A 71,416-nucleotide genomic window follows, 5' to 3' on the forward strand; every position below is an offset into this window, starting at 1 on the left:
ATGACAGATGGATAGGATACTGACCTGTTACTCGTCTTCATCCTCCTTGAGATGTTGAATGGGACCCCTTCTGGGGTACAAATTCTAGCAGAGAGGTCTAAGGCCCTCACGTCTGATGGTCTCTTGAACGAGATGAGGCAGAGCATCATTGCTAGCTTTGCTTTTCCTTCCTGGACATGTAATGATTGTCCTGCCAAGATGAAGGACCATATTGACGTCCCAAAGATCCGCGCAGCGAGGTTCGGGGGGGACGAGAAATCCTGATGCCCTTGAGGAATTTACTCACCCAGGGGTGCTCTCCACCAGAACACTATTCACAGGTGTAAGACCCGCTGAAATTGCCGATCTCAATGAGTTGATGGTACAATAAGCCAATCCTTTCTGAAAAAGTTCTGCCAAAAGGTTCACTATATCAGTAACGCTGGTTCCCACGAGATCCAGGTGTCTCTCCACACACCAACGTAACCATCTTCTCCAAGCCAATATGTACCTCTTTATGATCCCTGGGGCCCAAGCCTGTTGGATAAGGAACTCAGCTCCCTACGAAAGTCTGACGTCCTGCCAGCGTCGCCTGAAATCCTCCACGCCATGAGATGGAGATGGTGTGGTTCTGAAAATTTTGGACCCTGCTATATGTGGTACCGAGGCCCAACCCCTGTGTCAGAAAATATCATCATACCATGACGAATTTGGTATCGGCAGACCGGTAATGATCAGGACATTATGCCTGTGCATTTGCGTCACGATTGAGTGACGCAAACACCCTTAAATAGTAGTTTCTGTATTGAACCCTCGGGTTCCATTTTGTGAGCGGCATCCATCTTGTGGTTGCCCTTACATAGTCAATTGACCAAGGCCGAATTCGAGCTGAAAGGACACGTCCTCCTTAGCTGACTCCCCCATGACCTGGCCGAGCTGACTCCACTGCCTCCAGCCAAACCTGTTCGGGCAGTTCCTCGCCCAGTGGCCGAGTAAGATAGCATCAAGGCACAACATGTCATAAACCATTCACTGCATACAAACCATGCTTTATCATACACACACCTGTCCCTGTTCTCTTGTTTATGACTAGTTTTACGATGAGGAGGTGCCCGATTTTATTGGGGTTTCATCGATATCTGATGGAAGTTCAGGGCCTGGCTGGGTAATCTATCACCAACTGGACATACGAAAATGTAGGCTGGCCATCATGACTTTGCTTTTTCATTGTTGTGAAAATATGTATATGACCGTACTGTAAACCAAAGAATTTTGCCTGAAGTGTAATATTGTGTATAAAAGGAGAAGGCTGGTTCTGTAAAAACGAACAGTCTCCTGGGAATATACAACCCGAGCTGTTGTACTTCTAGGACGCTTGTTACTTGGTTGCAGCCAATAAAACTCGATCTTTGATATCACCTAGAAGACTCTGTGTTTCTGTGGTCCAGAACAGGAAGAACTCAAGAGGTCTTTGGGTGTTTTCCCCTGGCACCACCGGGTTCCTAAAAACCCGGTACCTCAATGGCCCTATAGAACCAAAGGGTGAGGATGGCCCAGAGTGTCCACCAGGATTCCTGCGTACGATGGAAGTCATACCGGGGCTGCCCAAGCCGGGTCCAGGAGAGAGGGGAACCATGCCTGTGATCGCCAGATCGGAGTGACCAGGATTAGTGAGGCCCTCTGGCATCTGGCTTGTCCTGCCACCGTCGGATGAAGAGGAAGGGAGGGAAGGCGTAGGCTAGGTCCGTCAACCAGTCCTGAAGGAAAGCCTCTACTGACTCCGCCCCGGGTTTGGTTTCAAGATGAAGTATCGGGGCAGCTGAGTGTTCCATCTGGAAGTAAACAGGTCCACCTAGCATGGACCCCAGAGTGTCGTCAGTGCCTGGAAAACTGTTGGGTCGAGTCTCGAGTCACTGGCATCTCTGAAGTGTCTGGAGTTCCAGTCCGCTATCGAGTTCTGTGTCCCGGGAGATATTCGGCCGTCACAGAGATCTGATGGTGGAGGCAGTAGTGCCAGAAGTCCTTGGCAAGTTCCGTTAGGGCACTGGATCGGGTACCGTCCAGACGGTTGATGTACTGCACCGCTGTTGAGTTGTCCATCCGTGGCAGCACACAGCATGAAACTCTGTCCCTCGTGAATAACTGACTAGCAAAAGAACCTGTCAGCAGCTCTAGGCAGTTGATATAGAGAGCAAGCTCCTCCTTCGTCCATCTGCCTCCCATGGAGGTCGATTCTCATCTGGTGCACCAACTTAGGCGACTGGCATCTGATTCTATCACCAGATTCGGTTGTGAGCCAAAGATCGCCCGTCCGTTCCATGCTTCCATGTGGTCGATCCACCACTGAAGTTCTGTCCTGGCTTCTTGTGTCAGACAGACAAGTTCGAAGTAAGTGAGTCCCTATCGGAGAAGGGATGCCTTCAGTGTCTGCAGGGCTCTGTAGCTCAGCTGTCCCGGAAAGATGGCCTCTATCGAGGATGATAACAAACCAACAATCCTGGCCAGCAGAAAAAAAGAGATTCTGTCTCGACTGAGAACCTTCCTCAGTTCCTTCTTGATCTTCGCAATCTTCTATTCTGGGTCGCCGCCCTGAAATCGATCCAGAAGCCCAAGAATCGCATGCTCTGCTGTGGGACCAGGTCCGACTTCTGTTGGTTGATGGGGAACCCTAAACTCTGGAGCAGAGTTATGGTGATATTCATGTGAGTTATCAGTCGTACTCTGGCTGATCCATCAACAGGATGCTGTGCAGGTAAATAATCAGCCTGATGCCCAGGGTCCATAGGTGTTCCACCACTGGTTTTAGGAGTTTGGTAAAGCACCGTGGTGCTGATGACAGGTCGAGCAGGAGGGTCCGGAATTCAAAGACCTGCTCCCTCCACTCGAATTGGAGCAACCTGCAGTTAGGGGGAAAGATGGGGACAGACAAGTAGGCGTCTTGGAGGTCGAGACGTGCCAACCAGTCGTCCTGTAGCAAAAGGTCCCTGAGTAGGGGGCATCCCCTCCATCTTATAGTGGCAGTACATGAGCAACTCGTTGAAGGACCTGAGGTTGATGACGGGCGGAAGCCCTTGTGCTTCTCTTCCACTAAAAACAGGTGGCTTAGGAATCCTCTGGGATGCAGTTCAGAGTGGCAGATTGCCCCTTTGGTCAGAAGGTCCTGGACCTCCAGGTCTAGGAGGGATTCGTCCCAAGAGGACTGTACTGGAGATCCGTAGAACTCTATGTTGTACCCCCTTCCTGTCTCCAGCACCCAAGTGTCTGAGCTCTTCTCTGCCCATTTGTGAGAAAATAAGGTTATTCTCCCCCCGAAACAAAGGGTGTTAACAGATTGGTGTTTACCACTATATCTGCTGGAGTTGGTGTGGGCCCCTCCGCGGCCACGGTTGTTCTTTCCTTTTCCTCCACGGGAGGTGTAGAAGGCTCCTTGTCAGCCGTCTTGCCAGTCATTGTTTCGTCTTTCCTGGGTTCTGTTAGGGCCTTGGTAGGATAGGCGGCAGGGGGAGCGACCCCTGACTCTTCCAGCCCCTCCAAAACCCTTCCCAGTGAAGATTTTCTTCATCGACGCCTGGGCTTTGTCAAGAGCAGAGAACGTCAACACAAACTTCCCTAGCTCCTTCACAAAAAGGTTGCCAAAAAGGGATCGCTGGGCTACGGGACCTGCCTCCGAGGATGAGAGTTCCCCAACTTAAGAGTCTATTTTCAGAAGGAGAGAGCGATGACGTTCTGCTGAGAGGGCACAGTTGGTGTTGCCCTCTGCGCCCACCCCGCCACATTGTCTGTGGGAAGGGGCTGACCTGACTCCTTTGATCGCTCAGCGAGCTCAATGATTTTTGTTCATGGTTCCACCACGTCCAGGAGCTTGTCAAGGCAGGCTCTCCAGGATCTATAGATTCCTTCTTGGGGTCCCTCATACATTTACTGAAGAAGGTGGACCGCTTGGGGTCTATCTCGGGGTAGCTGTAACCTTGTCGGAGTTAAACATGTCGGGAGGGGCATCGTCCCAATCACAAGTGTTGGAGTTGGTAGACTGTGGGTGCCAAAACCTACCCGAAACCTGTCTGTCAGAAGAAACCTCTTCTCCCTCAAAATCACCCTCCCCAGGTCGGGGAACCCCTCTTCAGGCTCGAAATCTGTGGCGACCTAGTCGCCGGTAACCATGGGTATGTCTTCCTCCCGGTAGAGTGCCTCTTTGAGCATTCGCGCACTCTTGTGAAAGACTTCAGCCAGCCGACTGAAGCCTTCAAGGTGCCCTGCGTCATGCTCATTAGCCTAAAGTGGGTGAAGCAGGGTCACCCCACTAGGCCAAGCCCCCCGTCTGCCAGGATCCCCGTGCCCTTGAACCCTGGGCAGACAGTTTGTCGACGCTCTCCTGCAGGCCGGCCAGCGCCTGTGCAATGCCGTTAGACAGGAGCTTGTCCACCCCTGCAGGAAGGCGCCGTTGGGGGGGGGCTTTCCTCCTCAGAGGAGTGAGAGGGTGCGTAATCGTGGTCCCGCTGTGACTGCATCTTTTATGGATGGTAAGAGCACAAGTAAGATACGCCCTGAAATTAAGGAGGGCAGCCCTCTTGTCGCTGCTCTTAAATTCTGACTGGAGTTACCAATAGTTGCCAAGAGAGGTCACCTGAGTGAAAGGTAATACTAGAAAATAAATATGTGTATAGGCTAAGCCCTTCTCTCTTACCGATGTGCGTGTCAGGTGAGGGTTGGGAGGGAAGCAGGCATGAGCCAGAGGCCACTCGAATCCCCCAAGCGAGAACGCGACCATAGGAGCACTCCTAGCTGCTCTGTGGTGCGATAAAATGCATTGGAGGCGCGAAACCTTGCCACCTAGTGCGCCTGCGCTGGATAAAGAAAAGACGCGCTCTGGCCAAAGAGCCTACCGCACGGTGAACTGAAGCAGAGTGAGACCGCTGAGATGAGGGCACTCACAGACCGTGATACAAGCTAGCACAAAATAAATCGCAATAGACAATCAAACCCTAAATGCATCTTGCCAAGACAGGAAGAAGGAATGAAGGGACTTAACTGACGAGGCAGCAGTGAAGAAAGAGGAAGGACTACGACACCAGCATTATTATATGGACTATCAGACTGCTATGTGATTGGACTGTTGGTGGCCATGGTTACTCCTAATGTTCATGGGAGTTGTAGTTCAGTGATATGTTTTTTTTAACTTTATCTTTGAATGGGTTGTTAATAAAGAGTGAAGAAAGTAATGCATTATCCTGACCTCCGGACATAGAATTGTGTGTGCTCTTTGCTGCATTGAGCAGGTCTGACCTCTATTGTCCGTTTTTGACTTCTATTTTCATTGCATTCGAATTACATCTTGCATCACTTCCTGTCTGGAGCTGTTAAGAAAAATTGGAAAGCAGCAAAGTATAAACAGTGGGGGAAGGGGCATGGTCTCTCTTTGTTGAGCTTCATAAAATCATCCTGGGTGTTCTGCAACTGATCATCTCGTTATTAGAACAGGCTCAAGACACAAAAAAAGCATTAATGCAGTATCCTTCATGCTGCAAGTATTGAAACCTGCCCATTGGGTCAGGAGTTCCCATTAGAAGGTCATTGCTCTATAAATAAGGAGGGTGTTTCCACCATTTTTAGGTTTTGCCTCGCGAAAAAGATGCGCTCTGCGCATCTTTTTTGCGCAGGCAAAAACCTAATGAGTACTGTGTGTGGGTTTGGGTCGGCCCTCGTCATTCATTGGCTGGCTCCATAAATGGAGCCTAGCCATTGGACGAGGGGCCTGTCCGTCAATGCCGGACCAGACACGGGGGCGTTCCCGAGATTCTTTGGCTTTTGCCGACGTCACGCGACGTCAGCCGAAAGCCGGGAACGCCCCCGAATCTGTTCCGGCATTGCCGGCACCCGCCTTCCTGCTCCGGCCGTCTTCTGCGTCTCTCCTCCCCCTTTCCCACCCCCTCCCGCCCTCTCGCTCATTAATACCTGCTGCAGTTCAAGAATGCTTCCGAACCTGGAGGCCAAATTAATGACAGGCCATTCTACGAGAATCCTATCAATGGAGTGCTTAACTTTCTGTAGATTTAACATCTGAAAGCATTTGATCATATCACTGGGCAGTGGAGACAACGGGGTCCGGTTTGCAGAATACACCATTTAAATCAGAATTTCGCCTTTGACAATAAATTATGACGTAATGCAGCTAACACAAATGTAACGTGTGAAACTGCAGACTGTTATGTTCAGCCAGGATTTTAGGACTGTTACTCTGCACTGTGAAATACTTTTTTTCGCATCAGAGTGGAGCTTCAGAGTGCGGAGTGGAGCTTCAGAGTGCAGATTCAGAGTGCAGAGTGGAGCTTCAGAGTGCAGATTCAGAGTGCAGAGTGGAGCTTCAGAGTGGAGCTTCAGAGTGCAGAGTGGAGCTTCAGAGTGGAGCTTCAGAGTGGAGAGTGGAGCTTCAGAGTGGAGCTTCAGAGTGGAGAGTGGAGCTTCAGAGTGGAGAGTGGAGCTTCAGAGTTCAGATTCAGAGTGGAGCTTCAGAGTGCAGATTGGAGCTTCAGAGTGGAGCTTCAGAGTGGAGCTTCAGAGTGGAGCTTCATAGTGCAGAGTGGAGCTTCAGAGTGGAGCTTCATAGTGCAGAGTGGAGCTTCAGAGTGGAGCTTCATAGTGCAGAGTGGAGCTTCAGAGTGGAGCTTCAGAGTGGAGCTTCAGAGCTTCAGAGTGGAGCTTCAGAGTGGAGCTTCAGAGTGGAGCTTCAGAGTGGAGCTTCAGAGTGGAGCTTCATAGTGCAGAGTGGAGCTTCAGAGTGGAGCTTCAGAGTGGAGCTTCAGAGTGCAGAGTGGAGCTTCAGAGTGGAGCTTCAGAGTGCAGAGTGGAGCTTCAGAGTGGAGCTTCAGAGTGCAGAGTGGAGCTTCAGAGTGGAGCTTCAGAGTGGAGCTTCAGAGTGGAGCTTCAGAGTGGAGCTTCAGAGTGGAGCTTCAGAGTGGAGCTTCAGAGTGCAGAGTGGAGCTTCATAGTGCAGAGTGGAGCTTCATAGTGCAGAGTGGAGCTTCAGAGTGGAGCTTCAGAGTGGAGCTTCATAGTGCAGAGTGGAGCTTCAGAGTGGAGCTTCAGAGTGCAGAGTGGAGCTTCAGAGTGGAGCTTCAGAGTGCAGAGTGGAGCTTCATAGTGCAGAGTGGAGCTTCAGAGTGGAGCTTCAGAGTGGAGCTTCAGAGTGCAGAGTGGAGCTTCAGAGTGGAGCTTCATAGTGCAGAGTGGAGCTTCAGAGTGGAGCTTCAGAGTGGAGCTTCAGAGTGCAGAGTGGAGCTTCAGAGTGGAGCTTCATAGTGCAGAGTGGAGCTTCAGAATGGAGCTTCAGAGTGCAGAGTGGAGCTTCAGAGTGGAGCTTCAGAGTGGAGCTTCAGAGTGGAGCTTCAGAGTGGAGCTTCAGAGTGGAGATTCAGAGTGGAGATTCAGAGTGGAGATTCAGAGTGGAGATTCAGAGTGGAGATTCAGAGTGGAGATTCAGAGTGGAGATTCAGAGTGGAGATTCAGAGTGGAGATTCAGAGTGGAGATTCAGAGTGGAGCTTCAAAGTGGAGCTTCAGAGTGCAGAGTGGAGCTTCAGAGTGCAGAGTGCAGAGTGCAGCTTCAGAGTGGAGCGTGGAGCTTCAGAGTGGAGCTTCAGAGTGGAGCTTCAGAGTGGAGCTTCAGAGTGGAGAGTGGAGCTTCAGAGTGGAGCTTCAGAGTGGAGAGTGGAGCTTCAGAGTGCAGATTCAGAGTGGAGAGTGGAGCTTCAGAGTGGAGCTTCAGAGTGCAGATTCAGAGTGGAGCTTCAGAGTGGAGCTTCAGAGTGCAGAGTGGAGCTTCAGAGTGGAGCTTCAGAGTGGAGCTTCAGAGTGCAGAGTGGAGCTTCAGAGTGGAGCTTCATAGTGCAGATTGGAGCTTCAGAGTGGAGCTTCAGAGTGGAGCTTCAGAGTGGAGCTTCAGAGTGGAGCTTCAGAGTGGAGCTTCAGAGTGCAGAGTGGAGCTTCAGAGTGCAGATTCAGAGTGCAGAGTGGAGCTTCAGAGTGCAGAGTGGAGCTTCAGAGTGCAGAGTGGAGCTTCAGAGTGGAGCTTCAGAGTGGAGCTTCAGAGTGGAGCTTCAGAGTGGAGAGTGGAGCTTCAGAGTGGAGCTTCAGAGTGGAGAGTGGAGCTTCAGAGTGGAGCTTCAGAGTGGAGAGTGGAGCTTCAGAGTGCAGATTCAGAGTGGAGCTTCAGAGTGGAGCTTCAGAGTGCCGATTGGAGCTTCAGAGTGGAGCTTCAGAGTGGAGCTTCAGAGTGGAGCTTCAGAGTGGAGCTTCAGAGTGCAGCTTCAGAGTGCAGCTTCAGAGTGCAGCTTCAGAGTGCAGAGTGGAGCTTCATAGTGCAGCTTCATAGTGCAGAGTGGAGCTTCAGAGTGGAGCTTCAGAGTGGAGCTTCAGAGTGGAGCTTCAGAGTGGAGCTTCATAGTGCAGAGTGGAGCTTCAGAGTGGAGCTTCAGAGTGGAGCTTCAGAGTGCAGAGTGGAGCTTCAGAGTGGAGCTTCATAGTGCAGAGTGGAGCTTCAGAGTGGAGCTTCAGAGTGGAGCTTCAGAGTGGAGCTTCAGAGTGCAGAGTGGAGCTTCAGAGTGGAGCTTCATAGTGCAGAGTGGAGCTTCAGAGTGGAGCTTCAGAGTGGAGCTTCATAGTGCAGAGTGGAGCTTCAGAGTGGAGCTTCATAGTGCAGAGTGGAGCTTCAGAGTGCAGAGTGGAGCTTCAGAGTGGAGCTTCAGAGTGGAGCTTCAGAGTGGAGATTCAGAGTGGAGCTTCAGAGTGCAGAGTGGAGCTTCAGAGTGCAGAGTGGAGCTTCAGAGTGCAGAGTGCAGAGTGCAGCTTCAGAGTGGAGCGTGGAGCTTCAGAGTGGAGCTTCAGAGTGGAGCTTCAGAGTGGAGCTTCAGAGTGCAGAGTGGAGCTTCAGAGTGGAGCTTCAGAGTGGAGCTTCAGAGTGGAGAGTGGAGCTTCAGAGTGGAGCTTCAGAGTGGAGAGTGGAGCTTCAGAGTGGAGCTTCAGAGTGGAGAGTGGAGCTTCAGAGTGCAGATTCAGAGTGGAGAGTGGAGCTTCAGAGTGGAGCTTCAGAGTGCAGAGTGGAGCTTCAGAGTGGAGCTTCAGAGTGCAGAGTGGAGCTTCAGAGTGGAGCTTCAGAGTGGAGCTTCAGAGTGGAGCTTCAGAGTGCAGAGTGGAGCTTCAGAGTGGAGCTTCAGAGTGCAGAGTGGAGCTTCAGAGTGGAGCTTCATAGTGCAGAGTGGAGCTTCAGAGTGGAGCTTCAGAGTGGAGCTTCAGAGTGCAGAGTGGAGCTTCAGAGTGGAGCTTCAGAGTGGAGCTTCAGAGTGCAGAGTGGAGCTTCATAGTGCAGAGTGGAGCTTCAGAGTGGAGCTTCAGAGTGGAGCTTCAGAGTGGAGCTTCAGAGTGGAGCTTCAGAGTGGAGCTTCAGAGTGGAGCTTCAGAGTGGAGCTTCAGAGTGGAGCTTCAGAGTGGAGCTTCAGAGTGGAGCTTCAGAGTGGAGCTTCAGAGTGGAGCTTCAGAGTGCAGATTCAGAGTGGAGCTTCAGAGTGCAGATTCAGAGTGGAGCTTCAGAGTGCAGATTCAGAGTGGAGCTTCAGAGTGGAGCTTCAGAGTGCAGATTCAGAGTGGAGCTTCAGAGTGCAGAGTGGAGCTTCAGAGTGCAGAGTGCAGAGTGCAGCTTCAGAGTGCAGAGTGCAGCTTCAGAGTGCAGCTTCAGAGTGCAGCTTCAGAGTGCAGCTTCAGAGTGGAGAGTGGAGCTTCAGAGTGGAGCTTCAGAGTGCAGATTCAGAGTGGAGCTTCAGAGTGGAGCTTCAGAGTGCAGATTGGAGCTTCAGAGTGGAGCTTCAGAGTGCAGATTGGAGCTTCAGAGTGGAGCTTCAGAGTGCAGATTGGAGCTTCAGAGTGGAGCTTCAGAGTGGAGCTTCAGAGTGGAGCTTCAGAGTGGAGCTTCAGAGTGCAGCTTCATAGTGCAGAGTGGAGCTTCAGAGTGGAGCTTCAGAGTGGAGCTTCAGAGTGGAGCTTCAGAGTGGAGCTTCAGAGTGGAGCTTCAGAGTGGAGCTTCAGAGTGGAGCTTCAGAGTGCAGAGTGGAGCTTCAGAGTGGAGCTTCAGAGTGCAGAGTGGAGCTTCAGAGTGGAGCTTCATAGTGCAGAGTGGAGCTTCAGAGTGGAGCTTCAGAGTGGAGCTTCAGAGTGGAGCTTCAGAGTGGAGCTTCAGAGTGGAGCTTCAGAGTGCAGAGTGGAGCTTCAGAGTGGAGCTTCATAGTGCAGAGTGGAGCTTCAGAGTGGAGCTTCAGAGTGGAGCTTCATAGTGCAGAGTGGAGCTTCAGAGTGGAGCTTCATAGTGCAGAGTGGAGCTTCAGAGTGGAGCTTCAGAGTGCAGAGTGGAGCTTCAGAGTGGAGCTTCAGAGTGGAGCTTCAGAGTGGAGAGTGGAGCTTCAGAGTGGAGCTTCAGAGTGGAGAGTGGAGCTTCAGAGTGGAGCTTCAGAGTGGAGAGTGGAGCTTCAGAGTGCAGATTCAGAGTGGAGCTTCAGAGTGGAGCTTCAGAGTGCAGATTGGAGCTTCAGAGTGGAGCTTCAGAGTGGAGCTTCAGAGTGGAGCTTCAGAGTGGAGCTTCAGAGTGCAGCTTCAGAGTGCAGCTTCAGAGTGCAGCTTCAGAGTGCAGCTTCAGAGTGCAGAGTGGAGCTTCATAGTGCAGCTTCATAGTGCAGAGTGGAGCTTCAGAGTGGAGCTTCAGAGTGGAGCTTCAGAGTGGAGCTTCAGAGTGGAGCTTCATAGTGCAGAGTGGAGCTTCAGAGTGGAGCTTCAGAGTGGAGCTTCAGAGTGCAGAGTGGAGCTTCAGAGTGCAGAGTGGAGCTTCAGAGTGGAGCTTCATAGTGCAGAGTGGAGCTTCAGAGTGGAGCTTCAGAGTGGAGCTTCAGAGTGGAGCTTCAGAGTGCAGAGTGGAGCTTCAGAGTGGAGCTTCAGAGTGGAGCTTCATAGTGCAGAGTGGAGCTTCAGAGTGGAGCTTCATAGTGCAGAGTGGAGCTTCAGAGTGCAGAGTGGAGCTTCAGAGTGGAGCTTCAGAGTGGAGCTTCAGAGTGGAGCTTCAGAGTGGAGATTCAGAGTGGAGCTTCAGAGTGCAGAGTGGAGCTTCAGAGTGCAGAGTGGAGCTTCAGAGTGCAGAGTGCAGAGTGCAGCTTCAGAGTGGAGCGTGGAGCTTCAGAGTGGAGCTTCAGAGTGGAGCTTCAGAGTGGAGCTTCAGAGTGGAGCTTCAGAGTGCAGAGTGGAGCTTCAGAGTGGAGCTTCAGAGTGGAGCTTCAGAGTGGAGAGTGGAGCTTCAGAGTGGAGCTTCAGAGTGGAGAGTGGAGCTTCAGAGTGGAGCTTCAGAGTGGAGAGTGGAGCTTCAGAGTGCAGATTCAGAGTGGAGAGTGGAGCTTCAGAGTGGAGCTTCAGAGTGCAGAGTGGAGCTTCAGAGTGGAGCTTCAGAGTGGAGCTTCAGAGTGGAGCTTCAGAGTGGAGCTTCAGAGTGGAGCTTCAGAGTGCAGCTTCAGAGTGCAGCTTCAGAGTGCAGCTTCAGAGTGCAGCTTCAGAGTGCAGAGTGGAGCTTCATAGTGCAGCTTCATAGTGCAGAGTGGAGCTTCAGAGTGGAGCTTCAGAGTGGAGCTTCAGAGTGGAGCTTCAGAGTGGAGCTTCATAGTGCAGAGTGGAGCTTCAGAGTGGAGCTTCAGAGTGGAGCTTCAGAGTGCAGAGTGGAGCTTCAGAGTGGAGCTTCATAGTGCAGAGTGGAGCTTCAGAGTGGAGCTTCAGAGTGGAGCTTCAGAGTGGAGCTTCAGAGTGCAGAGTGGAGCTTCAGAGTGGAGCTTCATAGTGCAGAGTGGAGCTTCAGAGTGGAGCTTCAGAGTGGAGCTTCATAGTGCAGAGTGGAGCTTCAGAGTGGAGCTTCATAGTGCAGAGTGGAGCTTCAGAGTGCAGAGTGGAGCTTCAGAGTGGAGCTTCAGAGTGGAGCTTCAGAGTGGAGATTCAGAGTGGAGCTTCAGAGTGCAGAGTGGAGCTTCAGAGTGCAGAGTGGAGCTTCAGAGTGCAGAGTGCAGAGTGCAGCTTCAGAGTGGAGCGTGGAGCTTCAGAGTGGAGCTTCAGAGTGGAGCTTCAGAGTGGAGCTTCAGAGTGCAGAGTGGAGCTTCAGAGTGGAGCTTCAGAGTGGAGCTTCAGAGTGGAGAGTGGAGCTTCAGAGTGGAGCTTCAGAGTGGAGAGTGGAGCTTCAGAGTGGAGCTTCAGAGTGGAGAGTGGAGCTTCAGAGTGCAGATTCAGAGTGGAGAGTGGAGCTTCAGAGTGGAGCTTCAGAGTGCAGAGTGGAGCTTCAGAGTGGAGCTTCAGAGTGCAGAGTGGAGCTTCAGAGTGGAGCTTCAGAGTGGAGCTTCAGAGTGGAGCTTCAGAGTGCAGAGTGGAGCTTCAGAGTGGAGCTTCAGAGTGCAGAGTGGAGCTTCAGAGTGGAGCTTCATAGTGCAGAGTGGAGCTTCAGAGTGGAGCTTCAGAGTGGAGCTTCAGAGTGCAGAGTGGAGCTTCAGAGTGGAGCTTCAGAGTGGAGCTTCAGAGTGCAGAGTGGAGCTTCATAGTGCAGAGTGGAGCTTCAGAGTGGAGCTTCAGAGTGGAGCTTCAGAGTGGAGCTTCAGAGTGGAGCTTCAGAGTGGAGCTTCAGAGTGGAGCTTCAGAGTGGAGCTTCAGAGTGGAGCTTCAGAGTGGAGCTTCAGAGTGGAGCTTCAGAGTGGAGCTTCAGAGTGGAGCTTCAGAGTGCAGATTCAGAGTGGAGCTTCAGAGTGCAGATTCAGAGTGGAGCTTCAGAGTGCAGATTCAGAGTGGAGCTTCAGAGTGGAGCTTCAGAGTGCAGATTCAGAGTGGAGCTTCAGAGTGCAGAGTGGAGCTTCAGAGTGCAGAGTGCAGAGTGCAGCTTCAGAGTGCAGAGTGCAGCTTCAGAGTGCAGCTTCAGAGTGCAGCTTCAGAGTGCAGCTTCAGAGTGGAGAGTGGAGCTTCAGAGTGGAGCTTCAGAGTGCAGATTCAGAGTGGAGCTTCAGAGTGGAGCTTCAGAGTGCAGATTGGAGCTTCAGAGTGGAGCTTCAGAGTGCAGATTGGAGCTTCAGAGTGGAGCTTCAGAGTGCAGATTGGAGCTTCAGAGTGGAGCTTCAGAGTGGAGCTTCAGAGTGGAGCTTCAGAGTGGAGCTTCAGAGTGCAGCTTCATAGTGCAGAGTGGAGCTTCAGAGTGGAGCTTCAGAGTGGAGCTTCAGAGTGGAGCTTCAGAGTGGAGCTTCAGAGTGGAGCTTCAGAGTGGAGCTTCAGAGTGGAGCTTCAGAGTGCAGAGTGGAGCTTCAGAGTGGAGCTTCAGAGTGCAGAGTGGAGCTTCAGAGTGGAGCTTCATAGTGCAGAGTGGAGCTTCAGAGTGGAGCTTCAGAGTGGAGCTTCAGAGTGGAGCTTCAGAGTGGAGCTTCAGAGTGGAGCTTCAGAGTGCAGAGTGGAGCTTCAGAGTGGAGCTTCATAGTGCAGAGTGGAGCTTCAGAGTGGAGCTTCAGAGTGGAGCTTCATAGTGCAGAGTGGAGCTTCAGAGTGGAGCTTCATAGTGCAGAGTGGAGCTTCAGAGTGGAGCTTCAGAGTGCAGAGTGGAGCTTCAGAGTGGAGCTTCAGAGTGGAGCTTCAGAGTGGAGAGTGGAGCTTCAGAGTGGAGCTTCAGAGTGGAGAGTGGAGCTTCAGAGTGGAGCTTCAGAGTGGAGAGTGGAGCTTCAGAGTGCAGATTCAGAGTGGAGCTTCAGAGTGGAGCTTCAGAGTGCAGATTGGAGCTTCAGAGTGGAGCTTCAGAGTGGAGCTTCAGAGTGGAGCTTCAGAGTGGAGCTTCAGAGTGCAGCTTCAGAGTGCAGCTTCAGAGTGCAGCTTCAGAGTGCAGCTTCAGAGTGCAGAGTGGAGCTTCATAGTGCAGCTTCATAGTGCAGAGTGGAGCTTCAGAGTGGAGCTTCAGAGTGGAGCTTCAGAGTGGAGCTTCAGAGTGGAGCTTCATAGTGCAGAGTGGAGCTTCAGAGTGGAGCTTCAGAGTGGAGCTTCAGAGTGCAGAGTGGAGCTTCAGAGTGCAGAGTGGAGCTTCAGAGTGGAGCTTCATAGTGCAGAGTGGAGCTTCAGAGTGGAGCTTCAGAGTGGAGCTTCAGAGTGGAGCTTCAGAGTGCAGAGTGGAGCTTCAGAGTGGAGCTTCAGAGTGGAGCTTCATAGTGCAGAGTGGAGCTTCAGAGTGGAGCTTCATAGTGCAGAGTGGAGCTTCAGAGTGCAGAGTGGAGCTTCAGAGTGGAGCTTCAGAGTGGAGCTTCAGAGTGGAGCTTCAGAGTGGAGATTCAGAGTGGAGCTTCAGAGTGCAGAGTGGAGCTTCAGAGTGCAGAGTGGAGCTTCAGAGTGCAGAGTGCAGAGTGCAGCTTCAGAGTGGAGCGTGGAGCTTCAGAGTGGAGCTTCAGAGTGGAGCTTCAGAGTGGAGCTTCAGAGTGGAGCTTCAGAGTGCAGAGTGGAGCTTCAGAGTGGAGCTTCAGAGTGGAGCTTCAGAGTGGAGAGTGGAGCTTCAGAGTGGAGCTTCAGAGTGGAGAGTGGAGCTTCAGAGTGGAGCTTCAGAGTGGAGAGTGGAGCTTCAGAGTGCAGATTCAGAGTGGAGAGTGGAGCTTCAGAGTGGAGCTTCAGAGTGCAGAGTGGAGCTTCAGAGTGGAGCTTCAGAGTGGAGCTTCAGAGTGCAGAGTGGAGCTTCAGAGTGGAGCTTCAGAGTGGAGCTTCAGAGTGCAGAGTGGAGCTTCAGAGTGGAGCTTCAGAGTGCAGAGTGGAGCTTCAGAGTGGAGCTTCATAGTGCAGAGTGGAGCTTCAGAGTGGAGCTTCAGAGTGGAGCTTCAGAGTGCAGAGTGGAGCTTCAGAGTGGAGCTTCAGAGTGGAGCTTCAGAGTGCAGAGTGGAGCTTCATAGTGCAGAGTGGAGCTTCAGAGTGGAGCTTCAGAGTGGAGCTTCAGAGTGGAGCTTCAGAGTGGAGCTTCAGAGCTTCAGAGTGGAGCTTCAGAGTGGAGCTTCAGAGTGGAGCTTCAGAGCGGAGCTTCAGAGTGGAGCTTCAGAGTGGAGCTTCAGAGTGGAGCTTCAGAGTGGAGCTTCAGAGTGGAGCTTCAGAGTGGAGCTTCAGAGTGGAGCTTCAGAGTGCAGATTCAGAGTGGAGCTTCAGAGTGCAGAATCAGAGTGGAGCTTCAGAGTGCAGATTCAGAGTGGAGCTTCAGAGTGGAGCTTCAGAGTGCAGATTCAGAGTGGAGCTTCAGAGTGCAGAGTGGAGCTTCAGAGTGCAGAGTGCAGAGTGCAGCTTCAGAGTGCAGAGTGCAGCTTCAGAGTGCAGAGTGCAGCTTCAGAGTGCAGCTTCAGAGTGCAGCTTCAGAGTGGAGAGTGGAGCTTCAGAGTGGAGCTTCAGAGTGCAGATTCAGAGTGGAGCTTCAGAGTTGAGCTTCAGAGTGCAGATTGGAGCTTCAGAGTGGAGCTTCAGAGTGCAGATTGGAGCTTCAGAGTGGAGCTTCAGAGTGCAGATTGGAGCTTCAGAGTGGAGCTTCAGAGTGGAGCTTCAGAGTGGAGCTTCAGAGTGCAGCTTCATAGTGCAGAGTGGAGCTTCAGAGTGGAGCTTCAGAGTGGAGCTTCAGAGTGGAGCTTCAGAGTGGAGCTTCAGAGTGGAGCTTCAGAGTGCAGAGTGGAGCTTCAGAGTGGAGCTTCAGAGTGCAGAGTGGAGCTTCAGAGTGGAGCTTCATAGTGCAGAGTGGAGCTTCAGAGTGGAGCTTCAGAGTGGAGCTTCAGAGTGGAGCTTCAGAGTGGAGCTTCAGAGTGCAGAGTGGAGCTTCAGAGTGGAGCTTCATAGTGCAGAGTGGAGCTTCAGAGTGGAGCTTCAGAGTGGAGCTTCATAGTGCAGAGTGGAGCTTCAGAGTGGAGCTTCATAGTGCAGAGTGGAGCTTCAGAGTGGAGCTTCAGAGTGGAGCTTCAGAGTGGAGCTTCAGAGTGGAGCTTCAGAGTGGAGCTTCAGAGTGCAGAGTGCAGAGTGGAGCTTCAGAGTGCAGAGTGCAGCTTCAGAGTGGAGCGTGGAGCTTCAGAGTGGAGCTTCAGAGTGGAGCTTCAGAGTGGAGCTTCAGAGTGGAGCTTCAGAGTGCAGAGTGGAGCTTCAGAGTGGAGCTTCAGAGTGGAGCTTCAGAGTGGAGCTTCAGAGTGGAGCTTCAGAGTGGAGAGTGGAGCTTCAGAGTGGAGAGTGGAGCTTCAGAGTGGAGAGTGGAGCTTCAGAGTGGAGAGTGGAGCTTCAGAGTGCAGATTCAGAGTGGAGAGTGGAGCTTCAAAGTGCAGATTCAGAGTGGAGAGTGGAGCTTCAGAGTGCAGAGTGGAGCTTCAGAGTGGAGCTTCAGAGTGGAGCTTCAGAGTGGAGCTTCATAGTGCAGAGTGGAGCTTCATAGTGCAGAGTGGAGCTTCAGAGTGGAGCTTCATAGTGCAGAGTGGAGCTTCAGAGTGGAGCTTCAGAGTGGAGCTTCAGAGTGGAGCTTCAGAGTGCAGAGTGGAGCTTCAGAGTGGAGCTTCAGAGTGGAGCTTCAGAGTGGAGCTTCAGAGTGGAGCTTCAGAGTGGAGCTTCAGAGTGGAGCTTCAGAGTGGAGCTTCAGAGTGGAGCTTCATAGTGCAGAGTGGAGCTTCAGAGTGGAGCTTCATAGTGCAGAGTGGAGCTTCAGAGTGGAGCTTCAGAGTGCAGAGTGGAGCTTCAGAGTGGAGCTTCAGAGCTTCAGAGTGGAGCTTCAGAGTGGAGCTTCAGAGTGGAGCTTCAGAGTGGAGCTTCAGAGTGGAGCTTCAGAGTGCAGATTCAGAGTGGAGCTTCAGAGTGGAGCTTCAGAGTGCAGATTCAGAGTGCAGATTCAGAGTGGAGCTTCAGAGTGCAGATTCAGAGTGGAGCTTCAGAGTGCAGAGTGGAGCTTCAGAGTGCAGAGTGCAGCTTCAGAGTGCAGAGTGCAGCTTCAGAGTGCAGCTTCAGAGTGCAGCTTCAGAGTGGAGCTTCAGAGTGGAGCTTCAGAGTGCAGAGTGGAGCTTCAGAGTGGAGCTTCAGAGTGCAGAGTGGAGCTTCAGAGTGGAGCTTCAGAGTGCAGAGTGGAGCTTCAGAGTGGAGCTTCAGAGTGGAGCTTCAGAGTGCAGAGTGGAGCTTCAGAGTGGAGCTTCAGAGTGGAGCTTCAGAGTGGAGCTTCAGAGTGGAGCTTCAGAGTGCAGAGTGGAGCTTCAGAGTGGAGCTTCAGAGTGGAGCTTCAGAGTGGAGCTTCAGAGTGCAGAGTGGAGCTTCAGAGTGGAGCTTCAGAGTGGAGCTTCAGAGTGGAGCTTCAGAGTGCAGCTTCAGAGTGCAGCTTCAGAGTGCAGAGTGGAGCTTCAGAGTGTGAAGAGCAATGCCAATAGCTCTAACTTTAACAAAGGCAAAACCATTGCATTGTAAATGCTTGTTTATTTATGTAACAAGTTATTCATTTTCCCTCATTTTATTGTTGCTCGTTTCATTTTGCCGGTGCTATTGCCAAGCCCGTGGTGGTCAGGTTTTCTTGACCGACTCTTCAAAGGCATGAGCTCCTGGCCTCGATACTTAAATTGGGCATTGCCGCTGTTCTGCCTCTGGGCAGAGCTCGGGGACGTGTCTGGTCTTAGTGAGCATGCGTTGCTGTGAAGCCTCCGACAGATTAGGGGCTCAGGAGTCACACCACTCTCCCTCTGCAGGTACCTTCACGGGTATTTCTGATTGGCTTGCGTGATCGGACTTTTTAAATATTTTGCAGAAACGCTAAGATTTGGAATTTCTGATTTTACTCTATTTGGCATTCATACCTGTCCCTAACACTGCGCTGTCATCTGAACGGCCCACAATGTATTGTTCCCAACACTGCACCAATATGACATGTAGTTGGGTGTGACGGTGCTGACAATAAAATGAACACTCCCTCAATGGACGCACCAGAGGCGTTCTTACAACAAAACCCGTTCGAGATTCTAACATACATCTAGCGGATGCATGATGGTACAACGCGTACCGTTATAACGCGTTCCTTTACGACGCAGTTTTAACAACGCAAGTCGTTACAACGACTTGCGTTGGGGGGGCGCGGACAGTGAATAGTTTAATTTACTATTCCAACACCAGTCCCCGTGGATAGTAGGGAAGGTGTTGGACAGTAAATTAAACTATCCCCTATCCTAGAGCGCCCTCCAACGAAAGTCGTTGTAACGACTTTCGTTGTTAAAGTTGCGTCGTAACAGTACCGCGTTGTACAAGTTACGTTGTAAAGGATGTTTCCCTCTCAAATCACTTTAAATTGTGATCTAAAGTGCCAAATCACACTCGCTTTAAAAGCAAGGTCTGGCGCTAGAAACCTAGACACCCGCGGACAGAAGGGTAGTCGACTCTCTCTATGTAATGCGAGCTGGATACAGTGACATCCCCAACGCAGGCACGGTGTTGGTCATCCCAGCATCCTTTGCGTAGCACAACCAGATCACTTAGCCCACAACCACACCCAGGAATGCAGATCACGTACCCTCTCCGCTTCTTCATCCCAAACAAGGACTTTGCAAGCTAAATGTAAATCTGCCACTATTTTTTACTCCATCTGCCGCCTATCCAGTCCCACTACTACTAGTATCAGCTACTACTTGTTATTAGATACAATCCAGCTGGTATAGTTTTGAAATAAGGCGCCAGCTCCCCCTGCAACAGTTCTCCTGTCCAGCAGACTGCGGGTAAGCTCTTTGATGGAGACGTCACACCCACAGCGCCCAGAAACCCCTAGGTGTGACAGTGCTGTGCTATAGAAACCCTGATTAGTCAACTGTTGAGCGAGAAATACAAAACGCAATTATAGTGAGCAACCTCAAACCAAGCCCCCGCCACGGTTTTCAACCAGGACTCATAGTCGCTGTGTGCCTGTTTCTCTCTTTTTCATCCTTGGTGTCTTTGTGCTTTTCGCCTATCTGCACATTGTCTCCTGGCCCTTGTATTTAGCTCTCACCTCTTCTTGTATACTGTGTATTTTCACAACTCATATCTTTACCTTTGTATTTATGTGAGCATTATCTCCTCGTGTCACTGCCTGGGAGGTCTGTTGATTGTCGGCCACCTTCGAAGCTTCTCTCTGGAGAGGCGTACTCCATCCTTCGGATTCGCAGACATCATGACTCAGCCACCAGCATGCTTACATCACCGCCCAGCCTGGGTCGAGCCTATGAGTCCTGTGCTGCTTTGTGGCGAGCCACGCTCTGTGGCCTGGATTTGTGAGGTTTGTGGGACCTGGGAAATAACTCTGCTGTAAGAAGTTGACACCTCATAGATTTGAATAATCTGAATATTTGTCATGTGGTGACTCGTCTAATAATCAAGTTACAATTTCCCATGACAAACAGCTCTGCATTTAGAATCAATACCTATTGCTGGGTCTGTTTTGGAGTTAGCGTGCTGCCCAACACAACGGTCCTAGACTATCACATCTGAGTTCTCATGTATAGTATGCGCTTGTGCCTGCATCCATTTCATATTTGTGCATCCACACGTACCCCACAGCGCATAGCTAATACAACAAATAACGATTTCACCAAAAATTGTCCAGACCTATTGGTTTTGCCAATGCTCGTTTAGGAACAATTACAGCGATCTGTCTGTAACCTTTAACCTGCATGCCACAGGTTTGAATGCTGGTCAACTTAAGGATGCAGGCAGGCAGCAGCGCCACATTGACTGGGCACAGTTTCTAGGCATAAATTTCACTTGACGAATGCATGCATACCTTTTGCTGGGCTCTCCTATGCACAGTTGTAAATACATGCAGAAGTTTTGTCTGCAAGCTCAGCTTTCAAAAAAAACTCTTCCAAGTTAATATTTTCACACAAATGTGGGGAGCAACCTTTGTGACATTTTCCATCAAATTTGGCTAAGGTTGCTTACTGTTACATAAAAGAACTTTCAGCATTAATATCACCATACATGCATTCACCTCGTCCTGGCTTTAGTGCACACACTCTTATTTCAACATCTCCAGTTATTTATGTATTGCACGAACTATGCATTCTCTTTTTCTTGTTTAGGTTTGGCCTGCACAGTGCTTACACTAAACTGGTTTGGTTTGTCCTCTGCCCTTCACCTAATCTCCAGCAGTTGCACACATTTCAAGCATGCTTGTCGGATGCATGTTTTTTTTCTTTGTCTTCCGCTCTTTACCTAATCCCCCACTTTATAGTACCACCAGTAAATGCACAAAATATTGCCTCTCTCAGTAAACAAGTATTAACAAAATAGAGTTTCAGTAACATATATGACACAATTGCTCACCAAGCTAACACTTACAACAACAAATTTATATTAATCACATAAGCGAAACCTATGGCATTTATCAATGCTTGTCACATTAGTTACTCTTGCCACTCTCTCAAAGGAAAACAAAACTCACAATCTAATCTTGTTTGTTGAATACTCAACTGATTTTGATTGGTAGATAGAAGCAGGCTATTGGCGAAACGCCACGCCTGGGGAATAGACTATGCACTATAACATCTCTTAATGTGGCTCCAAAGGTGCTCCTGGGTCCAAGTCAAGCTGACTAATAAAAAGGTCTGACACCAAGAATGGTCATCAACAACACGATCACACAAAGTTGTATTCTGGTCGCTCTTATTCTTCTTGCTCTACACTGAAGACCTCCCTAAAATTCTTAATCAAAGTGGAGACAATCCATCCAAATTTGTTCAGCAAAGAGTCTTCCAACTAGCCTCAGCTGATCTTGTTCTAAAATCCACTGCTGTGCACAGGTTACAAAAATCATCTACAACCAACCAGTAAAAAACATGGTTTACTTATAAATTACAGTAAGACAAAAACATTGTCATTTGGTAAAAGCAAACTGACCAATGCATGGAAGTTCTGGAACAAAATAATTAAACAAGTATCACAATGCACCTGTCTTGGTTTAAATATGGACTCAAAATTAAATTGGTCCCTACATAAACAGCAGTTGAGTGTACATTTTAAGACATACAATGCTTTGCAAGTAAATATAGAACAGGTAATTGGCCCTACTCTAACCATCATTGCAACAGAAATACAGCTGGTACTCCTATACAGAGCAATAATCTTCAGAAAACAAATTATACATAATTTTGACTCTCCATTTCTTAAACTTGTGAGAATCTTTCACTTGCGATCTTCGACTCCCCTTTGCCAGGTTAGGCTAGATTCAAGACTTTACCGTCTACAGGCCTCAAATTTAGTACACTTAGTAAATCACCTCCGGGATTCCCACAGCGCTCCAGCAGATAGCCTCAAACGGATAATAAATGATGATCCAAGTATAACTTCAAGAAAAATGATTCTGGATTCAGAAGAAAGTTTTAATAGACAGTAATCTTCCACCATTATTGAAGCTTGCAAGCTAACCCAGCACACAAGGAAGTGTTTAATTAAGAAAAATATTATATCAGTTTTTCACCATTCCAAAATGCAGCACCTAGCCATATACAAAAACACAAATTATGATGAAAAATTCATATAATTTGTGCACTTGCATTTCACTTAAGGATCATGGATTAAAAAAGCTATAAGATTCAGACTGCATAATAATCCTGTATTACAATTTGAACGATCATCGTCACAGTCTGAAAATACAGATAGGAAATGTAGTTTGTGGCATGGCTACATGGAAATAAGTGAACGTATCTTATGTCTACGTCCAGTTTCGCCTACTTAAGGAGCTAGTACTTAAAACCAATGTTTCCTTAGAATAGAGTAAGGACAATTAAAGGCGCTACATCCTTAGGCTTCTGGGATCTGTCAAATAAAATCATTGGCTGCACAATAACATTCCTTACTTTGGCTGCATCACGTATGTAGAACATTACCAACAGAGACTGTGAAATGTGGTGACTGTAACAATTAACCTATTAATATTTATAAACCTTTTAGACATTGATGGAACTTGATTACCATGATGTTTTAACAATTGTTTTTAGATGTATGATTTTATAGCAGAGATTTTACTATTATTTGAATGGGTTTTAATTAACTTGAACAATAAATATACTTACTTACAGTGTCACATTGCATCTAACTTCTGGTTCTTCCACCACATATTAAAAGTTAGCATTCACTGCTCGCAGTCACTACCCTTAAAGGGTGAAGAGTGATAAAAGGAGGGATCTGGCTATGCAAATGGAATAAAAGAGTATCTTAAGCCCTGCTTTATAAATGGTAAACAACAATATTCATGGCCGATACTGCCCAGCAACCACCTCTGCCCCAGGGCCCAGAGAAAAAGACTCAATCTATGTCTTTATTTCCACCGCTGAAAGGATTCAGAGTGCTTAGAAATAGGCATATACACCAGACAGGAGGCACAATTAAAACAAGTATTCACAAAGTCAACATATCTGGCTCTTTCACATATCTGAAGATGCTGTTTCCACACTCAGCCAAACATTCATTCTTTGACTTGTTCTTCAATTCTCCTTCTCAATACACCACACATGCAAAAGCACCACCACCTTCATGTATGTATATTTTTAAGTGGTTTTTATATATCAAAGGCAAAAGGCCATACCAATTGACTTTGCCAATGGTTGTTGTATAAGAAACTAAATGCAGCAAGACCAATGTAATGATTTTCCCACCGTTAATTATTATTAATTCAATCGAAATGATCAATTCAAAATATTTGATGCATATTTAATAAATTGCCTGGTACATAATCTTCATTTGCAATACCAATAGCGGACAACAGTTACTGTGACCCAATACACAGTTTCTTTTAAATAAGTACACACTTGTGTTTTAAAAAAAATAAATAGCATTACAAACCCTGGATCCAAACTTATTTTCAGTACATCATACGCTGTATGTAACGAGTCAGCAGCAAATCTATTTACAGTACGTATGTTATCTCAGGGCAACACACCAAATGTTATCTCACATTGGGGAATAAACAAATTAATAATAGAAATATGTAACTTTATATGTTACTCTTTTACCGTATGGCACAAACCTAGAGCCCTCAAGGTCTAGCTCTGAAAAAAAATAATAATAAATCAAATCAAACCCTTGCACAAATCTAGTACCCATGAATAATATGACCTGCAATAAGTCTGCCCAAAATGACATCTCGCCTATGGCTTACATAAACATTAGGAAAATAAATAACCACAAACATGCAATCAAATCCTATGTCCTATAGGTCCACATTTTCTGCTATAAAGGGCTGTATTTACTTTCCTGCAATCACAATATATTTGGGTACGTAAATAATAAAGTTGGAATTATCTTGTCTTAGACCCCTCTCCATATTCAATAACACAATTATTTCATTACTGTCTTCGTTTTGTATCAAAGAGATTTAAAAGAGCAATTTCACATTAGGTATATAGCTTTTTCCAAATCCCTGTTCTGATAAGGAATGTCAAGCAGTCCTGGCAGGGGCGCAAGGATGGCCAAAACGTGTTGATAGTCTAACAACTCTATATGTAAGAGGGGTACGGATACTAAGCAGCCAATACACCTGCAAGATACTGTTTTTAACCCTGCCAGGAGAAGTTAAGAATAAAACTTAAAACATTCTCCTAGGTGGTTTTAATTATCATTTTTGTGTTGAGCGGATCCCTATCCCAATGGGGTTAGAGGGTGTAAATTAATCTCCCCAATTATTTTGGAGAAAAAACTGTTTTTCCACTCCATCAAATGATGTTGGTCTGCGTCTTGATGAGGTTGCCTTTCCCTTTTTCCTTGTGAGTGTATAGGTAGAGTAGGGAGACTGAAGGGAAAGGAAGAGAATCACTTGCCCCCACCCCGAAAAGGGAGATTGTGTGTTGGATTAATTAAACATTAGCCAGATTTGGGTTCTGTAATATCGGCTGTAGTTTCTCTTCTGTTCTGCTACAATAGTGGTATTGGACACTGTGGGTGTGTATATCCAGTCAGTATTATGTTATTTATATACGTTTTGGGTCACTAGGGTACAGGTCTGGAGTTTCGATGTGTAGTAGACTAATTTTGGGAATAAAAATATTTTTTCTGTTCTTAGCCAAGTTGATGTATGTTCCCTATTTGACACAGACATGGTGTATCAGACAGGACTGCTGTTTCCAACTTGAGACCATTTTAAAGTGTTCTAGAATTTCTTTTGTTTTTCTTTGCCCTTATATCAAACTTGAATTTAGATATATATTCTTTCACTCAGTGGGCTCAGCTATTTAGAATAACATTACATGACAGGATTTTCATACTTTCCTATACAACAGTTCAAGTTCCTTTTATGTCTTGTTTTATAATTTGTTTTTTTTTGCAAGTGCCCTATAGATCTCCTTTGAACAGGTAGTTTTCCATAGTGAACTCCTGGTCTTTATTTGAGGGAAAGATTTCTTGATTAAATACCTCAATCTTCTTCAGGAATGTAGATGTCCCAGTTTTATTCAAATTCGCATAAAGCGCTGCATATCGGCTCTTAGTCTATTCTGTGCTTCGATATGGGTTGTGTTTGTTTTTTTCTTTACTCTAACATGCTTCTTTGATGTTAATATTTTATTTGTAATTAACTGATCGATTAAGTTTTGGAGACATTTTTATTTTAGTGGTGTCCCCTGAATCCCTTCCAATGAGTTTAAGTGCCATTTTTATTTTCTGAATGTGGTCCTAATTGTTAGTGTACCTTTACTTTCTGGTAAAATCTGTAGTTGGCGGATCTCTATTTCGGTTTCTTTCTTTTTCAATACAGTCTAGAAGTGTGTTCTTTAACACCACATTGTCTTCTTTCAAGTGCTCACTGGTCCAATATATATGTGTTACATACCCATGATTATTTTTTCTGGAAAGGACCTTTTTTTTACCTTTTAACAATTTCCTCTTTTGTAAGAATGATTGACAGTGTAGGCTGGGTAGCAATCCTTTGTACTTCTGCTTATTTCTTGGTATCACCTAAAATCAGACTTCAAATTACTTTTCCATCTTGCTTTAATTTTTGAGAGTATGGCTTAGACTTGGCTGATTTGTTCTTCTTTGGATTGATTCGGTTATTTAAATGTGTTTTCAGATGATTAGTAAGATGTTCTTTGCGACCAAAGCTTTTTTCACATTCAGTACACTGATGAGGTTTCTCACCAGTATGTGTTCTTTCATGGCTATGAAGATTGCGCTTGTCACTGAAGGATTTTTCACATTCTGCACAACCATATGGTTTCTCACCCGTATGTGTTCTCTGGTGGATAGCAAGGTGTGCTTTCCAGCTGAATCTTTTCCGACATTCAGTGCATTCAAAAGGTTTCTCACCAGTATGTGTTCTCTTATGAACCAGGAAATCTAATTTATACCGTAAGCATTTTCCACACTCGGGACACTGATAAGGTCTTTCACCCGTATGTATCCTTTCATGGATAATAAGTTTGTCCCTTCTACTGAAATTTTTCCCACATTCCACACAATGGTGAGGTTTCTCTCCGGTATGCATTCTCTCATGTTCATTCAGTCTTTTCTTTTCAATGAAACTTTGGCCACATTCACTGCACTGATACGGTTTCTCTCCTGTATGAATTCGCTCATGTTTATTAAGACTTGCCTTCTGGGCAAAGCTTTTCCCACATTCGGTGCATTGATAGGGCTTCTCACCAGTATGTGTTCTCTGGTGTATTGTCAGAGAGTTCTTGTGACCGTAGTTTTTCCCACATTCAATACAGTGGTAAGGTTTCTCACCTGTATGTGTTCTCTCGTGTGAATTAAGATGCCCCTTTTCTCTGAACCGCTTTCCACATTCAGTGCAATTAAACGGTTTTTCACCAGTATGCGTTCTCTCGTGGTAGATAAGTGATTTCTTATCACTAAAGCATTTTCCACATTCAGAACAGGTCAAAGGTTTTTCTCCTGTATGTGTTCTCTCATGGATTCTCAGATTTCGCTTCAGACTGAAGCTTTTCCCACATTCAGTGCACTGAAAGGGGTCCTCGCCTGTATGTGTTCTTTGGTGGACTGTAAGACCTATCTTGTAACTGAAGCTTTCTCCACATTCAAAGCAATGATATGGTTTCTCACCTGTATGTGTCCTCTCGTGCATAACAAGAACACCCTTTCGACTGAAGCTTTTCTCACATTCAGTGCATTGATAGGGCCTCTCGCCTGTATGTGTTCTCTGATGGACTGAAAGATGTATATTATGTCTAAATCGCTTTCCACAATCTGTGCATTGGTGAGGATTCTCATGGATCATAGGGATTCCCTTACAATTTAATATTTTCCCACACTGTTTCACTGCCAGCATTCTTTATGGTTAGTAAGACATTCCTTCCCGCGGACGTTCCTCATAAAAAGTGTGCTGCAATTGTTTCTTGTCCATTTGCATTCACTGATTTTCCAGAAAATCCCTTCTGAGTTAAATCTATTACAAACAGTACAGTAACAGCATACTTTATTCATACCCCTTCTATAATGCACACATCTGTCTTTGTGTCAAATTCATTTATAATTTAGGAATGGTAGATTACAGATTTGATTTCTGCCTTTTGGAGACTGGATGTGTTCCTTTGATTGGTCACAGTTTCTACCAATCCACTTTGCGGTTCAACTGGTATATCATGGAATCTGCTGCAACTCAAACTTCTTTTACATTAAGTAGGGCTCACCCACTCATAGCTCATAGTCAAATTCTTCTCTGACATTTTGGCGGCTCAGTTTCATCTGTGGCACTTTGCAATGCCTTAGTCGTTCTGGAAATTTAGCAGACTCTTTTTAGCAGCATTTCTGCTCTTGCACCGATGACCTGATGGATTGAAAGGAGAGTCAGACTGTTAGCTTTATCCTGTAAACAAAAAGGTATACATGCCAAACTATTTCTCCGAGCTAGTTAAGTGCAAGACTTAAAGCACTATTACGGAAGTACTATGAACATTGTTTCGCCCTTCCACCAGTTCTTACTAGTGGACCCCAAATCCAAACATTTACCATAGCAACCTTAGTGCGATCAGTCAGTGTGATCCGAATCCTGCAGTGTTCACACTAATAAGATCACAGAGCACTCTAGCAACATGTTTTTATAATGTCAAATCAGTTATAATGCTGCACTGGCCTATAGTTCAAGAATTCGAATCAAACAAAACAATGAACATTGTTGGAACCCAAAACAAAAATACACTTTAAATTTTGCACTGTTGAAATCATAGCTCATTAACATTTTGAGACAAAAAACAGAGCATGGTGGAAAAAACGGAGAAAACCATGGCGCTCCTATAAAGAGATGTACTTGATTCAAATATGACCAGTTTCATGCCTTCATTGTGAATATGGAGATATAAAGACATTCTTGGGTGCCCCTACATATTTAGAGGAGTAAAACAAAATAATAATCAGCTAATTTGACAAATGTCACAGAAAACTATAAATTTTGAATCTTCACATAGCTGGTGCGTCAAATACTGTGTACAGTATTAAATGAAGACATTTTACCAAATGAAGGAAATCAGCTAAATCTACTATTCCTGTTAAGTATTTGCAAACATAGAGGATGAGAAATTTGGGGAGGCGACTTTCATTAACAGATTTATTCTAAACTGATGCTCTCAGCAATGTGGCCGCTACTGCCAAATTTCCCACTTGAACCAGACCCATTTGTACCACTCTCTATTGTCATCGAGAGCACGGGGGTTAACATCTCACGCCCAAGCTATACAGGGCATGTGCGGACGCTATGCCAGTTGATGACACCAGTATTCGGGGGCAATGTGAGGGTCATTTGTGTGATCCAATTTTGGACGATCAGTGGGAGGCGTGCTGGTACAGACAAAGGATATTTCCCTAAAAGGCCGTCACAAGTTAATACACTTCAAATTCCTTCGCAGGCTATACATCACTCCAGAGAAACTCCATACGATAGACTACTCGAGGCACCACTTCTGTTTGAAATGCGATGCCCCGCATGCTGACTTTGTACATCTCACATGGAACTGTGATACAATCAAAACATATCAGGTAGAAATATTAAGAGTACTGAGAAACATGGTAGACATGTATATCACGCCCACACCTGAAGCTGCACTACTAGGGTACGTGGTCAACCTTCCGAAGGGGTGCCGAAAATTCATCGCCCTGGGGCTGTTGTTGGCAAAGAAGGAAATCGCGCTCAGGTGAGGGAAGAAAGCAGCTCCCAAGTTACAGGATTGGTTAAACAGCCTTACATATAGCAACATCAACAATGACCTGTTTAGCAGTACTTTACGCAGGACCTTCCACCCCAAAGACATATGGGGCCCATTAAAAAAATTACATAACTGCTACACAATCCTCACACGTCTCACAACAGGAACACAGGATAGTCCCAACGGGAGTGGGTTGAAAGATGACAGAAATTCACAATGCAACACCACACTCAGAAAGAAAACATAGGGAGATGGGATAACTCAAAACTAAGTGTCGCCTGTACGCTCTGATGCCGCCCGGCTACTATCACTGCAAAACACAAGATTGCAATGAGGGGGGAGGGTCGGAGAAGAACGGCTGATATGGCATCACAGTCTTCAACTGTCGTCGTGTTTGTTTGAAAGTGGAGAGGTACCCTCTATATTTCTTTCTGCACAGTTTTTAATTAACCAGTGTTTATTCAATTCATTTACTGCTTTGCTCGAGAAACTAGTAAATAAATATATATATATTTTAAGTATTTGCAAACATGTTTATGTGAATAGATCAAAGTAAGGACAGGGTAATCACTTGATTGTTACCCCAACTCTCAATAATGAGAATATAAGCTGAATTTAGGACTACTCAATACCTTTTTTATGTTCATTTTATTGAACATTTACACAAATTTAAAACATACATAGGAAATAAAATAATTAATCTGCAGTTACTGAAGCCGATACAAGATTGATTAAACAGATTACTAACAACTGAGTTTGCGTTCATAATTTCTTTAGTATGCCCTTCAAATTAGCAGAAGCCTTAAACATATTGGGCCACATGTACAAAGGCTTTTTATTTATTTATTTATAGGTACTTGTAGAGCGCAACATTCATCCCCTGGGACATCACGGGGCTAAGATAAAGCAGAGTGCAGGCACATGTAAGAGTGTAAAATTCTAACTGTCAGGTTAGTAAACTGGGAATAGGTGGGTTTTTAGCTTTTTCCTAAACATTAGGTAATCTACAGTCAGGCGAAGTTCCGGTGGGAGTTTATTCCAGAGGACCGCTGGTCGTTGATGGACCAATTCACAGAATCGTCTGTTTGCAAAGGCAAAAAGGCTTTTTCAAATTTACAAAGCCCTATTTGTGATTTGGTATTAGAAAGGGGCGTGTTTAGGGCATCCCTTTCTAATAATGAATCGCAGTGGTATGTGTGAATCTTTTGCGGCCAAGAGGCGGTCGCAAAACACTTGCATTTCACTACCTACTTCAAGTAAGTGGTAACCTATTCACAAATGGGACCCCTTCCTCTTTGTGAATGTTTGTAAAAGAAAATTAAGAGTAGGCAATGGTCCCATGGACCATTGCCTTCTCTTTAAAAAATGTAAAGAAAACTTTTGGAAACGCATCCTGTTTTCCTTTAAGGAAAACAAATTGCACTTAGAAGAACACAAAAAGGATTGCTTTATTGAAACGCAATCGCAGACAGTGTTCAGCTGACCCCAGCAAGCCACCATCCCTTTGATTTTAATGGTTCTCAATGAGTCTCAAACCGAGATCTAACTTATTGATATTCATGAGATCGGTCTATTTGCGACCCACTGGAAATCAGAAACGATTTCCTTTGTACATGTGGCCCATTATTCCTTATACTTTGATATCTGCAGGTTCTCCTTATTCACTCATACTTTTGATACATGCTCAATTGTTCAAATCTTTCATGCTGGTCTAGTGCCCAGTAGGTTGGTCAGTCATGCCAACGTTTCTGCCCATTGTGTCAGGTCTCTCCTTAGTTTGTCAACTTTCATAATGACTTTAATATGTTATTTATAGGCTCAGGCCCACTTTATCAAGCCCACTTTCCATTTATCATGTTTGGGTGCTGATGATCTAACCAAGAGGACAGCTATGGATGGGTCTTTTACTAGAATGGTACCTATGGCCACAAATTGATATTTCATGTCCACGGTTCCCAATAGCCATCAATGTATACCTCTATCCAGCATTGATTCCATGGCCTCATTAAGTCCCTCTACAATGGTGGCCCAGAATCGAACATAATTGGACACATGCATACAATATATAGACAGTCAGCCATCAAGGATTTGCATCAACTACAGCCCAGGAACAGTCCAGGGTATGTACTTGCTAACATTTGTGGTGCAATACAAGTCTTGTGGAGATAGTAAAACTGAATCAATCTAAACGTGCACTGGCTGAAAGCTTTTTGACTTGTGCACATGCTTTATTCCAGTCTGTGTCCATCAATGGTTCAGGGCGGTCCAGTGACCAGCTCTTGCATGCTTCCATCGTTGCTCCCCTCTATCTTGGAGGAGTGCTGTATATAAATTTGTTACCAATTGTCTACTTCCTGTCAGATTGAGAATCGTTGCCATTGTGGTAGTCATGTCTGGAAATGACCTCCTGATTTCTCTAGTCGTGCGCGCTACTTTTACAGATTCGAGGGCTCAGCCACCTGAACACCTCTTGTGCCTCGGCCAAGGTAAGGAATATGTTGTTCTGCTGTAAAACCTCCTATTGTATTACATCCTGCCTCTTAACAGCGTATTAGTGACAAACTTGTCACTATATTTTTTTATTGTTTTATGGACCATGGTTGAATGTCAGGAGCAAAGGATGGTCACTTCAGTACCCTCTCAACTGCTTTTTCCTAGAGAGCCCCCCTTGACTTCCCACATAAGGGATTAGTAGTTGGTAAGTTTTGTCCCATCGTAAATTCTTCTGGTAACATTCCCGGGGGGGTACGCTACCATTCACAGGTCTTAAGGGATTTTGTAAAATCAGCTCACTACATGTTTTAATTGCGTCAGTACAGGATAAAAAAATACATTTCGAAGTCCCAACCCACCACGTCAACGCTCATGTGAGATTCAATGTGGCCCACTTAAAATGCCTGTGTTTAAGTGCTTGTACCATTCATTTCCTTAAAGACTCTAAACGGAATAGAGCACATAGAATTCTATGGCATATAGACGCAGCTAAGTAGAAAGAATATATTGGCCACTGATATTCCTCCCATGATCGATAAGAAAAGGGTTTTCCAAAACTCAACTGAACGCCTGAGCTCCGTCAAAAAGTTTCCCATATTTAGTATGCGTTAGACCTGCCTGTCATTTGTGACCTGCATGCTGAGGTACTGAAAGCTTTTTTGTCCCCATTCTATACCTACATTTGGTAATTCATGCTTGTCCATTTCTTTGAACCTACCAGAAGGGAATAGTCTCAATTTTGATAAGTATTCTGACTTTTACAGCAACACGCAATTGTGCGATAAGCGGGTCCCCTAGCCACCATTGTTTGTTTGATTGTCTCAATTTACCCCAATTTGGAAGCAGGCCTGATGCGTCTTTGAACCGGTCCAGTTCATTACAAAGGTGAGAAACCAAGTGAACAGGTCTTACAAGTACACCAATGCATCATCTGCTTACAGTGACAACAAATACTTCTACTGCCCACTGCTGTGCTCCATTGTGCCACGCACGTGCGTAATCAACCCGTTTGTGACTCCATATTACAAACAGCAAGACAGATAATGGGCAGCTTTGCCGGGAACCCCTTTCAAAGTTCCAAGATCCAGCCATCTGTTTAAAAACGTTTAGAAGGCACTATGCATAAAAACTCAACCCAGCTTTAAAAATTGGGTCCAAACCCCACTCGTCCATTGCTGACCATATGCAATCGCAATCCATTGTATCAATGCACGTTTACTGCCGAGTGCGCCAGCCACCTTATACTGTGCACTGTACTCCTACCTAGAATACATCCAGTCTGCGCTTCATGGACCAGTGAAGCTACTGCTTGCAAGGCCCTGTTTACTATTGTCTTGCTAGGAAATGTAACCTCGTATTTATCATTGAAAGCGGGTGATAGGAGGGAGTTAGTTCTAGATTTGTATTCACTTTTGGGATTAGCTCCATTAGCGCTTCGCATATAGAAGAAGGAAGTCTGTTGTGGACGCTTCGTCATACACCTTAAATAGTCCACCTATTAGTATTTCAGGTACTGTCTGGTATGGGTCTGCTGGGAAATCATTATTACCTCCAGTTGTCCTTTTTTGCATTTCTAGAACAGCTTCTTTGATCTAATCTCTGATGAAGGCTGCTTCTGATTGCTTGCACTGTTCTGCTGTTAGCCTGGGTTTTGTTATTGTGTCCAAATACCCTGCTATGATGTGCCTGTTTATTATCAGAAATTGTCTATATCCTCCTGATAATTATCTGTACTTTTGTCATTCATCCCAACTCTATTGATTATGTCTTTTGCCTGTTTCGCGTCACATTAATATGTGTGAGTGGAACGTCTCTTTAATGACCAGCCAACCATGAGTACTGACCAGTCACCTCATCTCTGGAGTCTGAGCCTGCATTGTGTATGTGCTTCCTTTATCTACCTTAGACCATGGGTCTTTTATCTGCTCTTTTACATCAACTATTTGTTGCAGGTTCTCTGGGTCTAGTACCATCTCTTCCCGTGTCTATTCATTCTATGTCTTTCTCACTGAGTGTTCACCCCAGTTGTGGTTTCTACTCGGGAAACTTGAAATGTGCAGTCCACTGTAAGAGGACCCTTAAAAGACTCCCACTCCAACTCTAGTGTCCTGCTCTCTTTTTAGCCCTCGTTGAGTTGAAGAATTGATGTACACATTCCCATAAGTGCATTACAAACACCCGAGCTTCCGTTTTTAGGCGCCAAGCTTGTGTTCATGCATTAGAGGTAATTGCAGCTGTGAGAGGCCAGAGAGAAAATTTTGTTTCCAAACCTCCCAGACCATCCCACTTCCCTGGTAAGTACTCTATTCTTCTAAATGTGTGGTGGATATGTGATTAGTAAGAATATATTTTATCTGTTGGGTGTTGACTTCTTGGAGTCTATTTGTTCAGCCTCTCGCGCGATTTCTGTCAACGCGGTTTGCAGACCTTGTTTTGCACTAATAATTGGTGGGTATCTGATACACACAATTCTATCTTTATAACACAGTTTAGATCCCCAGCCCAGATGAATCTAGGACCCAAATAAGGAGTCCACCCACAGTATGTCCTTATAACACATTTGGTCATCCACTTTTGGTACACACCCATTGTACAGGCAAGTTTCATTGACCTCTCATATACCCAGAGCTAGAATATATCTTCCTTCTGGGTCAGCAAGAGTATCCTGTGCCAGACTAGGACCGCTGCGGCAGCCCATACCAGTACTTATCTGGAGTAATAAGCAATTTATAAGTAGTTTCCCGGAGCATGGCTCTCCCCATCACTGGATGTAAACATGAATGAACCCTTTGGGGTTGGTGTGCAAACGTCTCACAATCCATAAGAGTAGTTTCTCCACTTATTCCAAGCATGTCAACCTTTCGGTGTGTCCCTTTGTCACCCCATAAGCTAGTTACGCAGCCATGGCTCAAGAAAATGTCCAGTCTGTTTAGAATACTGTGTTCTTGACTTGATGCGGTCTACTCTAACCTCTATAGACCATTTTACTAACCAATAAGATATAAAATATTTTTGAGATCCCTCCTTGGGCAGGTGTTTACAATGTAACAAAAATAACTATAACTTATTCCCACCAAGCCATGTACAAGTCTGCTCTGGTTCCTGCTTCAACCCGCCTCAGAATCCCAACCCTCCCTCCCGTGTTTAGTTGATAGTTTCATTCTCCAACTCTTGCACCCTCTTCCTACCCTTCCCAACTTGGCTAATATGGTTAGCAAAGTAGAATTAGCTAGTGAGCCCTACACTTAATTTACAGACTGTCGTCAGTAGACTCAGGATCTTCTCCTGTATTTAGCAAGACTTTCCCCATCAGTCAACTTGTAATCAGCCGTGTGACTACAACGTAGATTATACGACCCCAGCCTAATCTGTACGTCTCACACGGTTCTTTTGTTATTTTTTTTTGTGTTGTGTATATGAGGTTCCTGTTGCGTTGGTCCCCAGCCCCTCCTTTTTAGGTCTCGCGCCTAGCGTTGCAGTGCGCAGAGCAAGACATTTAGTAGGTAAAAATGGGGTTTCAGAAGTTGCCCTAGGAATGGCACACGCACGAGCGTGTGATTTTCCTTTAGGGGCCCACTATTAGGCTTTGCGGGCGTGTTTTTTAGCGAGAGAACACACAATAGGCCAAATGAGGGTGCATTCCTCCACCCTTGGCCTATTGGTGTCTGTTACGCGCACCGGCCGTCATGTGGTTTCAATTATCGTACCCAGACATGGGGGCGATAATTGAAACCACATGGCTCGCAGTGGCCAGCGCACAACTTGCAGGCTTGTTCTTTTTATTTGGATCCATTTCTCAGGGAAGCAACTAAATGAAAGAAGCCGTGTTTTGTTTGGTGCCACTTTCACACCTCCCGCGCACCATTCGTGGGCTTGTTTTTTATAAGGTAGCATACTCTACAACCCGTCCTCTCCTCCCCTCTCATTTACCTGTGATATCATGTGGTACTCCTGAAACATATTCCAAAGTACTGTCGTCTGGGATATAGCTCTTTTCTGGCCCCAAATTCATTAAAATGTCATTAGGAACAAAATTATAAGCCAGCTTCGCTCGCAGAGGCAATGCTGTTGTTTTCCTGCTGAACATTAACTAGCAAGGGATTTCGCTGGTCGCTTTATAACACGTTCCGAGCCTTGTTTTAACTCCTGTTATTTATAAACATGAATCCTCCAAACCCCCTGCTCTTACACATGTGCTATGAAGGTACAACTGCTGGTACCAGCGTGTTGGGTGAATACAGGGCTGTATGCAGCCTTCAAGCCTGGTACGGGTTGGCCCGGGGCCTCTGCTGCAGCCGGGCAAGCTGTGGGACGCACCGCGAGGCCCAGGAGGCAAGTGGGTGCCCTGGCCAGACTCCCAGGCCGGTGACACCGAGTGCTGCCCGCCTACACTGTGTACGCTGAATTATGCATCCAATGCCTGATGCTCCTCCAGTCTTACCGTTGCTCCGAGGAGGGTCTTGGCTGACTGCGCTCCGCGGCCTGGGACAATCGGCTCTCAGAGATGCAGGGGGATGTAGCACCGAAGGAAGCAGGCAGCATCCCCTAGCCTGCCGTGGATGTGCTGCAGGGGGAAGGTAGCTAGGAGGAGACAGCCGGATTGTTCAGAGCCCGTAGACCAGCCAGGTAGGACAGTGGGACGGGGCACTTTGTTATTCTGTGAATTATTGTAGTGTCCCAAGTGGCTAGGTTTCAGGGCACTTCTTCTGTTACCGGAGGACAGGTCCCCGAGGGTGTGGGTATTGTGTGCGACAAGTGATACCCTGTCTGTCAGTTCTCTTTACTGGAGCGCTGCAGCCAACTGTGGGAGTACAGCCCCACACTGAGCGCATAAGCTATAGTTCCCTGGGGGCCACAATGCTATGTATGACAGCTGCCCCAGCCTTGGCTTTGTAGCCACAGCACTTTGCATGCTGGGATTTTTGAGCCCATGCGTATAGTGTTAGAAACGAAACTACCTGTCCTATAATGCACAGGTCTGTCAGCTTCAAAGCAAGGATAGCAGAAGTGTGCTTTCGTGATATAAATCTACTTGACAGCTATGATATCTTACTCAGGGAAACTGGGAGATTTATAGACTGAGCAATTTTTCTGAAAAAGCGCCAGGACTAAGATAGAGTGGCTGTCTGTCGGGGGCCTGCTCCAGCTTGTCATCCTTAGAAGTCGATACACTATTTAGACCAGGGGTGTGATTCCAAACAGACTGGGTGGTCTGTGGCCGAGCCTGTCAAGAGCCAGATGCGACTGATTCAGTGGTTCATCCTATTGAGGTTGATGAAAGCAGTAATGTAGATTGGCCACTAATCGAATTGACCCCGGCAGGGCGTCAAGATTAGTATTCCTGTAGTAGAATAAGTGTTGGGCGCACCCGGCATGCGACTGACTCTCCCTCAACCCCCAGCCATTCAGAATTAACGCCTGTAGGCAAATCATATGTCGGCCCTTTAATAATGAAATCAAATTAAATGAAAAGGCAATTTATAGAGCGCAAACTATTACCCAAAGGTGTCAAGGCGCTTAGAATGTCGTGCCTCATCACTGTTCCTCGTGTTCACTTAGGGAATAGAGAAGATGTTAAGTTGAAGAATTTCTAGTTAAATAACTTGCGTTAGAATATGTATTTGATCCCATTGTGTGATCTTGGGAAATTCACTTCAGCTTATTGTCCCTGGGGTGGAAAATCATGCAATGTGTGGTACACAAATAAATGAATTACTTCACCTGTGACACGTTATTATAGGTTTGTGCTGACAGTCAGTAGCTTCACCCTGGCTAGTTCTCATTGCGGCGTGCTGGGCATTGCAAGTTACCGAAATTACGAGTACTCATTCTACCTTCAAGTATACAGCATTGGCAAAGTCTTGACGAACAAACTAGGGAAGCGACGCAATTCTTTGACATGGAAATGTATGAATGTAGAAAGTTTACAAATATCTTAGTTACTTGTAAAGTGCCTATTCAACTCAGACCATTTCAAAGGGTGCAAGAAGGCAGCTACAGTTCTATTGTTAATGAAAAATAAACGTTGATAAAGGCTTGTTAGCAAATAGGGCTGCAAGACGGCTTCAGTCCTGAGCTTTCATGCGGCAACATGTTGCATTTATTTATTTATTTATTTTTAGAGTTTTCTATAGCGCGAACTAGAACCGATAAGGTTATCAGAGCGCTTTACATAGCACCAGTTCCGTTACATGTTGTCACAACAGTTTACATAGAATCAGTTACGTTGCACATTTCAAGATCTTGAACCGTTTAGGTTATCAGAGCGCTTTACATAAGCCAGCATTCGATGTCCAGTGCCCTCCTCCGCCGTGTAGCGGGGGACCTCATCCAGCCCTCCGAAAGTCATCGAGCTGTCTGGACTAGGCTCCTGGAATTTCAGCTGACTTAGGGATACACGCGTTACAAAAGGTGCAAATAGAAGAGAAAAAAATTGCAAATGTACAAGAGATAGAGTCACAAGAGAAGGAGATATAGATGGATATACTCTAGGCCTATACTGGTCAGAGGCAATAAGAGAGACAGTAGGAAAGTCAAAAGGACAGTGAGAGCATTCGATGTCCAGTGCCCTCCTCCGCCGTGTGGCGGGGGACCTCATCCAGCCCTCCGAAAGTCGTCGAGCTGTCGGGACTAGGCTCCTGGAATTTCAGCTGACTTAGGATTACACGCGTTACAAAAGGTGCAAATAGTAAAGAAAGAAAAAATTGCAAATGTACAAGAGATAGAATCACAAGAGGAGGAGATAAAGATGGATATACTCTAGGCCTATACTGGTCAGAGGCAATAAGAGAGACAGTAGGAAAGTCAAAAGGACAGTGAGAGGTCACTAAAATGGTGGAAGAAAAACGTTAGTAGAAGAGGCACGCCATATAGAGATAAAAGGCAGACATTCGCTAGTTGAAAAATAGTCTAAGGAGGCCAGTTTTTAGAGTGTGGTCAAATCGTGAAAAAGACTAGCTCATGATGGCCGACAAGGAGAGAGACCAGTCTAATATGGCAGCCAAATTGTAGTGATTGTTGAGTTCAGTTTCCATTTCTACTCTGGGTAGGTCGAGTTAGTCCATCTTCCGTGTTGCTTAAAGGGGAGGATAGAGTTCAGCTTCTATGCTGCTAGATGGTGAGGAGAGAGAGAGAGGCTTATCTCTGACTTGCTGATCCCTGCCCTCGTTGGTATGTAGCCTCATGGTCATCTTGTGGGCAGGGAGGCGATTTATTGCTCCAGTTTATGGCCCCAGCCATATTAGACAATGGAGAGTGTAACCATCGCAAAGCCCGCGGAAAATAAAAAGCACACAGATATCAGTTTGAAATTCCGGGCATAGGGTAAAAGCCGGCATGTTTGTTTAAAGTAGCATTTTTCCGGACAGCAAGAGAGAAACCGACATGAGTAATTTAAGGAGAAAGATTTGCGTGCAGTTACCTTCCGAGTCGTCCCTGCCGCTGCTCAAGTAGTTTTGCGTGCAGTATGCAGAGTGAGAAATCGGCATGATTATTTAGCGTGGTAGCTATTGTGCAGTTACCTTCCGAGTCTTTACTGACGCTGCTGCCCAGATCCGGCACCTCCAAAGTTGCGTAGTGTTTGCCCAGTACACACAGACAGACAGGGTACACCGGGGCTTCTCCCAATGCCAGTTGCTCCGTTCTCGCCGATCCACTGGGCGGGGAGAGAGGGGGGGAAGCCTCCCGCCTGAACTCTGCCCAGAACACACAGAACAGGGCGAACCGGGGCCGCTCCAGCTGCCCAATTACCCAGATCTTGTTGATCCACTGGGAGGGGGGTGGGGGGGAAGCCTCTCGTCGGAACGCTGCCTCAGACAGGGCACCCCGGAGCTGTTTAATTGCCCATTGCTCCCTTCTCGTTGCTCCACAGTCTCCACAGCAACCCGTCGGAAAACGCTGCCCAACGCACACAAACACAGCCGTTCTGGGTGCCGAGTGCACCGATCTCGTTGATCCACCCGCTCCGGGTCTGTAAACACCCACTCCCGTCCGCTTGTTACTCTCCCCGGCAGCTTCAGTGACACTGATCACTTGCCGGCGGTGATTGCAGGCAAGCAGGGCACCTCCACACTCAAGGGGGCACTGGGATGCAGTCGTCTGTCCGGAGCCTCCTAGGCGTCCTCATCATCGTTCCGGTCTCGGTACCGGTGCAAGCGTGGATATCTTCAGGCGGGTCGGGTACAGGCGAAGCTGATCTTCAGTCGGGTCGGGTACAAGCGGTGCACTTCAGGCGAGTCACTTGTTACGGTCCGGTTGCTCGTTTTTCTCGCCGATGGTGGTGCGTGCTATCAGGGATAATTCCATGAAAGGGATCCCCAGCACTAGGAGCTCCGGACCGGAGCTCCTATCAGGCGGCCATCTCGGGCGCATTCTGGGAGTTGCAGTCTTGGCCCATTTCGAATAAACAAATGGGACCAAAATACCAGTTTAAAGTGGTTGACAGGAAGTGCACAGGCTGGAATAGAACATCCATTTGTCATAAAGGCAGCTCGTACCTCTAAAAATCTGGAAACCTTGCATGCCAATATGATGTTGTGTTAAATGCATTTGAATAACACATTCCCACCCTTTCAGAACCCGCGTGCCCGGTACGGCTCCGGCTCTCCTGTTCACTGACGTGAATGCTGTTGTGTGTAGAGAGGTGTCCGTCAGAAAGGGCAGCACGCTGGGAGCAGACTGATGGGTGCATTGCTTGGTGATGGGTTATAGTGGTATCCGGGTAGATCTTGGAATTGCGCTGCTTGCGGCATTATTTTTTGTAAATATGGGTTTGCTGGAAGGTGGCAGGAGCAGTCCTAAATTCCCCACCACCTCGAGCGCAGCAGTACACGCGAGCAGGCGACTTTGTCCTACCACTAGTTTTACATGCAGCAAAGTCAGCTCCTATTTTGCTACTCCTGCCGCTCAGCAATGCGACTTTACTCTTCCCTCGGCCCCCTTCGTTCTTTCTCCCACATCCTGCTTGATTTCAAATTTCATATGGGGCTGCTCCTTTGTTCAAAAAGAAAACAATATTTAGTGGCACGCTCTTTACAGTTTTTGTTTTAATTTAGCCCTCCAATCCGGGTGTCTAACAATCTTAAAATGGTAAATTAGAACACAATGTATGTGTATGTATAAATACTGAAACATGAACCCCTATGTGTCTTTCCTGAAGTTCGCAGGTTTCACATTCAATATAGGTGCTCTTTAGACATGTATTTTTATTGAACGATAGAATGTGTAGCAGGTGACAGGGAATACCCATCTTGCATTTTAAGATCCTTTTTTGAATTTTCATTCATCCAATCGCACCCCTTTATTTTAACATAGCCATAACTTAACTGTAGAGTTGCTATAAAAGCTTATAATATGGTATATATAGTGTGCACTTTTTTCTTTAAGTAATCTGAAACAAAAAAATGCCATTTACAATGCAAATAGCTCAAACTCCAACAAAGGTGAGACCTATTGCATTGTAAATGCTGGTTTGCTTTGTCAGCTCATATTGCAGAAAGTTCACTTAATGTCCACTCATGCACATCTCATCTATTGTTTCTTGGAGATTATCCATGGGTTTCTTTTTGGACTTGTCCGAAGACCGTCTGTAAAGATCTGGGGTGGGAACAACTTTGGGAGCAGGAGTGGGCCTTCCCTCTCAAATGTGACCGGGAGTAGAACCTGCGTGGATCCTTTTGGTGTTTTAGTACGTGGCGCTTGGCTTCACCGCCTTCAATGGTTTTTGGGTTCAACAGAGGACAGTCACTGCAGGCCTTGGAATCTCCTGCTGAACCTGAACCCCAGAGGCGCACCTAGTGGTGATGGGTCACAGACATCTGTTTACGGATGCCCTTGCAAGGATTTAGACCTGTATTCATAAGGAAATTCTCTTCAAGGGGAGGAAGAAAAGAGGAGCAGAGATCCGAATTAGCATCTGACGGCATGGAAAGAAAGGATCGGATGGCAGCACGCAAGTGTGGCGCTTATATGTGGGTCAGTTAATGATTTCTGGATCAGAACAAATGTGGTGCAGAGCCACACAGCGCCACCTACTCGCACACACGATCACTGCATTTCGAGTTTCCTGATCGAATATGGTGCCTGTGGGTATTCACAAGGTGAGAAATCTGCAGCTAGATAAGTCACTTGTTTTTTTGGAGTTTGTCTTTATGAAGAAAATTGCTTTGGTGTGCCCTGGGTAATACTTTTTTTCGGCTTCACTTCGATTTCTCAGTGATGAACCATGGTGTTTATGGCAGTTTTGGTATGCTTGTCCTTTGTCCTCCCAGTCTTGCCAATTCCAATCCACCTCTAGTTCACTGAAGAAACAACTTTTTTTATTTCCTGAGTCGCACTGGGTACAGCAGCGTACATTTTAAATACAACTCTCTACGTTTTTATTGGACCTCCATAAATAACTTGTGCTGAGTCTCTACCCTTCTTGTGTAGTCCGGAAAGATGGCAATATTGTGGTTTGTATACGGAGGCATATCTACTTTTCTGACATTGCAAAATATAGTCTCTCTCTCTCTATAACTGAGGGACTTAGCGATCAGTGCTCTAGAAGGAGCTGCAGATGGAGGTCTGGAGACCAGGGCTCGGAGTACTCTTTCTACCATGGACAAAGCAGATGGACCCTAGGGTTTTAGCTCTTGAAGGATCCATTCTTTCAGAAATCATCCTGGTGAGGTTGCCTCCATCTACTCCGGGAAGCCTAGGATTCCTAGACTGTTTCTCCTAGAAGGACCCTCCTCGTTCTCTGCGCTGTCAAGAATATTGAACTACATTTTCATTACTGCAGTTGTTATTGTGTTCATTTCTGTACGGAACATTTCCTCTTCCCCGTTTGGACTATTTCAGCTATTTTTCTCTCGTAAGTTCACTGTAGCTTCACTTAACGTGACGGTCTCAATTTGTGCTTTTGGCTCTACACTTGAATTCTGAACAGAAAGCTGTTCTTGATTGCTCTTTGGAGGTTTTATCTTGCTCCACACATGTATGCATGGGATCTTCACCCTCCGCCTGGGACGACTCCTGGTGGCCCCCCGCCCTAGGCAGCGCACCCAAACCGACAGACCACGCACGCAACTTGGGCGTCATCCTGGACTCCTCCCTCTCCATGACCAGACAAGTCAACGCCGTCTCCTCGACGTGCTTCAACATCCTGCGCATGCTACAAAAGATCTTCCGGTGGCTCCCCACCGAGACCAGGAAGACGGTCACCCAGGCCCTCGTCACCAGCCGCCTGGACTACGGCAACTCCCTCTACGCCGGAACCACCGCCAAACTCCAGAAGAGGCTCCAGCGGATCCAGAACGCCTCAGCATGACTCATCCTGGACATCCCCCGTCGCAACCACATCTCCGGACACCTGAGAGACCTGCACTGGCTCCCGGTCAACAAGAGAATCACCTTCCGTCTCCTCACCCACGCTCACAAAGCCCTACACAACCAAGGCCCAGGATACCTCAACAGCCGCCTCAACTTCTACGCTCCCAAACGCCCCCAAACGCCAGCTTCGATCGACCGGCCATGCCCTCGCCGCCGTACCCCGCATCCGAAGAGCCACCACAGGGGGAAGGTCCTTCTCCTACCTCGCCGCCAAGACTTGGAACTCTCTCCCGACCCACCTCCGCCTGACCCAGGACCACCTCGCCGTCAGGAAGCAGCTCAAGACCTGGCTGTTCGAGCAGTAGCGGACCCCCCTCCCCTAGTGCCTTGAGACCCTCCGGGTGAGTAGTGCGCTATATAAATGCCTTGATTGATTGATTGATTGATCATTGCTACGCTTCCCTACTGGTTTTTCCAGCCATGCCGCCTCTCCTCAATGCCTCGATCACCAGCCCTTGACCATCAATTCAAGCGAGCTGTCCCACTCCTGGCTCCTCTGCACCAGACTGTGGAGACTGTTCTTCAGCCCTGCATCCGGGACTCCCTCTGCACGTTCAAACATGTCCCTGCTGAACTGCTTATTCTCGGCTGCAGCACCACTCCTCTTAGCGCCTCTGTCTGTTTGCAGCAAAGGTAGGCCGCATCAAGCAGGGCGGGGTCTACTTGCAGCTTGCCATGTCAGAAAGGTTGCTGTAGATACTTGGCTATAATCTGTGCTGAAAGTGCGCTAGACTTTGCATGTTAATAATTCATGTCGCTGGTTGTAGTGACAGGATTCTACAGGATTACTGGAGAGGAGCATGGAAGCTTCGCAAGGAAGCGTCTTTGTCAAATGGCAGGCAGTTCCATGCACACCCCCACCGTGCCACTGATATTCTTGATGGATACAATTGGACCTTCAGTTTAGCAGCTTCACAAAGCCAACCCTATTGTCTCTGGGAAGGTCTCCTAAGAACCTCTGCATTGCTTCTCACAGACAGGATGTCCAGGCATCCCCGATGGGTCAGGATAGTCTCACGTTTTCACCATCTGTCCTGGCAAAGTTCAATACAATTAGCACGTGGCCCAAAGTTCCAAGATGGCTGAGTGAACACAGAGGGAGGGAAGTTATGTGTTCCAGTCAATAATTACTTGGCAGCCCCTATCACACAACTAATTATTAAACACAGGTGATATTGTGTGTAAACGTTGCATTTAATACCCTAATTCCAGGGAACGACAAGTCCCAGGCAGCAGTGAAGATTGCTATCTTCATTGTCATAGCAGATGTACCACAGATCTATCCAACACCTTTGCCCTTTTATCTTGCCTGATGAAGAAGTACGGACACCGATGCGGACTGTGAGCTTGGCTTCATCACTCCAGACACAATGGCTGAATCAGGTGGGGGATTGGGTATCAGGAATTCAGCTTTTGGCTCTTGTGGTCCATACTTCGACAACTAGGGGTTGCAGACATTGTTGTAGCTGGGATTAGGAGTAGCGCCATCTTTAGGTAATTCTGACCTGGTGTCAGAGGCATCAGCATTCTTTCTGAAGACCTTGAAAACCACAGTAGTTTGAAAAATGGGAAATTATTTACTGAATTTACTGGCCACAATTGCTAGATCTAGATATAATATTGCTTATAGCTGATCTTATAGATAAAAATCTAGTTGATGACATGGGCGCATACAACACCCTTGATAACTCATACGGTGTGTGCCTTACATGGACATGAAGCCTTGCTGTCATGGTTACCACTGTCCTCTTTCTAGTAAAACACTGGTCTAGTGCGCATCTGAGGAGTCCGGGGGTATCTCTTCTTGAATGTTTTTGTGGAGTAGAAAAATACATCTTTAGTGATCTCCTAGCGCAGTGCATTCGCCACTTGTCCTTTTCAGGAAGTCTCTTCTTGGGAGGGATGTTCCGGAGATGTTTTTTCTCTACACCCAATGGGTGCAGTGCAATTTTCTTTCTACCCGAGTGCCCTGCAATGACCAGTTCAACTTCGAAATCCTCATGGTCAAAGGTTTTGCCATCATGTCCTGCTCGTTGGCGATCCTCCCAGTGGCATGGGCCTTGACGGCAAATACTGATATATCTGACAGAACGGGCTTGTTTCTTTGATGATAAAGGTCTTGTTGGAAATTTTTTGGAAAGCGACCTCGTAGGTGAACACTTTTTGACCTGGACACCTCTGTCAGGCCCGTCACGTAGCCTGGGAGTGATGACCAAACCCTTCAAAGACAGTCTCAAGAAGTGCAGAGGCGGAAGCCCTAGCTCGCCTCACCTCGCGGATGACAACAAGCAACAGACCTAAGAGACACGTCTCAATGTTCTTTCCCTCCAACGGTAAATCCTGCTCTGAACTTCTGCTCATTTTTGGTACAAAGTTCTATGTTTCCTTCCCAATGTATAACTCCACTTTGTATCGTTCCTCCGGCCTCATTGCTGCCTGGACAACTTTGTATCAAAAACGCCTCGATCCCTTTATATGGATTGCATGATTAGAAATATATTCCTTGTGAGCATCTTTGAGATATCGGAGTACTGCTCTCAGGACGGTGGATATTCCAAGCGGGCAGGGAGCTCAGAGAAAGTGTTAATGTGTAATGTCGGAATCTCAATGCCTCCTAGCGAGACATTTAAATGATGAACCTGTAATGGAAACTGCTTTTGTGTGTGCTTTTTTTAAAATAAGTTTTTACACATTGCTTTTTACAAACCACTTTACTCTGGGAATTACCAGGGAGAGCATCATCGTTTTCCTGCGCTTCTGTGCAAAGCAGAATCATTATTGATTGGTGAATAGCATTTTCAATATGATCTGGTGAATATTTTCTGCCTCAAAAATCCTTTGTATCTTGCACACCGTTGAGATCCCTTTTGTATAATGAGTGTAAAAATCACAAGAGAATGAAATAAAACCGAGACAGCCTAGGCCGTGTAATGCTACCTATGAGCGTCCCGGCTACAAAAGATGGCCCTGAATTGCCACATAATTCCAGGGGCCTGGCTATACCAGATACCCACGCGGGGAGATAAAGCACGCTTCATTGGTGGAGCGCAGAGCACCTCTTTGTTGATGGCACAAAAACTTATCACAGACACTGGAGATCAAACTGCCTCACAATACCCACAGTCAAAAATAACAAACCTGGGCCACAAAACACACCAAGTATGGAATAAACACACTGAATCCATAAATGGCGAAAAGAAAATAACAGGAACTCTATAACTGATCCCAAATCCACACGCTCCAAAAACAGCAACCAGGATCAGAACAAACTGCTCAGATCCATCTGAAAAAGTATCTGCTGGCTCACAGGGAGGACCTGTACCCATCGGAGCCTCTGATGGTCTGCTATGAACCTAGGCGCAGATGTGTCATCCCATCATCTGTGCGGTTCTCAAATACAGTCCCAGAATGGGACTTGAGCAGTATAAAAACACATAAGAGAAGAAAATAATGTATGGCTTGTAGTTCACAATCAACAACCTCTCACCGCCATGAAGCCTGGAGCACGGGACTAGCCATACTACTGCTCTCCACTCCTATGGAGGGGAGGAGCTTCAGATGTCCAGAGCAGTGGTTCAGTGAAGAGTTTGACTAAAGTGGCACTTTACTATTTGTACTTATTTAAAAAATGATTGTTTCACTCTAATCCTCCAAGTACTCAAGGTAGACAGGTACGCGACATTTCCTACAAAATTAGTATAAATTAACTATCACTACAAAAGGTTTTTCAAAATAGATACCTTATTTATTGATTTTCTTAAGGGCCAGCTTCTTAGTATTTCAGTTTTTAAATAGGAAACGTGGCCCCTTGACACTCTACTCTTCTGTGAGTGGCATATGCATGAAGGCGCTACCACCAGCAATTTCCATTTACATCTGAAGTGCAGTAAAACTCTCCATCGATGGCCAGCTTTGAGTGCCAAAGAATTCTCTGAAGGCATGTGGTCCCCTGTCTTTGCAAGGTGTGTAGGGGAATCCAGTTTGAGATACAAATTTTAGCGGCCTTCCCCGGGATATTACCCTTTTAATGTTGGATGGTAGCAAGATCATTAAAACCATAGGTAATGCATCAGAATGGTAATTACTCCCCCATCCAGTGGGTCAACATGTTTCAGCCTTAAGATTGGCCCCTGGTCGGGGTCCCTCGCTTTCGGGTGGACCAGGATCCCCCGTTTCCTACTGTACGTTACTGTCACCATTCATTCTTATTCCAGCATGCATACGCTGTATACCCATTGATCTGTTCCTAGAGGTCCCTCGCTCATACACAGGTGGGCCCAATGGAGGAGTACAGCCAGGGGAGCCTTGTAGTCAGCGGTGTCACCCTGCGGCAGCACACCGATCCCCACCGTCTCCTCCAGACTAAAACGGGCTCATCTGGTCGAGACGACCAGTGTCCCTCCTTTAGCACAAGCGTCTTGCAGTAGAGCAGGTTTTACTCCGTCACTGATGGACTGCGGAGTACTACAGACATTCTCCCTTTACTAATAACATTCTAAAGTGCAGTACGTTCATTCATCTTTGTGCACAGTACCAGAATTTCTCCCTTCACAACAATCAAGCAGCCAGAGGACTACGACAGTTGGAGACCCCAGACAGAGTCATCTGGGGTAAGGTTTTCAGGTGCGGAATAATATGGTAGAAGACGCACAGCGGAAATGTTCTTTGAACAGGTGCCCATGTGAGCAGGGCTATCATTGTTTCTCTCCCGGGCTTCTAGCAACACATGAAGTATGGGAGTTGTAGGTCTCACTCCACTCCCACTAACATCTCTAAACAAGGATTTGTAAAAGGAACAGAGTAGGACCGCAACACAAAGACCTTGGTAACCAGGAGCACCCGCAACCCCACCAGGGAGCAGCCCCTTGACGGCAACGGGGGAGATTGACGAAAAGATCTAAATTATGGATTTGAAAACTCACGTGGTTCTATACCATGAACACTGTCATGAAAATCAATTTGGAGTAAACACAGATCCTGCCAGTGTTGGAGGAGATGGGGAAGGGGAGGAGCTTTGGGGTCTGCTCTGTGTGTCTTGCACCCAGTACGTCAACAACCTCTGTAAAGGTTAGTCCAGGAGGCAAACAGCAGGAGTGACAGTCTGTCTGCGTAGGATCCAGTCTGGGATCTGGGAGCAGACTCCTCCATGTTTGTATGTGTCACAGACAGGCCTCCCACCACAGGCAGTGACCCTTCATCCACAGCCCTGCAGCTGGCAGTGCCGCATCAGAGGAGCGGTCCTTGTGGATACGCAGCGAGTGCGTCTCAAGCAGCTGTCTGTGGTCTCTGGCCTGTAAGACCAGGGAGACAGCTGCACCTACAGTGCATGGGCTCTCAGATCTAAGGTGGGGCAAGTAATGGAGCTTTGGAATAACCCTACCCAGGCCCTTTTCCCTCCTCCCCTGGCTGACTGATCAGAGTAAAACCTGCTGACCAAAGTTCTGGAAACATACTGTGACATTAGCCACTAACCAGATGTGACAGCTGGAAACACAGGTGAGATGTGCATTCTCTTTCCAAGGTCTCTGTGGCACATTAAACGAACCAGGGAGTCGGTGTCCTTGGAGAAGAAGAGTGCAAAGGGACCCGAGGCACCACAGGAGACCCAATCAGTAAACCCCTGGCTCTCCTTCCTCAGACTTGCATGGACCAGGCGTGCTAGGGATGTCTTAGACTGCCTGCTGCCTGCCTCGAGATGCTCCTAATGCTCAGGAACAAGTGTTCTGGACAGGTAGCTACCAGCCTACTTCCTCCTGAGTATTCACCCACAGCACAATGTGTGAGCAACCCAAGAAGGAAACAAGCAGATTTCGCAAAACTAAAAACTGGACTGGCAGTGGATGAGTGATCATAGGATTGGTGGTAGCAGAGCAGTTGCCAATGCATTCCTTCAGGTAGCCCCAGCTACGTCTTTGACAGCCCTTCGCTTGGTAATATTAATTCTTGTGTGAAACGGTTACATTAAATTACAAGTCCCAGAATGCAGTGTGTTGGAGGCTAATAGCCAGGAGCGGCATAAGTTGTCACCCATGACATCTCGCCAGTTGGCAGCTATGCCAACGGTCTGCTCCGAGGAAGGACGTCACTGGCACTGGAACCAGGCCCTGGAAAAAGAAGGTAAAAGGAGTTTTTGATGGCTCAATGAGGAGGGGGTGGAGGCTCCCTATGGAGGGTTAGAAGAGCCTGGATTGAGGGAGGGCTGAAGACATCCAAGGAGAAGGGAGGGGTGCAGAAGAGACGGGAAGGGAAGGGTGCCGCTGAACCCTAGAGAGTGACGCCTCATGACGCTAAAGTAGAAACAACATTGCATATTTCAAAATGGAGTGAGTGGTAAAGTAACACAGAGGGAGGGAGGGCTGGAGGGAGGGGGTGTTACTGGAGCCTGCAAAGAGTGTCCCTAGGACCAGGGTGTAGGAAGCACTCAAGGGGCCTAGAAGATTAGACTGCTGTGAGAGCCGGATGGGAGGATGCTCTGGATAAAAGTGTCGGAAAGACGGAGTCCCAGGTGCCGGCAGGGCCTGGAGGGAGGGAATGACTACATTGAATGAAGCCCATGTGCCGGTAGGGCCTGGAAGGAGGAAATTACTTTACAGAGCCTCCGGTAGTGGCAGGGCCTGGTGCTTGAAGGCCCTGGGGGAAGGGAATGCCCACACGGAGTCCCAGGTGCTGGCACGGCCTGGAGAGGGCTGGTAGCGGAGTCCCGCAGCCAGGAACTGCCACCCTGTGTTCCTTTACAACTCAGACAGTTGGGCTCTTTTACTGCTGTGGTGATCTCACATACTGCTGGGGACAGTTTGTCTGTTCAGGCTTCATGGTGGGTGAGTCTGTCCATTGGCGGGTCAAGACTAAGCTTGTCATGAAATGTTACTCAAAGTGTCATGCATGAAAGGTACATACATGGATATGTCACACATAAGCCCATCAGAAACGGCACACACTACAAAGCTGCTAAGTTTCCCAGGTCCATTTATGATGTGCTCAAGTCCGGCCATTTTCTTTTCATTTTGGGACTTGTAGTCATGTATTAGAATGGAATAAAAACAATCATTGTTAAATGCATTAGTTGCGCTTTTACAGTTTTTGTTGTAAGTTGTAGCTTGGTGAACAGTTGTGCAACAAAGTTACTGAAACTATAAAAGCGGTGTCGGAGCCATTACATGCCACATATAATACACAGATGCAATGACTCACACGAGTGTGCGGTGTCGGAGCCATTACATGCCACATATAATACACAGCTGCAATGACTCACATGAGTGTGCAGTGTCGGAGCCACTACATGCCACATATAATACACAGCTGCAATGACTCACACGAGTGTGCAGTGTCGGAGCCAGTACATGCCACATATAATACACAGCTGCAATGACTCACACGAGTGTGCGGTGTCGGAGCCATTACATGCCACATATAATACACAGCTGCAATGACTCACACGAGTGTGCGGTGTCGGAGCCATTACATGCCACATATAATACACAGCTGCAATGACTCACACGAGTGTGCGGTGTCAGAGCCATTACATGCCACATATAATACACAGCTGCAATGACTCACACGAGTGTGCGGTGTCGGAGCCATTACATGCCACATATAATACACAGATGCAATGACTCACACGAGTGTGCGGTGTCGGAGCCATTACATGCCACATATAATACACAGCTGCAATGACTCACATGAGTGTGCAGTGTCGGAGCCACTACATGCCACATATAATACACAGCTGCAATGACTCACACGAGTGTGCAGTGTCGGAGCCACTACATGCCACATATAATACACAGCTGCAATGACTCACACGAGTGTGCGGTGTCGGAGCCTTACATGACACATATAATGCACAGCTGCAATGACTCACACGAGTGTGCGGTGTCGGAGCCTTACATGCCATATATAATGCACAGCTGCAATGACTCACATGAGTGTGCGGTGTTGGAGCCATTACATGCCACATATAATGCACAGCTGCAATGACTCACATGAGGGTGCGGTGTCTGAGCCACATATAATGCACAGCTGCAATGACTCACGAGTGTATTAGTCAATAATGGAAATGTTATGTAAGACAATGAGAGTAACAAGGTCCTACATTTGAAGAGTGCTTGTTCTGAAGGAACTCAAAGTCAGGATTTAAAACGTGTGTAGGGCATTCAGAAGTCAGTGGATGGAGTTGTCTGTACTAAAAAGTATCTGGCACTACAAAGGAACCCTTTGTAACAACCTTAGAATAGTAAAAGTTTGAGACAATGGTAAGAGTCTTGCAGTGTGCATGTTGCTGCTTGATGACAGTTCATAAATCACTGAGCTACATTATAAAGATTGTAGCTTCGGACATGCAGGTAAACAGGATGTCTGCAAATAAAACAGTAACCCTATCTGTATAAAATAAAAATCAGGGACCTGACTTTTGCACACTGTATTTCCAGCAGTCACATTAATCCTCCATGCTATGATGTGTAAAAACTGAATACAATGCACCATGTTCTCTCCAGCAAGTACTTTAACCACCAGAGTTATCTTACCATTATCACACCCTGGAAAATAAATGTACGAGTTGACTGTTGTTGACCAAGTAAAAAACATAACAGAGTGAAAAAAATGCGACAAGCGGTTTATACACATGAGGGGATGAATGAACAATTACATGAATGGCTCAGAATCTCCGGGTCGACAAGAAAAGCATAATGCCATTACCTGTCGAGTAGTGCACCATGGTTCAAGAATGTGCTAACACAAGATCCTCTTTCACAGGCAGGTTTCAATGTGAAACAGGGTGTAACTCTGTGTACTGTATTTATACGGTTATAGCATGTTAATCCATGGCTTACTGATAGTAATCACAGGTGTGGCAATGTGAAGAAAGAAGAATAGTACCAGTGTTCATACTCTCAGACGTGGTTATGTACCACAGGCCGACAGTGAACATTCAAATAATGGTTGATCAATGGTGTTAATGTGACAATAATACATTAATGATTCAGCAGTCTGGCAAGTCATAATGTGCTAAACGCTGTCACTAATTTGGCGGTAAAACAAATATCCAATAGTGCCTGTAATGATGCAAGAGCCCCTAGCAAGAACGCCAACACGGAGCCGGTTACATTGCCTCTCGTGTGAAAAAACGATGCAAGCGAGCCCTTAAACGTTAACTCCTACACTCGCAGAATTTACACGCTCGGCTACGTGCTCAAGACCTAACAGATAAACTCATTCAACTCAGAAATTCAGATTCTATTTTTATTTAACAACACATATACATCAAAGACAACCAGTTACCAGGACCCCTGACGAAGGGGTGTAGACCCCGAAATGCATTGGGTTACAAGTGTAATTTGTGTTGTACTAAAATTGTTTTGAATAATTGTATATGAATTATTCTCATTGACTATTGATTTTTGATGCAATGATCACAAAATGACATGAATGGATTTTTATAGACTAAACTTGTGATGATTTAAGAACAAGAAAAAATTTGACTAATGGTTTCATTTGTATGAATAGCTAATCGTTGTGCGCACTGGAGTCCTGGTGATCTAGCGATCCCAGGCCACATCCATAGATTATTTAGGGTTTAGCAGGCACTAATCTAGTGCTGCACACATATCGAACTAATGCCAGGAGACTGAAAATTTGAGTGCAATACCCTCATCCACATACATATGTAATGATGCAAGAGCATTAAAAACATATTATTCTGGATGTGTTGGCGGCAATGTGGCTTACCAAAAAGCACATGAAGCATTTCAGAAAAAAGCAAATAATCAGGCATTGGAATTCGAAATATGTAAAGAAAAGTACACAAAGCAAGATGCAAAACGCAGCCTGTGAAAGTAAAGAGTATTAAGCTTTATCAAAAAAAGTAGTTTGAAGCACCATGCAGATGGAGATGAGTAGTTAGGCCATGGGAAACTGATAAGAGAGACACAGAAGGGAGAACAGCTTACAACCAATAGTAACTGAGGAAAACAAACGGGCAAGCACACGGACCAATCAGAACTGAAGGTGGGGTGTAAGTTCCATTTAAGATATATTAAATACAATAGATTTCACAAGCACAGCGTAAGCAAAATCTAAAACGGAATACAAGTCCCAGAATTCAAAGAATAAACATGGGCTGGAGCAACACTATACCAGAACTGGGATGGCACATCACCAAGACTGGGGCAGCGCGGCACATCACAAAGACTGGGGCAGCGGGCACATCACCAAGACTGGGGCAGCGGGCACATCACCAAGACTGGGGCAGCGCGGTACATCACCAAGACTGGGGCGGCACATCACTAAAACTAGGGTGGCACATCACCAAGACTGGGGAGGGGCGGCACAGCACCAGGAACGGGGCGGCACAGCACAAGGAATAGACTGAGGAGGGGGGCATCTGTGTGACATGAGAGAGGGCCCTGCACGGGGCAGGACACACCGTGCCCAGCTCATATTCACTAGCCTGGTGAGGCTCCTTAAGGGGAGAAGAGGTGGTCATGTGCCCTGCCCATTGCATTGTGGGTAATGCAACTTCCAGTTCTAGTGAGATGAACACAATCAGTGTGCCCATGAAAGGGAGGGTGATATGTGGAGAGGTGAAACCTGGGAAAAACCGGACTCTGCCCCAGGCCTGGGGTCACAGGCCCGAGGTGCAAGCATGTTCCTCTTGCCTGTGACCCCAGGTGTGTGGGGGGGGGGACACACGACCTGAGTTGGGCCTCTATCAGACGGAGGATGGGAAACACTGCAAGGGGGGGGCACCTCTCACTGATCCAGGACCTCCCTCTCGCCCGGTAGACTGCACTAGTGCATGCAACAAAGGAGAAGACGTGGTATAAGGGCCAGAGCTGCCGACTTTAGAGCTGGGGGAACCAGGTCCGAATCTCTGCGTCTGCACAACACCCTGTGATTCTGGACAAACCACTTCATCTCCCCCACGCCTACTACCAAAAATGATTGTGTCCTTGTGCAATGGAACCGGTGCTCATGTAAACCCGGCGACTCTGCCCTTTCAAGGTCCCCGGGTAAGACCGGGGTTTGGAAGCGAACCTTTGAGCCCTTCATTGTACACCATCTGGCGACGAGCCCAGCAGGGCGTGCCCGCGCAGGGAGTGAGGGCTACCTACCGAGCTGGGGGGCGCTCCTGGTCCTCGCCGGCCTCGTGGGGGGGCTGAAGACCCCTGGGCGTTGGGAGGGGGACATGAGAAGTGAAATAACAGGGACTGGAGGGTGGGCGGGGCCCGAGTGACCCGACTGCGCATGCTCAGTCCCGTGACACATTCTGTGCTGCCGATCCCATATGGCGCATGCGTACATCCAGCCTCTACTGTCTGACATGCGCAGACATGCGTTCTTTGTCCAAGGCGACGTAAGGCGCATGCGCACTTCAGGGTTTGAGACAGAGCACTATGTCACATGCGTAGACAGTACAAGGTCACGCGCTGCGCATGCGCACCCGCAGTAGCCAAGACACTGCACTGGCTGACATGCGCAGACGGCACGCGGCTCCTCGGGTCTGCCCAAGTGTGTGCTACCCTGCACCCCTTCTGATGACCCTTCAGAGCTGGAGGCCGCCCCAGCCCAGCCACCGTCACCGCTGCTCGGCATCCACGGTCACTGGCAGCCGAGCTCTCAGAGTGCCCATGGGTGACGTGTCCATGGTCTCAGTGGACTTAGGAGTGACATTCAATGATCAGACGAGTGACACCTGGAGTGGTATTCAATGATCAGATGAGTGACACCTGGAGTGACATTCAATGATCAGATGAGTGACATCAATGATCAGATGAGTGACACCTGGAGTGACATTCAATAATCAGATGAGTGACACCTGGAGTGACACCTCCTCTTGAGTAAAACCAAGCAATGAAGTGCATTGGAAAAGAGAAACTTAAGAACTTCTCCCTTTGGAGCGATGTGAAACTCTAAAAGGTTCTTGCTGCAAAACACCTGAAAGTAACTGCCACCCCCTGCAGATCCGTCTGGAGCGCTGCTTTAGATATGGCAAGCCTTTCTGCCACACAAGAATAGGCTGAGCTTGTCTTTGGAGTCACATGAAGCTTCATAGGGACACATGTTTATCCTTTTTTTGATAGATAAGACTCCATTAAAATACTGGTTATCACAGTCACAGTGCTTCCAGATGCCACCTAGGAGAGAGCGTATGCACCTACACATACATACACACGCAAACACACACACACACTCTTTCTCCCTGCCTCTGCATCTTTCTCTAAACCTCTCTCTTTTTAACTCTCTCTTCCTCCTTCCCTCTCTCTCCCTCCCTCTTTTTTTCTCTCCCTCTCTCTCTCTCTCTCTATATATATATATATATATCCTCTCTCTCCCTCTCCTCTCTCCCTCCCTCCCTCTCTCTCTCTCTCGCTCTCCCTCTTTTTCTCTCTCTCCCTCTCTCCTTCTCTCCCTCCCTCTCTCTCTCTCTCTCTCTCTCTCTCTCTCTCTCCCTCTCTCTCTCCCCCTCTATCTCCCCCCTCTCTCTCTCTCTCCTCTCTCCCCCTATCTCTCTCTCTCTCCTATATCTCCCTCTCTCTCCTCTCTCTCTCTCCCCCTCTCTCTCTCCCTCTCTCCCCCCTCTCTCTCTCCTTCTCTCTCTCTTTCTACCTCTCTCTCCCTCTCTCTCCCCCTCTCTCTCTTTCCTCTCCCTCTCTCTTTCTCCCTCTCCCCTCTCTCTCCATCTCTCTCTCGCTCTCTTTTGCTCTCTCTCACACTCTCCCTTGCCAAGAAGCCTCGAGTAGCAGGGTCAGGACCACCCCCCAGGAATTAATTTTGCTGCTGCCACTCACCAGGCCTCTATTTAAACAGGAGGAAGCCGGTGTCCAAGAATCAACCTCCTGCTCACCTCCTCCTGACCGCAATATGTGTTGCTACCTACCCAGCCCTTGGAGTTGACTTGTGTCCGGTTACGGTGGCATGAGTCCCAGTGACAGTAGGTGGCACCGGCCATGCACAGCTCAAGACAGCGATCACTGCGGTTTCACACGCCACTTAGAACCCTAACCACTAGTGTGAGCTGTCCCACGCAGGCTCTCGCTGTCGGCGGTGTCGTCTCCGGATTCGGGTTCAACAGGCCTTGGCAAAGGCAACCCACGCGGTGAGTGGAAACGGCGTCTGGAGTGGACCAGGAGGGTCCGGGGTGCTCCTCTTTTGGAGGGGAGCAAGGGCCAGTCTGGAGCAACCAGACCAGCAGCAAAGTTGTCGGTGTTCGTCGTCTAGGAGGTCACTAGCCAGCCGGCAAGTGACCAGACAACGCGTCGAGCAGCAAACAGGCAGAAGGGCCCCACGCAGATCTTGTGGATGCTGGAGGGCTGATCTTTGATGCAGGAGCTGCTCGGGGTTGGGGCTTCTCAGTCCCCAAAGCACTTGGACGAGGATGCCTCGGAAGTCGTGCTGGAGCGAAGTGCTGCTTCTTTCAAGATGGCCGGTCCCACGTGTCTCGTTGCACCCACGGGTCTCAGCTCGGCTGCAGATGTGGGTTGAGGTCGGAGAGGTCTGGGAATCCGGGTCTCGTTGGGCTCTGAAGTCTGGATCCTTTGCAGGAAGACGACAAAGGGAAGTCGCGGTACGCTGGTGGTGCCTGCAGATGCAGGGTGGACACTCCTTGCCCACAAGGGAGATTCCTTCTGTCTTCTGTGGAGCAGAACGTCGAGGTCCAGAGTTTCTTCTTGTGAAGTAGATCAGGATAATCTAATTTGGAATGGGACCAGCTCCTACCTTTATTCAGCTAAAGGGAGCTGCACTTCGACTAGGTCCCTCCTCTGGGTGGGACCAGGAAGGGGGGTGGTTACACCCAATTTCCTTTGTCCGGTCTTGCGCCAGCTCTGGGGCTGGGGTGCCCCAAGAACTGGTTTAGACCGGCATATGCACAGGGACACCTTGTGTGCCCCAGGCATGTCTCATTCCTTTCAGCCCTGTCCTACCTAATACACAAAATCCTGTCTGGGGTGGTGCTAGCACCTCCCAAGGTAGGAAACCCTCTGTCCGAGCCTCCCTCGCTGGAAGGACTCCCAGCAGCAGGAGGTCAGACTTGTGTCTGTGGTGGCAGCATCTATTTTGTGATGCTGAGGCTCGAGTTAACTTTAACCGGGGTTCACAGTTACATACATGTCGTGTCCCTCTAGAAGGGTGGAATGCTACCCCCGTCGCCAGAATTGGCGAGGGGGTAGTATTCCAATTCGTATGACACCTTACTCGACATGTTTTGATAATGCTATACCAAAGTTAGCATTTGACCGCGAGGTTCATAATGCACTTAAGAGTATATGGTATAGCATTATCCTGGAACAGCTATTAGGACTTGGTTCGGCAAGCTGCAAACGGGCTCAGCTCATGCCAGAGCACCATCTCAAATAATTCCAAGCACTCTGCCTTCAGGATTGATAAGGCCTGCCATAGGAGTGACTGATAGGAATATATGTGTCCATTTTAGGGTTAGGTATAGAGTTACTATACCTAAACCAAAGGATGATTACACCACCTTGCCCCAGCTGTCATGCAGCCAGTTGTGTCAGATTTGGATGGCCAGCCAAGGGTGGCATAATACATGCTGCAGCCCCTGGTAGGCCCTGGGTGCACCTATGCCCTGGGTACCTAAGGTACACTGTACAGGGGCTGATAAGGTGACTCAGTATCCAATTAGTTATGTACCTAGAGTACATGGAATCCATTTAGAGAGAGAGCAGTGGGCCTGGGGTCCTGAATAGCAGAGCCCCAGGTCAACTAAGTCGAGAAACCAGCAAAACACCATGCAAAAAGTTGGGGGCAACCATAGTCAGATATCCACCTTCCTACAACTAGCACATGACTTCATGTGAGAATTTATCAGATTCCCTGCTATCAGTCTGCAGCCAAGCAAAGATAGGAGAGCTAAACGTGACAGTCTGACTCCAAGAGGCTTTTTTTTTGCAGTTTTATATAGCACAAACTTGACTGAAGGTTTTGGAGCGCGTAACATGAGCACCAGTTACATTACACAAGGACACATTAATTTTTGACAAGTACTGGGAGATCAAGTGATTTGCCCAGTATCACAAGATGTTGAGTCAACGCCGAGACTCACACCTGGTTCCCCAACTCCAAAGTTATGCCACATTCTCTCAGCTGCCCATGTCGATCGGCTGCAGCAGGCTTTAATTTCCCAGCTGAGCTGTAGTACTGTGACTCAGTGGCTGGTAAGTCACAAATAAATAACCTGCTGCTGACATTATATATGTTTGTTACGAGAATGGGCCTGGGGGGAAGCTACAGCAGGGCATAGCGCCATCCAAATGGGAGTACACTTTTGCTTCATGCACACTCGCAAGGACTAGTTCCTCAATGGAAATGCATGTTGTACGCCACCTAGGTATGAAGCAGAGTTTAGCTCCCTTGAAACCTGAGGGTGGGGGCCGTTGCACTGGCAGCAGACAGTTCCAGAGACTGACACCCACAATATTGTGAGCCGTTCACCTGCAAAGGTAGAACGGGCTCCATCGCAAATCAGAGTTACTGGAAGTGATCTGACTTCTGCACGGTCTCCAGCAGGAGATGTAGCTCAGAGTTTGCACTTATTTAAGAGCACATGTTTATGCACTCGGGTGCATGGTCCTAATCTGTGCTGAGTACACTTGGAACAAACCCAGACCATGCTCACTGGTTAGAGGCGGCAGACCCGAGTGCAGAGAACGGCCCGGGACCAGGGTTCGATTCCCGACGCGGCAGGGTCTTGGACCAGGATCAGCGGACTGATAATTCTCACATCGGTGCCTACTCCGACCTGGGAGCACACTCGGCAACTCTGGGCATTAGCTTGCCTCATCTCCACAACGGCCCCACACAAACGCCGGGGATGCCTGGTTTCACCTTGGAGACCCCCAGGAGGGACTATCTCACAGGGAAAGCCAGGACGGGTTCCCCAGCGGTCTATAGCGCTACGAGGCCTCCGGGTAGCAGTGCGCTTTACAAGACACAACAATTTACAATTTATTTACATGTGCCTGGTTGTGTTATTACTGGTGATGTCTCCACTGTGGAAGTTAAGGTGCACCTAATACACTTGAGGATTCTCACAAAAGAAGGTTTGTGGGAGCGCGGGCCGGATAAATAGATGCAGAGGCTGTAAATATTTCTTAATGGTAAGGGTTTTATTTGGAATACTTAAGTTCTTGGGTATAGGTGAGATAAATCCTTCTCCGTTCTTCGCGTCTTCTTCCTCCTGGGTACAAGGGCTGGTGTCCCCTGTCTCTCCTTCTTCTCTCTTGGTCCAGTGGTCTTCCTCGGAGGCTCATGAATGGAGAGAGAAAGGAGCAGTCAGACACTGCTTTGTCACAGGGGTTGGAGAGTCATACACCCTTCACCACACCCGTCCGGTGTCGCAAGACAGTAATAAAGGAAAAGTGGAGTTTTCAAAGTAAGGAGAACTTAAATACAAAATACAGAAAATACTAAAGTATAGACAGACAATCCTGGAATACTTTTTCTCAGGGTTGTCTAATTTGGTTCTTTTTTTTTAGAGATATCTTGTTTCCTGACTCAGCAATTCGCCTTTACAATCAGAAGGGATTTATAGGGACCTCCGGAAAGGATCTCAGAGTGGTATGGCACAGGGTCTCAGTGAAGGTGTGTATTGGGATTTGGCCAGCGTTTTGAGCACAGTGCCGGGTTACTGCTCTGGTTCTCCTCCCGCTGACCTTGAAGCCTTCCCGTCACCCGTAGTGCCTTCCCGCCACTTGCCCATCCCGTGGACACTCACTGGCTCTGCCGCAACTCTCCTGAGTTGCGGCCGCTCTTCAGCATCCTCCGGGGGCAACACACCTCCTCGCTCCACCTCTCGTCTTCCCCTTCGGTTTCGGCTCCGTCCTCTTCTCGCGTTCCGCCTCCTGGGTCTTCCACACAATACACTCCACTCGCCTTTTCTCCATCTCCTCTATTCGCGTTCCCCCCTTCCTCCGTCTAAACCCTTTTCTCTGTCCTCTTGCTGATTCTTCCGGGGTCAGCTCCTCCTCCTTCCGCAGCATCACACCACTGCCTCTCCTCCTGTGAGATAACGACAGGTGGGCGGAGTGAGGTTCTTCGATTTCTGACTTCGTCCCATATGTAGCCGCCATTTTGTGGTTCGTCGCCATTTTGTGTTGCCCTCACTAAGGCAGCACGGCGAACGTAGAGTTTTTCCTTTTCTCAGCTGCTACGCGTCTCTCCAGTTAAAGAGTGACTCCTTTGCCCTTGTTTACGAAACTGATGTCAGGGTCTGGTCGAGTTCGTTAATCCATGTCTGGGTAGATTGATCCTCGTCTCGACTGACTATCTGCCTCCCCCTATTCTTTCCTTACATTATCTTATCCGACTGGCCTTTGCTATTCTCTCCTTGTGTTCTCTTGTTACACAACTATCTATTGAGGTACACAAATACGTTCTGCCATCTGCAAATTAGATTGTTGGTCCTAGCACTGATTAATTTGGTGGTAGGGGTAACACACGGGGTCTGAGAAAGGGGCGTATTTGAGACACCTGATAGCTTGTTTTCCAACTTTTCTCATTGGTCTGTTCTATATGCTTAAGGAGTAAACAATTGTAAATATGTTTTCCTATAAAAGATTGTGCGTCACGGATTGAAGTGGCAGTCTCCTCAGAACCCACCTTGTGTGTAACTTCTAGGATAACTGTGCTTAGCTGCAGGTAATAAACCAGGCTTCCACGCCCAACGGAGTGTCTTGTGTCTCTGTTCGACAAGGCAGGTGAATCCGGGGATGTAAGGCGTGCCCTGCCCCGGCAGGCCTATAAGGCCTGGTTCTCCAACTGGCGCCCAATGTGGAGCGGTTTCAGTGGTAGCGGTTCAGCCTGAGGGTCGTGAGAAGCCCCGCAAGAAAATTCCGGAGGACTCGCGAACCACGTCAAGCAACCCCTGTATGTCGAAGTGGACCGAAGGTCTTTTGCAGCGCGGCTACTCCTTTCCGACGGCTGCTGACGACTGCTGCCCTGACTACCGCCCTGCCTTGGACCCTTTGGTGATGACTGGTATCGCAAGACGTTTGACAGACCTTAAAATTTTGTTATTCGACTGTTGCAATAGCCGAAGCCAAGGGGTAAGTACATTTGTACTGTGTTCTTTGCAGTTACTCTTTGAAGTTGGTAAACGGACCAGTGAACTTCAGATGCCTGGTTTTAGCGGATTTAGGAAGATATGTTGTTTTGGTTGTCGTAGGGATTCCCGGCTCGAGGACTAATGTCCGATTCCTCCGGTTGGAACTCCCACTTATGAGCTCCATTTTAAACATGGTGTTGGCCCCATTGCCTTTAACGAGGCATGGATCCGATACACGAAGAAAGATGGTGTTTTGCGGTGGCCACAAAATGGTAGCTTTGAGCCCGACATATTAGATAATTTGGAAGCAATTTTGTTTAAGAGAAAAGCCCAGCTGGCAATGTTTGACTCTTTCCGCCTTTGGCGTAAAGAAGCCAAACAGAAATAAATTAAGCAGGCAAAAGGAGATAGGTAAATGAAAGATATGACGGTCATACAGGCTGCCCAGCAGTTCAAAGACAATGAGACTGATCGAGAGATTGAGGTCTCAGATAGACAATATCGTATGGCAATAGATCGATGTTACCCTGTGTTGCCTACTTCTCCACAGAATAAGGATCTTGATGAGGATCCCTTAATGTCCCATTTGCTGAGATTGCCTCCGCCTTATGTGCCAGGTGCTAATGCACCCGTATTGCTACCGCCTGTTCAGCAACCTGTTGCTCAACCTGTTGTTCCGGTTCCTCCGCAATTACCTCTTCCTGCAGTGCCACCTGCACCTCCTTTGCCACCAACTTCTGTACCTCAGTCTCCTTCATTTTCAGGTTCTCTCTTGACGGTTGATCCTTCTCCTCCTTTGTTTAATACTGCATCTCCAGTTTTACTGTCTGATTCTTCTTCTCCGATTCGTAGTCGGTTGGTTAACACTGTTTCTGATCTTTTCTCTCCTCTTTTTGGGTCTTTTAATATGACTCCTGTCTTTTCTCGGCGGCAATCTCATAGCCAAATGCCAGATTCTAACGAACGAGTTATGTTGGACTCCCTTGCTCATAAATGGATGATGAATGGTCCACTGTATAGTGTATCTGATATTCTGGATACTTTTCTCCAGTGGAATGTGCCTACACAGCGATACGTTTTTAATGTCATGTGTGATGCTCTTGTTAAAGGAAGGGAGGATATGGAGTTGGATTTAACTCCTCAGGGTCTATTAGATATTCAGGATAGGTTTGATAAAGGACTTATTGTGGGTTCTGACGTTCAGGATGCTGTAAAAACACTTGTCACTTTCAGGTCTTTATATTCTTCCCAGACTATTCCTGAACCTGATCCTGCAGTTATACAGAGGACAAATAATTACCCTATGAGGGAAGTTCCTCCAGTATGGAGAGAAGCAGTTCCACAAGCAGGCAATATTCCGGGTTTCCCTGCTCATTTCCAGCGTATATGGGTACATGTCCCCTGGAAAAGAGCTGAAGTCTTGGCAGTTAAACAATCTCTGCCGGACCCTCATAAAAATCCTGCTGGGTATTATAAAGAGCTGTCCCAGACTGTTGACGCATGTATCATGAATCTGGCTGATATTGATATGCTGATGGGGAATGTAGTTCCACAAGCGTTGTGGGCTCGGATTCGTAGAGAGGACCACGACCAAGCTTTAGGTGGTAGTTGGGCTGATATAGTTGCTGCGGATGCAGCACAAGTGAGTGGTGCTAAGCCAGAAAATTTGATTACAGAATTACCAGGTAGAATCATCGCTTTAATGAAGACGATGATGCCTGCCTTACGCGTTAACTGGGATAAGTTAGCCGCGTGTAAGCAGAAGAAAGATGAGAGCATCTCCAATTTATTTACTCGTATTGAGGAGACGTTTATCTATCATAGTGGTCAAGATATGAGTACTGAAGGTGGACAGCGATTATTTGTGGATAAATTCGTATTTAATTTAATTCCAGAATTGTTGCATAAGTTGAAAGATTCGGAAAGTTCCTGTGCTGTTTCTTCACCTGCACAGATATCAGCCACTACTCAGTATTACGAGAATAGGGATAAAGAAGAGAAAGATAAGACTGAGAAGAAAACTAAGGATTTAAAAACAAAGGTTCTTTTGCAACAGGCGTATCCTCCTTGTTCTACGCAGGGCCAATTTCAACAGCCTCTCCAGCCTCAGAGGTTGTTACAGAAACCCGATGCCTTTGTTCCACGACCTTTGCTTGGTCCTAATCAATGTGCCTATTGTAAAGAGGAAGGTCATTTTAAAAATAGTTGTCCAGTTTTATTGCAGCGTAATAGTGGATTTACAGGGCAGCGAGGCCGTGGTGGTTTTCAATCAGCGCCTAGAGGTAGAGGGCGGGGTGCTTTACCTCAGGGACAGCGTTCTTTTCCCCCTCAGAATTCTTTGAATTATTTTGATCAACAGAATACTCAGTCTGCGCAATATTACAATGACGATTATTGAGTTGAGGATGAGGCTCAGGATTTTCATTCTAGTTAGGACAGCCATGGACAAAGTAAGGGAGTCGTATCAGTTCCAGTGGATCAGAATGGGCCTTATGTTAAAGTTGTTGCATTGGGTGTTGCAGAGCCATTTCTTTTGGATACTGGTGCAATGAGAAGTTCTATCATTCACTCCAAACTCCCTGGGGCACCTTTGTCTGGCTTAACGAACGTTTCTGTAGGATTTTCTGGTGCCCCAGTTGCTAACCCGGTTTCCTGTCCTTTGCCTCTTTCAATTGGTCCTTACAATCTGGAAGCTCCGCTTATTCTAACGACTAGTTGCGGAGAGAACTTGTTGGGTTTGGACTTATTGAAACGTCTTCATGCGACATTGTATTGTTTCCCTTCTGGTGTGCATCTTACCTTAGGTGAGAAACTAGTTTCTCCTATGTATTTATCAACAGATGAATTCCCACCCGAATTGCAGTCTCTTCCTGCTACGCTTTGGGCTACAGGTCCGAATGATGTTGGTTTACTCCAGATTCCACCTTATGTGGTTACTATTAAGCCTGATGTTAAATTGCCACGTATTCCACAGTACAAGATTTCTAATGATGGTGAACGTGCTTTGTTGGCTATTATCTATGATCTGGTTCAGAAGGGTGTGGTGCAAGAAACAAGAGGAAATGTTTGTAACAGTCCTGTTCTACCAGTCCTTAAACACACTGATCCGTCTCAGCCTCCAGTATATCGCTTTGTGATTGATCTCCGGGAGGTCAACAAGATTGTTGTCCCCCAGTTTCCTGTTGTTCCAGATATCACTACTTTGCTTACTATGATTCCAGCCTCAGCGGCATGGTTCTCTGTTGTCGATCTCAAAAATGTTTTCTTCAGCTTTCCTATTGCTGAGGAGAGCAGGGACATTTTTGGCTTCTCCCTTGGAGGCCGAAGTTTTCGGTTCAAACGTGCACCTCAAGGCTATTGTGAAAGTCCCTCCATTTACAGTCAGGCTTTGAAATCTCAGCTTGATACTTTCGCTTTGCCCTCAGGTGCCACTCTGATTCAGTACATTTACGATTTGCTGGTTGCGGCTGATTCGAAAGATGTCTGTATGGCTGTCACTGTTTCACTGTTGCGTCATTTGTCTGACCTGCATCACAAGGTGTCCCCTTCTAAGTTGCAATATTGCTGCCAAGAGGTTACCTATTTAGGTAATCTCTTGTCGAAGGAGGGAAGACGATTGACCCCGGAACAAATTCAAGCAATTGCGCAAATGTCTGTGCCATCCACACAAAGAGAGGTGCGTGCCTTTCTGGGCATAACCTCTTATTGCAGACAGTGGATTCCAAATTTTTCATTGTTAGCTAAACCTCTGCTGGCACTTACCCTGAAAGACACACCCCAACCTCTTCCTTGGACTGATGAATGTCAGAAGAGTTTTTCTGGCTTATGTACTGCCCTGTGTTCTGCTCCTGTGTTAGGTACTCCAGATTCCAGTAAGCCTTTCACACTCTATGTTCACGAAAGAGAAGGTTGTGCGTTGTCAGTTTTAACGCAACAATTTGGAGACAAACAACGGCCATGTGCCTATTTTTCGGCTACGTTGGATCCAGTAGCCAAGGCATTGCCTAGTTGTCTCAGAGCTACAGCAGCGGCAGCGATTTCCATTTGCCAATCTGCTGGATTGGTATTGTTGTTATGGTACCACATGCAGTAGATACTCTTTTGAATAGGACAAAAACACAACACCTCACGAGTGCTCGCTTGTCTGGATATGAGCTGACGCTTTTAGCTAGCCATATACATATCAAGCGGTGTAATACTTTGAATCCAGCAACATTGTTGCCTATACCGGATGAGAAAGGCATTCAAGAACAGCATGATTGTTTTCTCCGAACAGAGGAGGAAACAAAAGGCAGAATAGATCTAAAAGACACACCACTTGTGGACCCGGATGAGATCCTATGGGTGGATGGGTCTTTTTTCAAGCTTCCAAATGGTGAAACGACTGCAGCTTATGCTGTTACCACTTTGCATACGGTAATGGAGACAGCACGTATTGCACAAAATTCAGCCCAAGCAGCTGAATTAATTGCCTTAACGAGAGCGTGTGTGTTGGCTAAAGGAAAAAGAGTGAACGTTTATACTGATAGTCAATATGCATTTGGTGTGGCTCATAGCTTTGGCCGTTTGTTGAAGGAAAGAGGATTCTTTACTTCCAATGGGACCAAGATACAGCATGGTCAGTTGGTGACTGACCTTCTCGAATCACTTACATTGCCTACCCAAATAGCAATAATCAAGTGTAGCGCTCATAAGAAGATTACTGATGATGTGGGTCGCGGGAATGCTTTTGCAGATGAAACAGCGAAAGAGACAGCAAGAGATGTTACGAGTCGCATGTGTGTTGCAGGCCCTGCAAGATGGGTCAGAGAGAGAGGAATGCGTGAGGACACAATAGAAAGTGTGAAAACGATTCAAGGAGAAGCTACTGAGAAGGAATTGAGTAAGTGGAGAGAAAGTACGGGAATGTTGGACACGATTGGGTGTTGGATGGAATTGTCAGAACATCAGCGTTGGTTGTTACCAGACGCCTATGTATTACCTGTAGTTACGATGGCGCATGGTCCAGCCCACATTAGTTCAAAAGGCATATGCAAGCTTCTTGCTCCAGTATGGCAGAATGAAGGAATTCCTAAATGTGCAGAAAATGTGGTGAAGCATTGCATTGTTTGTTTAATGCATAATCCAGGAAAGGGAAACCCAACTCCAGCAGGTCATTTTGCTCCTCCTACGTATCCTTTTGAGGTATTACAAATCGATTACATTCATATGGATCGTTGTAATAACCTTAAGTATGTTCTGGTGGTGGTATGTGCCTTTTCCAGATAGATAGAGGCCTACCCCCTAAATGACAATACTGCTTTGTCTACTGCCAAAATTCTTTTGAAGGAGTTTTTCCCAAGGTTTGGTTTGCCGCGCATTGTCTGGTCTGACAATGGGAGTGAATTCGCAGGCCAGATCATGCAGAAAGTGTGTACAGGTCTTGGCATTAAGCAGAAATTCCATGCGGCAAACCACCCTCAGTCAACAGGTTTGGTAGAGTGCTATAATGGCACTCTCAAGCTTAAAGTGGCAAAGATTCAGGCCAGCACGGGTCTTGCTTGGCCTGATGCTTTGCCTTTGGCACTTTTATCCATGAGAACTACTGTGCATTCTCGTTTAGGGCTTAGTCCTTACGAGGTCGTCTTTGGGCGCCCAGCGAATGTCTGGGGAGTCCCTCGACCTAAAAAGTATTCTGACATCCCATACCCAATGTTGATTGACTATTTGCATGACCTCACTACTAAATTACGTTTTCTTCATCAACAGGTGCAAAGCGCTTTGCCGGAGGCCTCTGCAGACCTAGGTCACTTCATCCAACCCGGAGACTGGATCTGCGTGAAAAATGTTCAACGGAAAAAGAATCTGGAACCTCGTTGGGGCCCGCCGGGGCAAGTCTTGTTAGTAACACATACAGCGGTAAAAGTCGTTGGGAAAAAGAACTGGGTCCACGGCGTGCATTGCAAAAGGGTACCTTTGCCTTTACCTTTTGATCAATGGGTTCGTAAGGGCATGAGCGATAGTGAAGGCGAGAGTGTACCCCGATTTGTACCTTTCAGTAGTGCACGCCTGGATCAAACAAACTCTGAGAAAGAAGACGACGACGTGTTTCAAGAAGCTGTACCATTGCATCTACGATTGAACACAACGAATCCAGAAACTTTGTTTAAAGAACAATCGATCCCTAACAAGACTCGGTACAATTTAAGACCTTGATAGATGAAAGACAATTGAATTTTTCTTTTTCTGATTACAATTTTTTTTTAAGAGACATTTTCTTTTTCACTATCCATCAAGTTGCAGGGTCACGGTAGGAGTCTTAAGCTGTGACCTGAGTAGTGACATAGGTCTGCAGGACTTGCAGTGTCATAGGACGGCTAACAACCACAGCTAAGTGATCTTGGAAGATTACCGTGAGCAACGCTTTAGAGTAATGGATACTAAAGTGGGAAATAATGATAATAATGTAAAGACAAAAAGAAAATGTAAAGGACTGATGGTTAGTCCATGTGGCGTAATTTTATGTATTTTAATATGTTCATGTATTTCATTAGCCTGTGTAAGCTGGGTTGTTTATATTAGGCAGCAAGTACCTGTTCCAACATCTGTCTCTTTATCTTTTTCTACTACTGCCTCCCCACATCGGTTTCATACACTCCCAGAACACGAGCAGATTAGGAGAACAGAATATTTCAATAATTCATTTATCCAGTTATTGCATCAGCATCAACTAGTAATGAATACCACTGATTGTTGGGTCTGTGGGCTTATGCCCCATAATACAGAGAGAGGGATGCCATATTTAGTCCTTCCATTTTCCTATGAAGGCTCCGCTTGGGCTTATTTGGCAATGTTCTCTAATGTTTATCAGAACCAACTGCGGTATCCTCCTGGTAGTCCATATGGTTGTGGAGCAGATTTTAGTCACAGTTCTTTGATAAAGGGAATAGTGGCTATGGCTAGGATCGCTGAGATTAGTAAGATTCCCGGTGATGAGAAACGAGCATACGATGGTTGGAATGTGACTCGTTACGTTACTAGCCTTACAGATAAGGCCAGACGAGGGAGATCCCCACCAATTTGGATTGTACCTCATCAAGGTAATTTCTGTCTGCAAATTAATGACCAGAATGTCAAAAATCAGCAAGAAAAGAGTGTCTGTTCCCTTTTTTATGTTTATACACCTCCGATATCCTCACCGTTAGTGCCATCACAAGGCACCTATTTTATCTGCCATGACAGAGCCTATACGTGGCTTCCTACCTACTTTTCAGGAACTTGTTATGTGGCTTTTCTTCTTCCCCCAACATATACTGCTCCTTCAGGTCATTATAGGAAGAGATATGGCAGGGGAGTTATTGACTCGAAAGACACAGCAGGACAAGAAGGAGGTGACTCTATGAAAGGGTTACTTCCTTTCTGGGGCCCAATGGCTAATAGTAGGGATATCAGACAACTGGTTCGTGTTGTTGAGGCTACCATAAATGTAACTTCTGGAGCCTTAAGTAATTTGACAGCCGAACTTCAGGCGGTTTGCCTCATGACTTTGCAATATCGGATAGTTTTAGACATTATCCTTGCAGATCAAGGAGGAGTCTGTAAATTGATCGGGTCTAGTTGCTGCATTTAAATTCCTGATAATGCCCCTACATTATACCAAGCCATTTCTAAGTTACATATAATTTCTGAGTCTATACATCAAGACACGGGAGACTGGTCTGTAACGGAATGGTTTTGGAGACTACTGTCCACTTGGGGATGGAAGATACTAACGTTTCTTGGAATGGTTTTGGCCATCACTTTCTCCTGTTGTCTTTGTGTTTAGTGTGGACCTGCCATCTGTGGTCTTTGTGCCACCATGTGTGTCCCAAAGCCTGTGTCACAGAAAACAGAGAATATTAGAATGATGCTACAGCAACAGCTCGATGACCTCATGGCCATTGACATCGACTCAGATTGACTTGAGTCCTTGGTGTTTTGCCTGAGTAATGGCAAAAGGAGGGTCTGAGGTTCTTCTTCGATTTCTGACTTCGTCCCGTATTTAGCCGCCATTTTGTGGTTCCTCACCATTTTGTGTTGCCCTCACTCAGGCAGCACGGCGAACGTAGAGTTTTTGCTTTTCTCAGCTGCTACGCGTCTCTCCAGTTAAAGAGTAACTCCTTTGCCCTTGTTTACGAAACTGATATCAGGGTCTGGTCGAGTTTGTTAATCCATGTCTGGGTAGATTAGTCCTCGTCTCGACTATCTGCCTTCCCCTATTCTTTCCTTACATTATCTTATCCGACTGGCCTTCGCTATTCTCTCCTTGTGTTCTCTTGTTACACAATTATCCTTTGAGGTACACAAATACATTCTGCCATCTGCGAATTAGATTGTTGGTCCTAGCACTGATTAATTTGTTGGGAGGGGTAACACACGGGGTCTGACAAAGGGGCGTATTTGAGACACCTGATAGCTTGTTTTCCAACTTTTCTCATTGGTCTGTTCTATATGCGTAAAGAGTAAACGATTGTAAATATGTTTTCCTATAAAAGATTGTGCGCCACGGATTGAAGTGGCAGTCTCCTCAGAACCCACCTTGTGTGTAACTTCTAGGATAACTTTGCTTAGCTGCAGCTAATAAACCTGGCTTCCACGCCCAACGGAGTGTCTCTTGTCTCTGTTCGACAAGGCAGGTGAATCCGGGGATTTAAGGCGTGCCCTGCGCCGCAAGGCCTGTAAGGCCCGGTTCTCCAGAAGTTATCATCTCGGTTTGCCTACTGTCGGTGCTTTTTCCTGTTGAACATCGGATCGGCCATGATTGTCCGGATGAATAGGTGAGTGCCGGGGCCCTGATGCCACCTGACATCGTTGTTCTAGGCGGTTCATCGTGGCAGTGAAGAAAGTCCTTAGCTGTGTTTCTGAATTCTGCAGAAGAGTGATAAGTTGTCTGTGCTGAAAATGCAGGGTCATCGAAGGCTGCAGAATAGAGCACATATAAAGGAAGTAACGAGGAGAAATAAAGATATTTCTCCTCGTTACGCCTCTCCTGGGGAGGAGTATCTTTTGGGTGTTTTCCCAGGTTTACCAGTTCTGGTAAACCTGGGAGTGCGTCAAAAACCATGAGAGTTGCGTTGGAACACCCACCCAAGGAAAACAGTCGGAGCACCGTAGCCTCAGCCATGCGTGTTCCGACATTGCAAGCGTATCCATGCCTGCCTTCAACATGCATATGCAGTAATCAGCATATGCGTGGTTAAGGCATATGCGCGGTCTAGTTGCCTGGTGGAAGCAGGAAGAGGAAGGATTGGGAGAGGATGAAACGCAAGGCAATGAGGTAAGTGGGGTTTTGGGGGGTAACTTGTATGGGTTGGGGGTAGTTTTCAGGGCTGGGAGGGGGTCAAGGTATTTTCAGGGTGGGGATGGGAGTTTTAGGGCTTAGGGCAGGGGACAGGGGTGGGGGTAGGTTGTGTGGGTAGGAGGTAGATTTTAGGGCTGGGAGGGGGTCGAGTAGTTTTCCGGGTATTTTTTAAAGCTAGAGAGGTCAGGAGTTTTAGGGTTCATGGTAGGGGACAGAAAAGGGGTAGTTTTCAGGCCGAGGGGGTAGTTAGAATGGGGGAGGTGGGGGTATGTTTTAGAGGGAGGGGCTAATTTTAGGGCTCAGGGAGAGGGGCTGGGGTTGTAGTAGTTTTTAGGCAGCTGAGATTTAGGGCTCAAAGCTGGGGCCAGGAAAGGGGCAGCTTTTAGGTAAAAGGGGCAGTTGGGACAGGGGGAGGTTTTAGGGGTGGGGAATGGTTTTAGGGCTCAGGAAGGGGGGCTGGGGTCGGAGTAGTTTTTTTGGGGCAAGGAGGTTGGATTTTAAGGATCAGAATGGGGGTCAAGGTAGTTTATCGGCTGGGGCAGGTAGAATAGACTGCATGATGGCCAACTTTTAGGGTTCAGGCAAAGGGAGAAGTGTGATCTTTACACACATGTCCCTTTGCCAATCACGTCTTTAGAACGAAATTGCGATGTTGTAAATTGGCAGCGATCGGGGCTAGCATTTAGCTGAAGCCATCTTGTATTTTGGCAGCCATCGTGTCTGCCATGTGCTACCATGTGCTCACCATGTGCTCTGTCCTACCTTGCTGTTGTTTGCTCTTGTATTCTGCCTAGGAGCAAACTATATTTAGCTTCTTCTACTCTGCACATGCTCAGTTGAGCTTGCTGCTGTCCATGCAGCTGCCTCTAGATTGTAACTGTCAGGATGTGTTTACTAGAATTAGCAACTGTTAGCTCCTCCCACTTGTTGACTGTATATTTTCTGTATGACCTTATATGTACCTAAAACCTTCTTCTTGTACTTGTACCGCCTTCGTACGAACCCCTGTGTGGGTATAAAAGTACCATGCTCCTTTTGTTCAGTGTGCTACTTCATACACTACCGAAGGGTGTTGTGTGAATGTAGTTCACCTCATGAGGTTTAATAAAAGCTTTGTTTTGTATTACAGTTTCCGTGCCAACTTCTTTCCTACTGGTCTGAGGACTTGTGCAGAGAAGGGCGAACCCCTAGCACTGGTAGGTCTTGCCGAGGCCCACCACCACAAATTGGTACCCAACCAGTGGGACTCATTGGCGACTCGGATGCCCGAAGGAGTGGTCAAAACAAAGGATTGGAATCTTGCTACGGACGATCATTGCCCGAGGAGACCTACGTCTTAGCAAACCACAGCGTTTTTTGTCTCTTTCTGATCTGACCATCCAGGTGGTCCGGTCCTCGACTGAGATCTCTTCTGTTGATTCGCCGTGCAGTGACCGTTTGCTCGATTTAAGAACTTGGCAGTTGGAATCTGGACACCAAGTGATTTGTCGTAATTTGACGGTGATCGGGTTAGCGTTAAGCTTTGCTACACGAATTTTCCTTATCTTGACTATGGTTGTCGGAAGCCATTTTGAATGAGTCAGCGGCCATTTCATATGAATGCGTCGCCTTGTGGTCAGCATACCCTTTTCCTTTCTCTGTACCACTGACCAATCGAATTTTGCCCAGCAACAGGCTATTTTTAGTACTGGTCAAGCTCACACATGCGCAGTTAAGTCTTTTGTACTAGTGGACAGTCATCACTTAGGAATGTCCCTCCAAACTGACCAGTGGTGTTGTAACTCCTCCCATGAGTTGGCTGTGTTCCAAAAATGACCATATATGTACCTAAAACTTTGTAAACGTGTTCCGCCTACATTTTTATTACTGTAAAACTGTATAAAAGAAGGTTTGCACCGATGTTCGGTGTGATACTTCTTGCATTACCGAAGGGTACTGTAGGAATGTACCACCACCCCATGGGGTCTTAATAAACTTGTCTTTTGCATTTTCCAGTTTCCGTGCCAATATCTTTTAATGGTGTAGCG

At 47.0% G+C, this 71,416-nt stretch overlaps 1 protein-coding gene across 1 annotated transcript; it reads right to left on the reverse strand.

Moving 5' to 3' along the window:
- Positions 1–22,684: 22,684 nt before the first annotated feature.
- LOC147700507 (uncharacterized) lies at positions 22,685–53,245 on the reverse strand. The gene is made up of 2 exons (XM_086929658.1): positions 53,121–53,245; positions 22,685–26,774 (listed from the first exon to the last, which is right to left on the reverse strand). The coding sequence occupies exon 2, from the start codon at positions 26,274–26,276 to the stop codon at positions 24,957–24,959; it is 1,320 nt and encodes a 439-aa protein (XP_086785784.1). The 5' UTR covers positions 26,277–26,774; positions 53,121–53,245; the 3' UTR covers positions 22,685–24,956.
- Between the last annotated feature and the right edge of the window lie 18,171 nt (positions 53,246–71,416).

This window comes from Lissotriton vulgaris, chromosome 7 (assembly GCF_964263255.1).
Source record: "Lissotriton vulgaris chromosome 7, aLisVul1.2, whole genome shotgun sequence".
In the NCBI taxonomy this organism is placed as follows: Eukaryota; Metazoa; Chordata; class Amphibia; order Caudata; family Salamandridae; genus Lissotriton; species Lissotriton vulgaris.

What these genes read in the sequence shown, in the direction of transcription:
- LOC147700507 (XM_086929658.1), bottom strand. Translation starts at nt 26,276, where the DNA reads ATGCTGGCAGTGAAACAGTGTGGGAAAATATTAAATTGTAAGGGAATC.